Raw genomic sequence first — 72089 nt, 5'->3', positions numbered from 1 at the left:
CGTGTCATTTGAAGTTCATACATATTCTCAACTAGCAGCTCGTAAAAAACTTAAATTTTTAATGTTATTCTGTGTTAAATAATAAGTACGGTATGTTACTTTGAAGAGGAAATCATGAATACGACGAAATTACTACATTCATTACCTATATGACTTAATAATGAGAGTGGTAACATTTCAGGTATGTCATTTATTGTAATAAACGTGAGCTTACAAGCCTGAAGGACAGTCTTATCTGTGATAAGGTGTTCCCTGATATTTGTAGTATCGTGGTATTACTTTACATCTCGAGTTATTGCGATACAGAGCAGTGTTTTCTAGTGGTGATTTGTTGCAACCATTTTGAATAGTCAAACGACTGTACCGAGGAGCGATCGAGGACCTGCTAGACATCTGCGTTATGAGGGTTGAATGCGAATCAGGCGAAATGCAATTCAGTTCGTTCGGATACTTTTGAGCACGACTGTATATTTGACGTTTTTGCTTCATAGTTCCTCTCTACCGAGATGCTTCTAATCGTACGACAGATTCTTGGGTTCTAGTTTTGTAAGAAATTTGATCATCACAGCCTGTTTTACGCAATCCACTGACATGTCCAGAGAAAACGCTATCATTCCTAGGTTCCACAACGAGCTATAATTCAACTTGTGTCTAGTTTAGGTTATGAAGTATGTAGATTCGGTTTATCGATAGAATACTTGGGAAGTGCAATCAGTCTACAAAGAGGATTACTGACAAATCATTCGTGCGACCGGTTCTAGAATATTGCTGAAGTGTGTGGGATCCCTACCAGACATGATTAACAGGAGATTCTGAAGACAGAAGGGCAACCTGAATGGTCACAGGATTGTTTGATCTGTGGGAGAATATCACAGAGATACTGAAGGAACTGAACTGGAAGACTGTTGAACATAGACGGAAACTATCCCAAGAAAGTCTATTAACAAAGTTTCAAGAACTGGCTTTTAATGATTATTCTAGGAATATACTACAACCCTCTATGTGTCACTCACATAGGGATCGTGAGGATAACATCAGAATAATTACTGCAAGCACAGAGGCGTTCACACAATCATTCATCCCCCGCTCCATACGGTGCATGGGGGCTTAATTAAATATTATGAATACAAATTCTTTTTAAATTTTTTTTTTGTCGCTGTATGTCCGATTACGAGGTCTCGTAAACGGTTGGCCCTAGTTTTAGTACGCAATCTGACTGCATAGAATAACGACAAAGAATGAAAGAAAATTTTCGTTAACACAATTAATTAATTAAGTCCCCTGCAACTATAAAACCTACGAAACCAAAACACAAGTGTAACTGTTCTGTGTGTGGGAGTGTGATTCAACGTACACATCTGGCACGGTTCTTCTTCAACAAGACAAGAAAATTTAAATACCATTTATACTGAAGTAATTAAAAAATAGAAATACTATAATTGCGTAAGGAAACCAGAATTACACTCTAATACAAGATCACAAGCCAGATGCTTTGTTGACTGAACCTGTAATGACGCATTATTTAAGACATTGAGATAATAAAAAGAAAAGGAAATTTTTTTTACCTTGATATATATTGACGAAAAGCACTCTGATCATTACAATATCTCCATTCGAACAACATCTGCTGCCTAGCCCATCAAACAACTGCATAAAACATGGAACAAGCACTCCCTACTACAACATATCAACACCGACTCGCTACTACCACATCTCGACAAGCACTCTCCACCACCACTTCTCGACAAGAACTTTTCACTACGGCATCTCAGCAAGCACTCTACTACGAGTTCTCGACAAGCACTGCCAGTGGAGGCGGCTGAATAATACTCTTTGGCGCAATCTCTGGCGCTGTGGCTCAGTGTAGCCACCTTTCATATGCCCTTCCTCCACGCTCCAGAATTTGATGGTATTTTTGCCAGCATTGGTGGTGAAAATACCACCAAATCCGTCCACAAAAATACAGACAAAAATAAAAGATAATATTAATACGTAAATATCACATAATTAGATAAAATTTTGGCTTTGCACTGACCTTTCAATAACCTAATATATAAAATACAGTAAGTAATACAAATTCTTTCATACATGTGACTTTACATAATAGTTTACACAATACACAAAAATTCAGTTTATAGAAATGTTCACATAAAATGCTTTTAATTATTCAAAAAAAAGTAGTTGATAGTTCCAGCAGTAGCACCCAGCAATGGTCAACAGGTGCAAACACCAACAAGTGACATCATTCAGCAGAAGCAGTTCCATTAGTGGCACTCAGCAATGTTGAGCAAGTACAGACACCAACAGGTGACATCTTTTCAGTAGAAACAATCCATCAGTGGCACCCAGCATTGTTGAACAGGTGCAGACAGCAAGAAGTAACATCATTTCAGTAGAAGCAGTTCCAATAGTGGCACCCAGCAATGTTGAACAAGTGCAGACACCAACAAGTGACATTTCAGTAGAAGCAGTTCCATCAGTGGCACCCAGCAATGTTGAACAGGTGCATACACCAACAAGTGACATTATGTCAGTAGAAACAGTTTCATCAGTGGCACCCAGCAATGTTGAGCAGGTGCAGACACCAACAAGTGACATCATATCAGTAGAAGCAGTTCCATCTGTGTGCAGACACCAACAAGTGACATTATCTCAGTAGAAGCAGTCCATCAGTGGCACCCAGCAATGTTGAACAGGTGCAGACACCAACAAGTGACATTATTTCAGTAGAAGCAGTCCATCAGTGGCACCCAGCAATGTTGAACAGGTGCAGACACCAACAAGTGACATTATTTCAGTAGAAGCAGTTCATCAGTGGCACCCGGCAATGTTGAACAGGTGCAGACACCAACAAGTGACATTATGTCAGTAGAAGCAGTTCATCAGTGGCACCTAGCAATGATGAGCAGGTCCAGACAGCAGTCCATAATATTCACTATCACTAATCACACTGTTCATCAGAGTTTATAAGCAGAAATTAAACATGTCCTAGTGGCACCAATCATGTAGAAAAAGTACAAGTAACAGTCCATAATATTCACTATCACTAATCAGACAGTTCAGGCATGAACAATAGTTTGAATGTACACACAATTGCTTTTACAAAATTATCATCAATGCTCTTACACTAAACATACAAATTATAATAAACACACAAATGATATCAGATAATTGTCATATTAAGTAATACAATACACAAATAACAGTAAACCTATAATATTTATGGGTGTCAGTGCAAGCCACAACAAACAAGTAAAATAATATTTAGGAGGTAGGTCGGTACCACTTTTCTGGGATTAGGAAGGGAAAACACACAAAACACACTCACTCATCTTTCATCCACATTAAGTACTACTGTGTAATTGAATAGTGTTAACTGTGTAAATGCAATTCTGCCAAAATTTGATGTTCGTCATGTGTATTAAGTAGTAGTGGCAGCAATGTATAACAGTCAATAATAGTTAGTCAACGTCATAGTCATCATGTCAAGACCAATGTTTGCCAAGTCAAATCAAAATGTACGGTTGCTGAACAACTGTCAGTGAGCCAAGATATGCAATTACTTCCTCTCTCCAAAAAAAAAGTATATACTGCTTAGTGATTTAACAAAGTGCGTGTGTAGACAATCTTCCTTCTACTTGAGTGTTCTAGTCTGCCATCTTCATCCTCCTTGTTCCATATAAACCAACAAAAAGATATGCTCCTCACTTGCTTTACCTCTTATCCACCAAAACTCCAATAATCATTAGCATCACATAATCTTAATACTTCAATAATACCTCTTACGTCGATACATATAAACCTTATCATCAATATCATTTACCTTACCTCTTGTCCACCAAAACTCCAATAATCATCAACTTCACATAATCTCAATACCTCAATAATACCTCTTCAATACGTCGATACATATAAACCTTAGCACCAATATCATTTCACTTCCATAACAACTCTTTCCTCTAGTCAGTCTCCTCGAACAAGTACAGATAAAATCCTAGTGCAAACTTCAGTTCATCATCCCATACAATCCGAAGACACAATGTCCACACACAACCTCTGTGTAGTCCACCTGAGCCAAATCTTCTACTCATTATGAATTATAAAATACATTTTGGTTACCTTGTCCATCATTAAACAAAAGAAATGCATACATGACCTCTAACAGCCTTTAGTTCGAATAACTCTCAGTAATTAAGTACGATTACGGAGTGTGAATGATCATAATATTTCACAGTGTGTACACCACTTCAAGAATCATGGCAGAAGCAAACATGTGGAGTATTTTTTGTGTCAAGTGTCACTTGCTATTTCAATTGCTCACGAAGAATGCAGTGTAATAACTGTCAATGGTCTAACCCTAGTGTTGGTATGTCATGTCGTTAGCTTCCTTCCTATTAGCATAAATTTATACAGCTTCCATAAAACCTCCAGCTCATGTGACTTCTATAAAGTTTCTTGTACTAATGTCGTTCGTCGAACTATAGCAGTTCATTTTCTTATCTTAAAATATAAAGCACTGAGCGTAAGCAAAATACGCAATAGCGAGTAAATATACCAGTAGAGAACAGAATGTCAACAAGTGGATGCAGCACAATTCCTACAACGAGGCTCTGCCAAGCAAACAATCTATAATTAATACCATAGTGTGACCTAAACTCTATGTTTGTACACAGTATATCAGCATTTCTATATACCAAATTAAAGAGTAGTTATGACAACAAAACAGAAATGTGTAAATATGTAATCCATACGCACAGCAGCAAATATATATCTCACATAATAAACAGGTCATTAGCATCATATCAGCATAAGCAAATAAATGTTCATATGTCATCTTAATAAGTAAACATGAAGGTGCAAGCAGATAAATCACAAAGTATAACTTACATACATAACTACAGTCATCACAATTAATCAGGTGACAATTATAATTTAAATAAATAAGCACAGCAGGCACATAATAAAAAAAATTTGACATCAGTGAAAAAGCAGTGCAGCCAAGCGATGCATAATATATACAAATAACAACCCTGTTCATTAATCAATCATTGTCAAATCAGTTAATGTACGCAAGCACGTCGCTTCACAAGTAAATTCATAGAACATGAAATTTAGCACTAAGTCTGAATCACATAATCGCGAGGAGAAAATTACGTCTAAAGTACGTACCTAAGCGGAAATATGTTACCTGAAAAATAAATTCAATTAATAGTTACCTTTTTAGTTTATTAGTTTCTTCTTCGAAATAACATTCTTCCTGAAATTTTCTCGATAGCAAGTCCTCTTAACGTCGGACACACACAGAATTTACCTGAAGTTCTTAAATATTTTATATAACCGTATCCTGAAAAATACTGAACGTTAATAACATAATTCGTCAAGTCACTATAGCTTTATTCTGAATTTAATCGGAGAAATTAGACTGTGTATTTGTTTACGGCTGTCAGTGCATTCGCACTGAGCGCTCGGTCAGCTGTAGACGCGTGACGTAGGAAGTAATTGTTTGCGGTCAACGACTGCCTTGTGCGGCGCGCAGACTTGACTGTTGCTTTGAGTATGTGCCGCCGCCAAAACACAGCGCGGTATCCTTGTATTCTCTGCATGTTTACATGTAGCTGTTGGTTTCTCACAAGTATGTCATTCCACAAAAATTTTTCAAAAGTATATCATTCCACAAAAATTTAAACGTTAGATATATGATGTATTCCCTTAGAGCGTCGAGATTTAAGAGTTTCTACTTCGACAGTGTTATCATGAATAATTTTGCGAACTCTATATGGACCGTTATAAAGCAGAAAAAATTTGCGACACAAGCCTTTTCCTTTATGAGACAAACGATGAGACTTAATTAACACCTTTTGACCAACTGACAAGGTTTTTAAACGACCAGGACGTTTAGCTGATTTCTCTCTTCTAGCAGCCGCAGATGCAGTATTTCGTAGAGCCAGATTGACAACTTCAGAATGCCGCTGTTTTCGTGAAGGCGGAAAAGGAACGATTTCAGAAATGCGATTTGTCGGTACTCTATTTTTTAATATCAATAGAGGCGGTAAAGAAGTTGAATCATTAGGGAGTTCATTCAGAATGTTTTGAAAAATATGAAGATACTGATCCCACGTTCTGTGATTCTGATGACAATAAAGTCGACACAATTTATTGATTTCCTTCATCCATCTCTCTGAAGCGTTAGATTGAGGGTCAAAAAGTGAAATGAAAATTGGTTTAATCTTACAACGCCAGAGTATGAAGCCAAATTTTAGAACGAAACTGTAATCCATTATCTGATATAACCTTATCAACATGACCCACTTATTTAAGAAAATGTTTGATGAAAGCGTTAGATACTGAACGAGCTGTTGCTTTGCGTAAAGGTGTAAAACACACATATTTTGATGTCAATTCCACTGCTACCAAAATGTACCCAAAACCATTAGTAGAACGAACCACTGGACCGAACAAAACGACTGCAGCCACGTCTTTTAATTTCGCTGGAATGATAGGAAACAAAGGTGTTCTGTGAGAAATAGTTGGCGGCTTAGCCTTTTGACATAATTTGCATTTGACAAGAACAGATCGAATACGTTTTTCCATATTACTGAAGTAGCAATTTTCTCGTAATTTATGAAAGCATTTTCTGGGACCAAAGTGTGCATAACTGAAATGTGTGTACCAAATCAGTTTATTAACCCACTCATCAGGAATACAAACTAACCAAACAGAGTTGTCGACCGATTTTCGTTTAAAAAGAACTTTCCAGATAGTTCGCATAAACGAGGTGTGGTCAAATCGTCCAATTTAACAAAGCGTCTAAGAAAATTACAGACACCAAGGAAACTACGAACATCACGTTTTGTGGTAGGAACAGCATAATTACGAATAGCGTCTAGTTTCTCTGGATCAGGAAGAATACCTTCTGTAGAAATAATGTGACCGAGAAATTTCACCTGAGAACGACCAAATTCAGATTTTTCCAAGTTCACTGTAATGCCAACTCTTGCAAAGATACGTAATAATGAATCCAAAATTTTGTTATGCTCACTCCAAGAACGTTTAGCAATAGGAATATCGGCAACATATGAAGTAATATTGTCACGAAGATAAACAGGTAAAATTTCGTTTAAACTACGAATGAATGCTGCTGAAGATACAGTAAGTCCATACGGTAATTTTCGAAATCACTTTTGGGTAAAATAGTCATATCCGGTTAATCTTTTACCTACTGTCTAGATAGATTGATAGTCGAAGAGTTGTTTTGACAGATGCAAGGAATAGTAAAAGAGTAGGCAGCGGTGCAGAAAACTAAAAGGGAAATAGTACCACTACAGCTCGGGGCCCTATACACGCTACGGCACATATTCACTTAGTGTAGTGAATCCCCTGAGGACTTTAATAGCCGCACATAATTTCCAGTTTGTGACTTAGTGGCCAGTTTCGTGGAAGTGCGTACATAAATTGATCTATCCATGAACATGGATGTATGTCATTCTTAGAATTGCGAAAGAGCTTAAATTTCCGAACAGTTAAGAAGTGTTTATAGTCAAAGTTTTCTCATCGTGGCGACAAAGACCTACCGCGACTGTTCCAGTCCGAATGTCGATTATTGTCAAGTTCACGCGCCTGGCGCTCTCTTGTTGCATCTCGTAAATGAAATAAATTACTTTCTTCAAACCCCTCTGCTGTCTGTGATTCTAAATTTCTTCTGCTGTCTTTTCCTACGATTTCGCCTTCAATTTGTTTGACTTGCTTTCGTAATTCCTCAACTTCCCTTTTAACGCGTTCATTAAATTTTCCATGATTTTCAACATGTTTATTTATGTTCTGGTACTCTTCAGTTTCTGCAAATGGTAATGGAGCTGTATCATCCGAATCTCTGTCCCCATTTAAGCTAAGACTTGTCAATTTATCTGAAATCTCCTCAACTCTTTCCGATAAGTCACCTAATTGTTCTTTCTGTTTATTTACGTCTTCTGTAAGTGTCGCACCTCGGGTTTCAGTATTGACACATTTGGTAGTTAACTGTTCATATTGTTGTGTTAGGCTATTTAATCTGTCATTTGGTACGGATTCCTCGATTCTCTCAAATATTTCCTCCTTATCGTGTGCACGTTGTAAATTTAACTCTGAAAATTTCTGTACTATCACGCGATCTCTTTCCTCCTGTTCTCTATCTTGTTCCTTTTGTCTGATTTCTATTGAAATTAATCTATTATTGTGATCATTCAAAATCGGTTGTACTTCTTCTCTAATTTCTTTCTTTAATTCATCATTCATGTTTTTGAAACATGTCTTTATTCGTGAGCTTAACCGTGTTTCCATTGTTTCCATCTCTGTTTTAAATTTAGATTCCAACTGTGATCCCAGATTTAATATTGCACCCATCAACTGCTCCATATCTTCTGTCGTTAACCACGTATTCTGAAATTTTTTTGATTGCGAAAAATTTTGAACTGGTTCTGGACTATTTTCCCTGCTTATTAAATGGTTTTCAACTCCATTATTCATCATACTGTTGTCCTGTGTTGGCGAGTTCGCCATGTCAACAATTTCGTTATTCTGACTATTCATCATTTTTGCCTTTTTCATTGATCGCGTAATCACTTACCAAATGTACAAAACTCGTCACTGTACGAAAATTACACACAATGAGACTTTATCTCCAACAATACCATTCACACGAAATGTTTCCCTCAAACACGATTAACGAACAATTGAAATAATTGCACTAAATTGTGAAACGCTATACAAGACAACAAAATTAAATTCTGCAAAAAAAAAAAAATACCATTAGAAGAATGACAATTACCAAATCTACACATGCAAAATAGACTACAATTACTAAACTACAAATTACTACAACAATACTACTGTCTACTATTTTTACAATCAGAAGAATTCCAAGGGACGATCCGAAGCAGCGGTCGCCACGTGCATGGGGGCTTAATTATTTAAATATGAAATGCAAATATTTTTTAATTTTTTTTTAGTCGCTGTATGTCCGATTACGAGGTCTCGTAAACGGTTGACCCTAGTTTTAGTACGCAATCTGACTGCATAGAATAACGACAAAGAATGAAAGAAAATCTTCGTTAACACAATTAATTAATTAAGTCCCCAGCAACTATAAAACCTACGAAACCAAAACACAAGTGTAATTGTTCTGTGTGTGGGAGTGTGATTCAACGTACACATCTGGCACGGTTCTTCTTCAACAAGACAAGAAATTTTAAATACCATTTATACTGAAGTAATTAAAAAAATAGAAATACTATAATTGCGTAAGGAAACCAGAATTACACTCTAATACAAGATCACAAGCCAGATGCTTTGTTGACTGAACCTGTAATGACGCATTATTTAAGACATTGAGATAATAAAAAGAAAAGGAAATTTTTTTTTACCTTGATATATACTGACGAAAAGCACTCTGATCATTACAATATCTCCATTCGAACAACATCTGCTGCCTAGCCCATCAAACAACTGCATAAAACATGGAACAAGCACTCCCTACTACAACATATCAATACCGACTCGCTACTACCACATCTCGACAAGCACTCTCCACCACCACTTCTCGACAAGAACTTTTCACTACGACATCTCAGCAAGCACTCTACTACGAGTTCTCGACAAGCACTGCCAGTGGAGGCGGCTGAATAATACTCTTTGGCGCAATCTCTGGCGCTGTGGCTCAGTGTAGCCACCTTTCAACGGGAATGGAACAGGAAGAAACCCAAATAACTGGTGCAGTGGGACGTATCCTCCGCCGTGCACCTCACGGTGGTTTGCAGAGCATAGATGTATTATGCTCGAGTATAATGACTTTTCTGGAGACTAGAAATCTACTCTGTATGATTAATATGTGTTTCGAAAAAAACGATCGTGTGAAACCCAGCTCGCGCTGTTCGTCCACGAGACTCAGAGGGCCATAGACACGGGTTCACACGTAGATGCCGTGTTTCTTGACTTCCGCAAGGCGTTTGATAGAGTTCCCCACAGTCGTTTAAAGAACAAAGTAAGAGCATATGGACTATCAGACCAATTGTGTGATTGGATTGAAGAGTTCCTAGATAACAGAAGGCAGCATCCCATTCTCAATGGAGAGAAGTCTTCTGAAGTAAGAGTGATTTCAGGTGTGCCGCAGGGGAGTGTAGTAGGACCGTTGCTATTCACAATATACGTAAATGACCTGGTGGATGACATCGGAAGTTCACTGAGGCTTTTTGCAGATGATGCTGTGGTGTATCGAGAGGTTGTAACAATGGAAAATTGTACTGAAATGCAGGAGGATCTGCAGCGAATTGACGCATGGTGCAGGGAATGGCAATTGAATCTCAATGTAGACAAGTGTAATGTGCTGCGATTACATAGTAAGATAGATCCCTTATCATTTAGCTACAAAATAGCAGGTCAGCAACTGGAAGCAGTTAATTCCATAAATTATCTGGGAGTACGCATTAGGAGTGATTTAAAATGGAATGATCATATAAAGGTGATCGTCGGTAAAGCAGATGCCAGACTGAGATTCATTGGAAGAATCCTAAGGAAATGCAATCCGAAAACAAAGGAAATAGGTTACAGTACGCTTGTTCGCCCACTGCTTGAATACTGCTCAGCAGTGTGGGATCCGTACCAGATAGGGTTGATAGAAGAGATAGAGAAGATCCAACGGAGAGCAGCGCGCTTCGTTACAGGATCATTTAGTAATCGCGAAAGCGTTACGGAGATGATAGATAAACTCCAGTGGAAGACTCTGCAGGAGAGACGCTCAGTAGTTCGGTATGGGCTTTTGTTAAAGTTTCGAGAACATACCTTCACCGAAGAGTCAAGCAGTATATTGCTCCCTCCTACGTATATCTCGCGAAGAGACCATGAGGATAAAATCAGAGAGATTAGAGCCCACACAGAAGCATACCGGCAATCTTTCTTTCCACAAACAATACGAGACTGGAATAGAAGGGGGAACCGATAGAGGTACTCAAGGTACCTCCGCCACACACCGTCAGGTGCCTTGTGGAGTATGGATATAGATGTAGATGCAGAACAACGCCGTTGTCTTTGTATTGATGTGAACAAGTTCCAGCCCGTCGGACCTCTTCGATCTGGCTAGCATACGATACGACAGCCTAAATATGTTTTCCTTTCATGTGTATCTGCTAGTTAGAGCATTGGCCAATTGCCTGGTACTTTTTTTTTTTTTTTTTTTTTTTTTGGGGGGGGGGGGGGGACTGAAAACAGTTGTGCGACAAGTAGTTATGCTTTGGAAAATACGTACTCCTAGCATTTTGTGCTCCGTGACCACTGTATATCTAGTATGTTCAATCCCCTAATGTTTACGATTTTACATTTTGGTCGTTGAGCCGTACCCCCGATACTACCAGCGTCATCAGCGTATGCTCTTACGGCTAGCGTTTGATCAGACACTGAAATACCCGATAACATTTTTTTTTTTAAAAAAAGTCGTAGCAACGGCTTCAGTGACAGCACGAAAACAAGCGTAGACAGCGGACTCTTCTGTGGCATACCTCGCTGAATACTGAAACTGTTAATTGCCATTAACTTGTACCGTAGCGGATAAGGCAGCGACAATTGCGCATTACTTTTACCACATTCCCTTCCGGATACAGTTTCTCCCGTATCTTCATGATGCATTGATGGCCGACAAGACCAAACGATTTATGGAAATCGATCAAAAAAAGCGCATTCGATGTTGATCATAACACACACTGAAACATCGTCTCTAATTTCAGAAACAGCTGACATTATAGTCCTTCCAGGCATGTAAACCTGATGATTTTGACTATTTTTTTAAGCGACTGGATCATATTGCTGTTAATATCTCTGGAGAGAGTTCTGTAGTTAAAATTCAGCAGTGTAACAGACCACAGATTTTAGAAGTGTTCAGTCCGGCCGGCCAGTGTGGCCGAGCGGTTCTAGGCGCTTCAGTCTGGAACAACACGACCGCTACGGTCGCAGGTTCGAATCCTGCCTCGAGCATGGATGTGTGTTTAGGTTTAAGTTAGTTTTAAGTAGGTTAGGTTTAATTCTAAGTTCTAGGGGACTGATGACCTCAGATGTTAAGTCCCATAGTGCTCAGAGCCATTTGAACCATTTCTTCAGTCCGCTCTTCTTTGGTACGAGAACAATTTTGCTCTCTTCCATCTCATTGGGTACAACCCAGCCATGAAGTATGTCATTTAAAATAGTATTCAAAGCAGCGGTGGTAATATCCCAGAATTTGTGATGAAGCTCTTTGTGAATTCCGTTCGGTTCTGCAGCTTTGCGGCCTGATGATTTAACAATGAATTAAAAACCTTCAGCCACACTAAAATCAGCTACAAACTCTGTGTTGTCGTCTTCAGTGATTTATGTTCTTTGCGGGTGTGGCTCCAGCTATCAAATCTTCATCGGTGTGATTCACAGAGTAGAGCTTCTGACCATGCCGTTGTATTTGATTCATCATCTCGTTTTGGTTAGTGAGTTTATTCCCCTCCTCTGCAGCTCCTCTAGGAATGTGCGTCTGCTGTTGGTTGGATGTTTGATGAGATGATACATGAACGCTGGTCAATTATGGATCTTGCTTTTGATTTGATCTTCAGGCCATCTAACTATTTTTTATGGTAATTAGTTTCGCTTCAATTCCCTTTATCCGATGCATGTGCTCGTTTGTAAGCTTGAGTTTTTGGTGCTGTTCTCAAGGGACGGTGAAGTAAAATTCGATCGTTTTCTTTACGTCATTGGTTTTACGTCTTCCATGAGTTATTAGACATGTTCGTAAGCGTATTTTAAGCAATTCGGGTCCCCCAGTCGGCTTTTGACGTGAAATTATCTCCTCAGCGTAGGCAGTAGTTCCATGTTGTTGTTGCCGGCCGGGGTGACTGAGGGGTTCTAGGCGCTACAGTCTGGAACCGCGCGATCGCTATGCTCGCAGGTAGAATTCCTGCCTCGGGCACGGATGTGTATGATGTCTTTAGGTTGGTTAGATTTAAGTAGTTCTAAGTTCTAGGGGACTGATGGCCTCAGCAGTTAAGTCCCATAGTGCTCAGAGCCATTTGAACCTTTTTTTTTTCCATGTTGTTGACAGTCTCACGTAAGCCTTCGTCGCCTAGGCGGGAGACGATTAACATCCACTGGCCTCAATGCCCTTTCGCGGGCCGTTTGCCTAATTTAACGTTACAGATACTGCACAGTGATCTGAAAATGGAGCAGCGGTGACATCAGTAGTGAGCACTCGTTGCCGAATTTTCTCGGTTGTGAACATGTTGTCAGTTAGGCTGCCCGGAGCCGACTGTAGGAAAGTAGTTCACAAATGTGGTGTATTTCAAATCCCATTAATCCTTAAGCCGCAAAGTTTTCACATGGCCGTGTAATTAGACTGGCGGAAAAATCGCAACACCAAAAAATAATTAATGTAGAGAAATGAAATTAACATATTAAAGCGATTAACACTGCAAGATCATAGATTAATGTAAGCGCACGATAAGCAACTGCAAGTGTGAAATGCTGTTACATTAATAAACGGTGTAACCACCAGAATGTTGAATGCGAACATGCAAACGTGCTTGCATTGTGTTGTACAAGAGCCGGATGTCAGTTTGTGCGGTGGAATTTCATGCCTGTTGCACTTGGTCGGTCGATACAGAGACTGTGCTCCATTGGAGACAAGTGTGGTGATCGAGCAGACCAAGACAAAATGTCGATATTCACTAGAGCATGTTGGGTTACAATAGCGGTGTGTCGATGAGCGATATCCTGTTGGAAAACACCCCCTGGAATGCTGTTCATGAATGGCATCACAAGAGGTCAGGGTGCATGGGATAACCATGACAGTGCTGCTGCTGTCATACGAAGTCACACCCAGCCCATAAGTCCAGATGTAGGTCCAGTGTGTGTAGGCTATCGACTGGCCTCCTTCTAACCACCACACTGCCATCACTGGCACCGAGGCAGAACAAGCTTTCATCGGAAAACACAACAGACCTCCACCCTGCCCTTCAGTGAGCTGTCGCCTGACACCACTGAAGTCGCAAGTGACGGTAGTTTGGGGTCAACGGAATGCACGCTACAGAGCGTCTTGCTCTGAGCTAACCTTGAAGTAACCGATTTGTAACAGTTCGTTGTGCCACTGTGGTGCAAAATGCTGCTCAAATTGTTGCTGCAGATGCAGTTCGATGCGCCAGAGCCAAACGCCGAATACGATGCTCTCCCCTCTCGTAGTGTCACGTGACCGTCCGAGGCCAGATCTTCTTGGCAACCGTACATTCTCGTGGCAAACCGCTGTCAGCAATCGTGTACAGTTGATATATTGCCGCCAAATCTTTCTGCAGTATCGCGGAAGGAACACCCAGCTTCTTGTAGCCCTATTACATGACTCAGTTTAAACTCAGTGAGGTGTTGATAATTGCTTGTTATTCACCTTAAAAGCGTTGATTAATATCAACCCATCATGTCCAATCTCAAAGGTAACTAATGTTTACCACCCTTTCAGCGTGTATTTAAAGCAAACAAGATTTTCATCCTCATAGTAGCGCTACTAGCTCCATTCTTTTATGTGACTGACGTCAAATCTGAACAGAAATCGTTTTTCTAATGCTGAAATACGCCTAACAACTTTTGTTTGAGTTGCACAACTCTTTCTTTATGTCGCGATTTTTTTCCGTCGATGTAGTTACATTAGTTAAAACCCGGCCGCTGGGCTTTGACATGATGTGCACATATATACTAAGATGGTATCTGTTCTTTCGGACATAGTTAAGGCTCACCGGCCACTTGAACATCTTCTTCTGTGCGAATGCAGAAACAGTGCCCGAACTCTTACGGGAATCGGCAACGCGCCGCCAGTAATGAGTATAATGGGCGGGGGCACTACGAATGTAGTGCGGGACAACACGTTGAGAATGTGGGTTTCGCGGGAGGCGTGCCAGAGATAAATCCCTGCAGTCGCGCTATCCTCAGTGTCCTCGGTCGCTCAGATGGATAGAGCGTCTGCCATGTAAGCAGGAGATGCCGGGATGGAGTCCCGGTCGGGGCACACATTTTCATCTGTTCCCGTTGACGTATGTCAACGCCTGTAAGCAGCAAAGGGTGTTCATTTCATTGTAATGATGTGCACAATCAAATTCGCCTCCTACTCGTTTAAGTTTATCTGGCGGTTTTGTCCGAAAAGAAAAATTATTTCTTGTTTAAAGAAGGCAACCCGTTCCGCCTTTTTGCTACTGCCTGACGTTAGTAAGGGTGACATCGTAAATTTTGTACGCTGTTCATCCCTCACCTCCCCCTCCTCCCCCCCCCCCTCCCTCCAGACCCGGATTTTGGTTTCACAATTATTCTAACTGTGGTACCTTCACGCATAACTATGGCCGTGCATGTGGTTTCTTTGAGAGCGAAATTCACGATTGTTTGAAACCCAGGTAGTTAAGTTTATTTGTATTGGCTCTGACCACTATGGGACTTAACATCTGAGGTCATCAGTGCCCTAGAACTTAGAACTACTTAAACCCAACTCACCTAATGACATCACACACATCCATGCCCGAGGCAGGATTCGAACCTGCGACCGTAGCGTCTAAAACCGCTCGGCCACTCCGGCCGGCTTATTTGTATTACGTCTTGTAAGAGAATAATGTCGGCGTCAGACGCATCCATAAATTGCTGCACTGCAACTATTTTGAAATGAGATTTGATTCTGTTAATGTTCAGGTAAGAACTTTGTACGCCTCCGACATTAAATGGTCCTAAGGGGCCAAACTGCTTAGGTCATCGGTCCCTAGACGTACACACTATATCAACTAACTTAAACAAACTTACGCTAAGAACAACACACACACACATGCCCAAGGGAGGACTCGAACCTATTTTTTTTTTAAATAAAGATATCTCTGATGCTTCCTTCTGCGGGTGAAGATGACGGGAGGGTCTTACTGACAGCCTGGTCTTGTTCAACGTTTGTGACTTTATCGTGCATGCAAATCGGGTGGCTTTTCTTTCAGCTGATTTGTATTTGCATTACGACTGACACTTTCCTCCTGTTTGTGTACACCGGCTGCTTGTTCGGAATGTTGTCGGCGGTAGGCTGGTACGAGGATGTTTGTGTACTGCCATTAGGTTCCGTTCCGAGCTTGTTTTCCTGACTCGCATGACCCAGTTTGACGCGCTGCGGCACCTAGCGGTGGGCACTACGAGCGGAAGACGGGACCGGGGCTCCGTATACACTAGTGGTTTAACTCCTGGTGAATGGATTATTTCATACTACGTCAGACGCAGGTCCTGAGTGTCCGTTTTAGGCGACTGCGCCGGCCGGAGTGGCCGAGCGGTTCTAGCCGCTACGGTCGCAGGTTCGAATACTGCCTCGGGCATGGATGTGTGTGATGTCCTTAGGTTAGTTAGGTTTAATTAGTTCTAAGTTCTAGGGGACTGATGACCTCAGAAGTTAAGTCACATAGTGCTCAGAGCCATTTGAACCAAGCCATTGGACGACTGTCTATTAGTACCTGTCACTGAAGCATCTGTTATAGATATCGATCGTTGAACGTCGGGTTTGCTTGCCAGCAGCGGAAAATGTTTGTCACTCAGTTAAGTCAGATTTTTGCTCGATTCCTGATGGCTGATGGAACTGGCGGAACATCGTCAGGTGACTGATTTTCAGTTACGAGATCTGCAAAGCACAGTTTCTCCCATTGCTGTAAACAGTTTAGGACAGTTTTTATGAAGGTGGCCGCTTTCATTGTATATAAAACACGTAAAAACTTGGCCTGAGTATGATACCTGCATCTTTTACCCTGCAACTATCATATGTGACGAAAATATTGACTTTTATCTGCATTTCCGCAGATCGCACGCCACTGAAAACTTGCAACCTAAGTTGATTCGACCAGCGTTGATTTTTAATGCTTCTGACTTCACCATACTTCACAGGACTTCTTTAAGATTACAATTTTCGACTTCAGGCGGAAGGTTAAAGACACGAACGACGTCTGCACTGCTAACAGAAACAGTGTTTACAGTTTCATCTCGATGGTGAAATACAATTCCGCCTCCGCGCTTCATCAATAGCGAGTTCAGTAAAGAGGATTCGGCAGCTCCACGAAAAATTTGTCGAGGTTATAAAACGCCGTGTGAATTTGATTATTTGTAATTCCTAGTGTAACTACTATCCAAGCGCGTGCTTTCAGGGAACTTGCAAGGTACTTTTCCTTGAACACTTGACAGACATTTTGCTATTTAACCCTAGAGATTAATAGCGAATGAACGCTCAGCAATACTGTAGACACACACACACACACACACACACACAAACAAACAAACAAACGTACATACACAGATACTTACGAAACGTAAACGTAGAAGACAGAAAAACTTGTCAACAACTCTAGAAGCTGGAATACACATCACGTCCACACACTGCCGCGTCTCAAGCGGAGCTTCACTTGTGGCACGCGATAGAGGAGCTGGGAGTCAGAAGTTAACAAACAGTGAAGGAGGTCCGACCCAAAGTGACTGCGAGAGCTCGTCCAAACTGAGTGTATGTACACGGTAATTTACACAAAGGTAGTGTGGATGTGATGAGCGTGAAGTCGTACGTTTATTCAAGAAGCATTTTCAAGAGCATTACGAAATGAAGAGTACTGTGTGGCTAAGTATGTTAAGACTTGGCAATAACTGTAAGAAGAGCCTTTGCCTAAATTAATACTGCCACAAAACTGTTATTTTGCGCCAACAGCAAGTCCGCCTCACAGTAAGACAGTTCTACAATAATTGTACCATTTCAGACGCTTAGAAACGTAGAAGACTTGCCGAAGTCGTACAATAATTTTCTCAAACAATATAGTGCGCATGTAAAACTTTTATTCTTCTGTCGTGTTAATAATTTTCCCACGTAATTATTTCCAACAGTAGGGTTGTTTTCCTATCACTATTGCAATCGAGTGTCACATTATCAAAAGAGAGATTTTTACAAAAAAAATCTTGAGTGTGCCAGAAATTAAAACTTAAATTTTGGTCTTCCAATGCTAAGATCAATTTTACTATTTGGCTGAAATTATTACGTTCATTTTATATTCTAACAATATTCATTGTCTTTTTGAGAAGGAAGCTCATTAAGTAATTAAATTATTAATTCTGGCGAACTATGGTAAAACTTTACATATGGATGCAAAAGAAATACTCAGTTACATTATCCTGCATTCTAAAACTTCTGAAGTGATGCTTTATGACTGACTATAAGGTCATAGTTAAAGTATTTTTCATTCTGATTTCAGATTTGATGGTTTTCCTGTATCAGTTTCTCATACAAATTACGTCGGAAGTACGTCTTTAGTTTCACCAGAAATCAAAGTTTTCCTCTAACAAGAATTTTTTAAAATTACAATAAAAAATATTTATTCTGTGACTTGTATAGAATCACTACACACTTCATTAGACTAAACAACCATATATGTTTACTTAAAAATGCTAAAAATTATTATAAAAACAAAATTTAATTTACCACAATTTAATTTATCTTCGCTGATTTCACTGCATCGAGTTCTTTCCGACAAAGGGCGAAATTTCTCTTATGGTCTCCCTTCACGAGTAGCATCTCCTTTTTGCATAAAACAGTAGTTAGTCATAATGTTAGCATTCCATCTTCCCTCGCACCTCTTCCTAGTCTCACTAGTGTCCTGGTGGGACCGCTCTCTTTGTTCTTCACTGACATCACGAAAGTTTGCACAAAAAAAAGTCAGCATCTGAAGGTAGAAAATGAAGCTTCACACTCACGTTACGTTGTCATTTAATGAAAATAGGGAACATTATTTTAACTATTGTTTTACAAATTGCATGTTTGTTGTTACCCAAAAAGGTGGCCATCACTGTAAACGAAACCCAAGCCCTTTTTGCACTGGACTCAGTATACTTTCAAATAAACCGTATTTCATTAAATTTCTTATCTGCGGTCCCACAAAGATCCTTTCTTTGAGTTTCTCATAATATATTATTGTAAATCTTGTTATCAAGTGCAGGAAGCTGTCACCATCTTCCGGTAGTGCTTTGTGAATTGTTTCATTCATCCCAGCTTGATGTGAAAAGGAGATAACAGCATCTTGCTTGGTTGAGCAATTGGTTAATTTACGAGTATTGTATTCTGTGGATCGGGCTGGAGGATTTTTCTTTCGGGCCCGTTAGTTACTTTCCAATGCTTGTCTTTGGCTCGGCTATCCCACTCACAAGTGAAATACGCAATTTTTGTGTGCCCGCAATTTTGACCAAGTAACATGCTAAGAACTTTCAAATCTCGCCTTATTGCCCCAGACTGTTTTTCATGATCCAAGTATTTCAACACAGCTCTGAAGCTTTCATACTTCTCGTCATGGTGCATATCCTGTGTGATGTGTGATGCCCAGCTTTTGTCTTGATCACCAAGCCTTATACCAATATATATATATATATATATATATATATATATATATATATATATATATATATATCAGTCATTTTTCATGAATGTATTAATGTCCTGTCTTGGCTTAGTAATAAAGTAGCTAGCACAAACATAATACGTTTGAGTTAGCCAAACACTTGGGAGAAGTCATTTCTAAAAAACTGCTGAACTACATTTAACAGCACAAATAAAACCACACAACACTACAGCATGTGAACAATGAACTATAAAGTTTGCCGCCTAATAGGCAGAGGGATGTGACAAGTATGGCCAATTACTCCATCTTAATAGGATAAAATTTTCCTTACCTGGAATAAAATTTCTCTTTATGGAACTTAGATTTGATTGAAATATGACTTTAGTTGATTTGCGATAAAAACTGTACATGATTGGAAAAACTAATAACAGTTATGAAATCAAGGCAGGAAAGTAGTACAGGAACAGTGAACATTACGCAAATATCAAAACTCATGTCGCATTGTGTTCTATTATTGATATCTGCGCCGATCTTGGCAGTAGCGTTTTCGGCGTTGCCTTATTTAATTGCTGCTAATTGTGACGCGTTTTGTGCGTCACTATTGTATTTCCTGGCAATAAATTTTGACCATTACAAAACAGCGGTTAGTAAAATATAGTGACCGTACACATCATTGTGAGGTCACATTTCTCAATCATTACCGCATTATGTGCTCCAATTAGTAAATCTTTTTTTATTTTAAATGATTCTAAAGTGTTCAGTGTAATGCTAATTAACTCATAAAAATCATATCACTTGCAAATTTATTTGAGTTTCCGCGTGTGTAATGACCGTTGTGGCCCACTTACGCTTCATTAATTGTTACGTAAGTTCAATTTCAATCCAACGCAGTCAGTTTCATAATTAGTTTCCTTAAACAAACTGGCGATCGTAAATATTTCTTTTTTTCACTTCGAATCACCCATTTTTGGGGTACGTCAGATCAATCACTTCTTAGATGCATGTGCTCTCTTTTTCTTCCAGTAGTTCTTCATTCTATGTTATCTCTTCTTTCTTTCCTTCTTTGACATCTGAATCGGTTTCCTGGTGTTGATTTTAACTTGGAACCTCTTAGTTTTGTATTTGGTCACGGTCTTGGCTGTACCATTCTTCAACATGACTTCAGTAATCTGGAGTTCTCTCAAATGCTTTTCCACTTCATTACTCTCTTTTCTTTTTTTTTATAGAAGTCAAAGATTTGTTTAGTTAGTCTGTCGGGATTCATTCGGAGTATGTGTCCATAGAAATCAATCCTCCTTTTCCTCATGGTTTCCGAGAGTCTCTCTGACTTCGCATAGAGGGCTTCGTTTATATAAAAACCTTGTTTGTTATTTTGGAATTTGGGACCCATAATCTTCCTCAAAATTTTCCTCTCCTTGATTTCCAGTTTCTCCATTTGCTCTTTTCTCCCCATGACTAGTGTCTCTGCTGCATAGAGTGCCTCCGGCTTAATTACTGTGCTATAATGCCTTATTTTGGTGTTCTAAGAGAGGGCTTTCTTGTTGTAGGTGTTTTTGGTTTTCTGAAAAGCTAGTTCCATTTTGCTCGGTCTTGCTTCGATTGTTTTCCCTAGGTTGTTCCATTCAATCCATTTCCCTAGGTACTTGAAACTCCTAACCACCTCTATTTTTTGAGCTCCTACTTTAATTCTCTTAGGAGTATCTAGTATATTCGTCATAATCTTCGTTTTTTCGTAAGAAATCTTGTAACATCTTCCCTGCCTGCTCTTGTAACTCAGCGCTTTGTTCTTTAGCTTCCTCCCACGTTTCCGCGAGCAGGGCCATGTCGTTAGCAAATGCCAAACACTTAATCGTGATTCCTTTGTTTCTTGTTCCATATCTTATTCCCCCTCTCGTTCTTGCCTTCCATTCCCTCACAACCTTATCGAGTGCACAGTTAAACAGCAGGGGTGAGCGACTATCCCCTTGTCGGACCCCTGTTCTGATCTCGAAAGGTTCCGATAGTTCACCCATGAAGAGGACGTATTTATTTTATTTTTTTATTTCTTGTTCCGTGGGACCAAATTATGGAGAAGTCTCCATTGTCATGGAACGAGTCAATACATGAAATTATAACACGATATTAGAAACAGATAAAATGAAATATAAAAAAACATATTCAGGTGACAAGTAAGTTTAAATAAAGAAAATCAACAATGTAACACTGGAACGCGTCTCCTTGACGATGTTTAAAGTTTTCCCATCCAAGCTAAACTCCTCTAAATTATTGAACAGCGACTCTGTGTCTATGGAATGGTATGCTTTTTGGAAGTCTGCAAAAGTCACTATATATGGTTTCGCCCTCTGCTTCTGATATGCTAAAATGTTTCTGAGGTTCAAGATCTGTTCAGGGTAGGATCTCCCTTCCCTAAACCCTGCTTGATACTCCCCAATCTGGCAATCCAACTGGGATTCTGCTCTTTTTAGTAAAGCTGTGGACAATATCTTGTAGGTCACATCCATGAGGGAAATCCCTCTATAGTTATTGGGATCGGATTTAGGACCTTTTTTGTGAATCAGGGCCATTTTCCATTCCTCTGGAATGATTCCTTTCTTCCATATCTCCTCGAAACGTTTCTGGAGTAAGACAATTGCATGTTTGCTACCATACTTCCATAATTCGGCTGTTATCTGGTTTTCCCCTGATGCCTTGAAATTTTCCATATGACTTAGTATTGCCTGGATCTCACTTTCAACTATCAACTACAGTGTCATAATTAACAACAAATTTGGCAAACTAGTCAAAATTAATCAACATAGCTACACGGTTTTGTTTCCGATTGGTATTAAAGAAGCATATTCCTTTATCATTATTGCATTCCAAGAAGTGCTGTGAGGTTCGTCACAAGTTGTCTTTTCTGACAAAGTCGCATTATACTCCAGTGCAACAACTAGTTTTGGGTAGTAGATTCTATCTTATCAAAAGTATCCGAAAACTAAACATCATCTTATCAAAGGCATCCGAACACCACTATGCGATGCGGAATTGACTACAAGATGCCACAAGAGGCGGCCGCACCTGTATAAAAGGAAGCGGGGAGTACTGTACTGTCAGGTAGATAAACACTAATAGAAGAATGGGTCGGACACGATAGCTCAGTAACTTATAACGTGGAGTAATCAATCGTTGGATGTCATCTGAGAACAAATCCACCCCGGAAATTTTAGCCCTTCCAAACATGCCTGCCGCGCGGGATTAGCCGAGCGGTCTGGGCGCTGCAGTCATGGACTGTGCGGCTGGTCACGGCGGAGGTTCGAGTCCTCCCTCGGGCATGGGTGTGTGTGTTTGTCCTTAGGATAATTTAGATTAAGTAGTGTGTAAGCTTAGGGACTGATGACCGTAGGGGAGGGGGGGGGGGGGGGACGTCCCATAAGATTTCACACACATTTGGACATTTGGACCAAACATGCCTACGTCGACTGCTGGTGACGTAAGTGGAAACGTGAAGGAACGACCACAGCTAATCCAAAACGAAGAAGAAGTCATGTAAAGTCGAACAGGAACCGTCGAACACTGTGGAGGGTAGCTGTGCAAAATCGTATGAAATCAGAGGACGGAATGACATGTGAGGTCCATAATACTACCAGCACTCCAGACAGCACAATGACTGTGCGTGGGGAGTTAAAAACAATGATACAGTGGTCGAGTCACCATGAACCACCCATTTGTGTAGTTAATGCAAGCGACGCTTGAGGTACTGTAAGGGTAGCTAATGAACCACCCTATAATCAGTGGCAATCCCATGGAAGGGTTTGAGTTTCACGAATGTCTCCAGAATGTTAGCTGTCATCCTGTGTAGTGCCAACAGTGAACTATGGAGGAGGTGGTGCTACAGTATCGGGGTGTTTTTCGTGGCTGGGGTGTGGTTCCCTTACTGCGATTAAGACAAGGCTAATGCGGCAGGATGTGAATACATTTTACAGCATTCTGTACTGCGTACAGTAGAGTAACATTTTGGAAACGACGGTTTTTTGCATCAACATGACAACGCACCCTGCCATAAAGCAGCATCTGTGAGGCAATCGCTTGTGGACAATGACATTCCCAGAATGGACTGGCCGGCCCAGATCTCTGACCCAAGCCCAATGGAACACCTTTGGGATGAGTTAAAAGATCAGTTCCCCTCCGGACTTTCTCTGGTTTTGACCCTTGAGGAATGGGCTGTCATTCCACCACAGACATTTAGACTTCTCACTGAAAGTGTCCTCAGCAAAACCATTATAAAGGCGAAGGGTGGAGACACCCCACAGTAATGTCTGCTAATAGGTGTCCAGATACTTTCGACCAGATAGTGTGTATGCAGTTTCGCGTCATAATGCTTGACTTCATTGCCAGAGTAATAATTAAAAGGAGAGGTCTTATGGCACGGCACAATGTGTTGACTAACGGTGAAATTTGATGCACTAATCTTGTTATAAATTCGGGCGCTATGACTTGAAAATGGAAGTTCTAATGACCCTCCATTGGCCACTAGAAAAATTTTTACTCCTGATAAGAGCAAAAAGAACAAATAGACTGGCAGCCTCGAAACTTTCCACTGCAAAATTGATTATCACTACTGTTACCTACTCTTACCAGGTCTTTTTTCCTTCCTAGTGTTAAACGATTTAAAAAACCTGTCCTTTGGTGTTACTTTTGAATATGAAAATTGAAATTGACTTTTTCTTCAAAAATAAAATATTAAGTGATGTGGCTCTTAATTACTGTCTTCTTGGCTGAAAAAGAGTAAATTATTAATTTTGCAATAATGCGTGGCGTCTCCGGAGTGCAGTCGAGTGCACCCAAGGTTCAAGATCTGCGTCGTAATGTAGCTCTGAAAAATTCTAGACGCTGTTATTGAAGAGCAAGTCAGACGGATACGATTCTCAACAACTATGATAGCCTGTGATGGTAGGGCAATTTTCGCTTTTCACAAAAGAGAATCTGTTCATTCCAAAAGACCGTGTTAGTAAACAGGGATCGCACAGTACTACCTAGCATTCAGAATCCTGTATTCTGTTTGTTTGCTTGCACTTTGTATCGTAATTACGAGGAGAGGAAAAATGGCCATAATATTCACTACAGAAATGCGAAAAAATTTTATCTTTTAAGATAACAATTTTTATTTCATAAAAACGTTCTTCTCAGTGCTCAACTATTTCGTAGGCTACTCAGCTTCTTACAAGAGCATATATTGACAAAAATTAATATTTTATGATATCTCGCAGCAATGGCGGCTGTCATTTCTTTTAGTAGAAGTACATCTCCTTTGCAAATGTGTCCTTCCTTAGTCAAGTCTACTCTTAGGAAAAAAATCGGTAGTAAAGTCACGGAATACACAAGTTTTTTAAAAAGTCACGGAACGCTACAAGCCAACGATTTTATTCACAAAGCTGCGCTCTCGCAGGCGGAAGTGATAACTCAGGTTATTTATAAATGAGAGTTATATCGTTGGTTGTATTGTATAATGTTCCAATTGCGATGTAGACTTGCTGTTCTCAAATGACGGGTTTACAGTATTTATTATTGCAAAAGTCTTTCGAGCCGTCGCAGCACTCTGTATTTGGATGTATGCGACAGTGTGTACTACACGTTATGAAGTGATACTATAATGTATAGCTCCAGGTGTAAAGTATGTGTGTATTGGGATTGAATATAATATTTTACTCAACTCATCCACAGAGGTGCAATCAGTCATACTTCGAAACGAATGAGTCTGAGTCTCAATATTAAAAATCTGGCTTGCGTTCGTTATCCCTGTCATACAGGTTACTTAGGAAATGCAAACTTCATTCAAATTTCAATAGAGCAACACTTATTAGAGTTGTATTCTTTACATTTAGTGATTTCGAATGCACTGGAGCATGTGATATCATCTCACCGCGCTTTTTACTGTTTGTTCCGGAAAACATTATCGTAGCATCCGGTCATCGACCGTAACTTACGTGGTATCTTCACGTGCCAGTATCTCGGCTATGTTGCTTGTTATGATAACTGCGAGTGAACAGTGATAAAGTAACGCTACGCGTCTCAGGAGCCCACGGACCCCGCATTGATCTTACGACGTCGCACTACTCGGATTGTCCGCCACACTTGGCGCACGCTCGTCTCCGCGCAGGCCCACGTCATCATCAGTGTTCTGCCAAAAGGCAGGCTTTCACATGGTAGTTCTCCTGGCCGTCCGGTCTTCTGCCATCCTCTTCAAGTCTGCATAATTTCCTCTTCCCTTTATGTCGTCTATCATCTTGTACCTCCTTCTTCCTCTCAGTCTTCTCCCACAAAGCAATCCTTCCAAAGCATCTGCAAGCAAGCACTCCCTTCTCAATGAATGTCCCAACCACTTGTCAGCAGACAACTTCTCTCACCAACCCTTTCCAAAACTCTTTCATTACTCATTCTTTCCATCCAGCTTATTCTCTCCATTCTCCTCCACATCCACATCTCAAATGCTTCTAACCTTTTTTCATCCTCTCTTCTCAGCGTCCATGTTTCTGCCCCATACAGTGCCACACTCCAGACAAAACATTTGTCAAGCCTTTTCTTTAGACCTTTATCTAATTTGCCACATAAGAGTCTTCTCTCTCTGTTGAATGGCTCCTTCGCTATGGCAATTCGAGTTTTCACCTCCTGGTGACATCTCAAGTCTTCAGTTATTGTGCTTCCGAGATATTTAAATTCACTTACTTGGCTAATGGTAGATTGTCCTATTTTAATATTGGACAGTCTGCGTCTTGTACTGATGACCATACTCTTTCTTTTTGCTTTGTTTATTTGCATCCCATATTCCACACAAGCTTCATTCAGATCTTTGGGCATGTTATTCACTGTCCGCTCACTTTCTGCCACCAATACCATGTCGTCAGCAAATCTTATACATTCTATTCTCTTTCCACCAATACATATCCCTCTTTTCCCATGTAAGCTTTTCGCAATAATCTCTTCAAGGTATGCATTAAACAACAGTGGGGAAAGGCAACAACCTTGTCTAACACCTCGTCCAATGCTGCTTCATTCTGACATTTCATATCCAATCCTTATCCTTACTTTCTGGTGTAAATATAGATTCTGTATCAATCGTCTCTCGTTCCAGTCTACTCCTTTCCTCTTCAAGATATCCATCAGCTTGTTCAACTGAAGTCTGTCAAAAGCCTTTTCTAAATCTATAAAAACAGCAAAGATTTCTCTACCCTTTTCCATATATCTTTCCCCTATAGTTCTTAGCAGGCCAATAGCGTCTCTTGTTCCTTTTCCTCTTCTAAATCCGAACTGCTCCTCTACAATCCCTCTATCCAGCTTGCCATATAACCTTCTATTCAACACTCTCAGCAAGACTTTAGCTGCATGAGAAATTAGACCGATGGTCCGGTGCTCTTTACATTTTTTAGTGTTTCTCTTTTTCTCTGTTGGTATCATAACTGCTGCAGCGAAGTCCTCAGGCCATTTCCCTTTCTCATATATCTCGTGACAGAGGTAGACTATTTCTTTTCTTGCCTTGTTTCCCAGACTCTTCAACAGTTCTGTTGGCAAATCATCTATTCCACATGCCTTCCTATTCTTCATCTCCTTCAGCGCATTTTCTACTTCTGCTTCTAAGATGGTAAATCCCTTTCCATCTTCCGGCACATATTGCTCCTCTTCAACCTTAATTTCGCTTTGCATTTCATCCCCTTTATACAGACATTCAATATATTCTTGCCATCCGTTAAAACCTCCTGTAGTTCTTCTGCTAGAGTACCAGGGCCCACGATAAATCAGTATGTAATTGAAAAGGCACCCACTAAAGGCCCTAACTTCGTCATCCGCTGTCGAGAGGTTACATGTATTTAAACGCGTAATCTAGAATCATTAAACTTTTTTGAAATAGTTACTCCCTCCCTGCGCTGGCACTCGTAAGATCTACAGTGTCACGTGCTGTGACGTAACGCTCCACGGCTTTCTCGTGGGCCTCGACGTGTCTGCTCGTCGCGCCGCGTTATAACGGTCGACGAAGCTTTAGGAGGCGGCAGCGCACGGGCCATCAGCAGCGCGAGTGGAAGGTATACACACAACACAAAGCACGGTCGAACCTTCACGCACTCGCTCCTTACACGTAGCCGACGTGCACGGACAAGCATCGTCAGTAACTGAGGTTAGTGGACACCTTATCATACATACTGCTTTATAGCAGCAAATTACAAGCGAAGGCTGAACTTGATAAAGCCTTTGGAGTGAATAAACGTCTGTCACACTGTTATCAAGTGCGAGTGTTGAATGAACTGTAACAGAAGCCCGAGCAATAGGGGACTGATGTACTAGGACAAGTATTGAAACTATGAAATAGTGCATTGATAATGGCTAGGCAGTAGCCGAAATCTAGATTTGCTTTAATAAAACCTGAAAGAATAGGAAGGACTGATTGCTATGCTCTATCACTTTGAAAGTCATATCACGGTCGTTGAGTGCATCCACATTCCTAATGGAAGGTACCTTGATGAAGTAAATTCATTCTAATGAAATTCTGTCCGCAGCTCGTGGCCGTGGGGTAGCGTTCTCGCTTCCCACGCCCGCGTTCGATTCCCGGCGGGGTCAGGGATTTTCTCTGCCTCGTGATGACTGAGTGTTGTGTGATGTCCTTAGGTTAGTTAGGTTTAAGTAGTTCTAAGTTCTAGGGGACTGATGACCATAGATGTTAAGTGCGCTAGTGCTCAGAACCGATTTCTAATGAAATTCTGTTTCTCGCTGACTCTGTCCATAATTTCAACTACTTCCTTCAGCACGTCTCCACAAAACCCGCACACCTTATTCCATCCATTCATTCGCTGCCGTTTTATATTCTTTACATATTTTTATTGCTAATCTCAAATGTTTTTGTTGTAATGTACATATGTAATACCACTACTACACTCGTACATAAAGACGCTGTTTAGCATTGTCACCAAAAATCTGTTTTTGACCGATGTACTTCAAATTCTTACACGATAATATAAAAACATGCAGACGGACATAAGTTACATATTTGAGTATGTATAATATATCTAAATATAATATATGAGGGGGGGAGGGGGGAACGTTGTTAGCAATAACCTCGAAAAGTTCTTGACCGTTTTACTTCAAATTTTCATCCTATACTCATATAAAAATTCAGACTGATATAGGCTGTCAAATTATTTGAACAACAATGTACAGGTTTTATGTTCAAAGCGATTGCTAGAAAGAAACTGGGTAGTGTGCTGTAAAAATGTGTGGTTTTGCCTTCTTCCTCGCAGTGGGTTTTAACAGAAAGCAGGAAGTTCTATTTACGGCTTATGATTAGACTACTACTATGGCATGTAAGTCGTTAAAAACTTTGCAGCCTTACCCGCTCGCGGATTGAAACTACATACTGATATCGAAACTACTACCCACAGAGATACAGCCTCTGGAAACGTCTCTCTCATATCCTACTTAACAACGGTTCCAATCGATCTATCAACTCATTTTAAGCCATTTCAGTTTCCAGTCAGGATTTTGTTTACAAAGAGGGGGGGGGGGGGAGAGAGAGAGAGAGAGAGAGAGAGAGAGATTAGGTTCACTAGTGTTCTTTCTATATGGACTTGTTATTCTTCATATGCTAGGATTTCCACGTACACGCACAATAATCGATAAAAATATCAACATTACAAACATACAGGTACTCTGCAAATCACCTTGGGTATGTGGCTAAGGGTACTTCGTGCATATTACCCTGTTCAAGAACGAATGTTTACTAGGCATTTTTTCCTTGTTTTGGTCCATATTACCACCTCTGAAAGTTGGCTGTCCTACAATCTTAGCAACAACAGTACCAGTACGTGTATTCAGTTGTCAAGAGGTATAACTTTCGACTCGTTCTTTTCCGAACCAGGGAGCCCCTACCTCTAATTGATGCATTCATCCTTCTTCGTAATCTTGGAAAGTTTGTAAAATCATGGACTCACCCTGTATATACATACATTTTACAGGCGAAAGCGGCTATGAATTTGAAATTCTGTAACATTGCTGGATGACGCTTCCGAACGTGCGTTCGTACGTAAAACTTGATCTACTTAGTGCCCACTACAGCCTCTAGAGCTGTGTCGTATGAATTGCGAAACATGCTGTACTCGTATGTGTACGAAAGTAATAAGTTGGTAAACTCCGTCTTGGTTACAAACGTTCTCGGAATTTAATAGGAAACCTCTGTGATTTGCAGCGCGTCCATTGTAGTGTCTGCCTCGTGCTTGCTGAAAAACTCCTCTATGAAAGCGTTTATCTTCTTTTAGTCTTCTTCTCTTTTGTCAGTCCTTCCTGGTAAGTGCCGCAGGCTGAAAAATCGTTCAAACGAGCGTTTTGTAAGCTACCTTTTTCGCTTGTGAATTGCCTTTGCTTCTCATTGTTCCAATGAACTGCAGTTTGTCATGTGCCATTCCTACAACTCTTACGATCGTTTCTCCTTATTCTGGGTGCATACTCCTAGAAAACTTGTGTTTGGCTATTGATAGTTTGCTAAGAGGGGAGAAGTTTTGCTCTCCCACTGCTGTGCGTCACCTCTATACCGATCAAGGTAACGTAGTATATATACTATTGAAATGTGTCCACCTTAATCATATTCTGTATCTCTTGGACTGAGTAGACTAGTGGTGTGATAACTGTTAATACTTTTACCTAAGCATTTTTTACATAAATAGATGGGAAATGTATAAAACTGAAAAGCCAAAGTCGATTGACAAATTATGAAGTCATATCGAAGTACACATACCAAGTGAGTGTTTTAAAGGTGACATTACCTAGTCTGTCGTGCACACAAACGGTTAGTTATAGATGAATATAGTGATCACTCGTAATTACGTATATAGTGCGTCTGTCGTGAGATCTGATTACCGTTCGTGAACTTATAAAGTGTTAGCTGATTTCTGTTTCACTTTTATCGTACTGCCCACTAATATTTATGAAATGTTTAAACTAGAAATGACAGAAATCATTATATCACTAAGTTTTTCCACCCAAGAGCTGTTAAATGTCATTTAGAAGGTATGCATATGATGACTGAATAGCAACATTGAGCTCATGGATGTTGGCTCTGACGAGACCCAGCAACCAGTAATCTTACAAAAAGGAAAAAAATTCACTTCCAGTGCTACTTAAAAATAGGCTGGCAGGAATGAAACTACTACTCCCAGCAGATTTTCTCTTCCATCAGAAAAATGTTGCACTTCAAGTGTCGTCATATATTGTTAAAAAATTACGTAGGTATCTCGATAATTTAAAAAATTATATCTATTGCTTCCACACTACCACTCATCCAAAACCTCGTATCGATATTTCGAACAGTTTATGAAGTGTTAGGAGCTCCCTTGTTACGTGAAAGGCACAATGTCGGTCTATCCTGATACCGATAACTTACAGCATTATACTTTTCCTAACCAATAAATTTTATAAAGGCATATATGTAGGTCTGTATTACACCAGGACGCTGCTATTTTTTGAAGCTTTATTCAAAAGTGGTACAGTTCGGCGATAAGCTTATTTTGACTATATCGCCATTTTCAAGCGACCTGCAATTATTTAGCGCTCTATGTATATACTATTTTTACTTTATATGTCTTGTTTTGAAACACTGTGTCGAATATTTAATGCATATCTCATCGTTGACGTTGTAATTGTCAAATATTTCTGCATATTCTATTTGTGACGCAGATAAAGTTCCTTGGTAACGGAGAAAGCAAGATATTTGTTCCCACATATACTCGATAACAGGTTACACTTACACAAACATGAATGCGTGTACAATGTAAAGCACGGAATAACTAAACAGAAACGTAAACCAAAGAGCAACACAGCTTTAAACTGCCACAGCACGGGACGTTTACGCGTCACTGTACATTTGCGAGGATAAAACGTCAGAAAAGGTCACTACATGACTTTCCCCCTTAGTGCTAATGGTAACACGAATTAAATGTCACACGCCATCCAACCCTCGTAACTACACTCCTGGAAATTGAAATAAGAACACCGTGAATTCATTGTCCCAGGAAGGGAAACTTTATTGACACATTCCTGGGGTCAGATACATCACATGATCACACTGACAGAACCACAGGCACATAGACACAGGCAACAGAGCATGCACAATGTCGGCACTAGTCTAGTGTATATCCACCTTTCGCAGCAATGCAGGCTGCTATTCTCCCATGGAGACGATCGTAGAGATGCTGGATGTAGTACTGTGGAACGGCTTGCCATGCCATTTCCACCTGGCGCCTCAGTTGGACCAGCATTCGTGCTGGACGTGCAGACCGCGTGAGACGACGCTTCATCCAGTCCCAAACATGCTCAATGGGGGACAGATCCGGAGATCTTGCTGGCCAGGGTAGTTGACTTACACCTTCTAGAGCACGTTGGGTGGCACGGGATACATGCAGACGTGCATTGTCCTGTTGGAACAGCAAATTCCCTTGCCGGTCTAGGAATGGTAGAACGATGGGTTCGATGACGGTTTGGATGTACCGTGCACTATTCAGTGTCCCCTCGACGATCACCAGTGGTGTACGGCCAGTGTAGGAGATCGCTCCCCACACCATGATGCCGGGTGTTGGCCCTGTGTGCCTCGGTCGTATGCAGTCCTGATTGTGGCGCTCACCTGCACGGCGCCAAACACACATACGACCATCATTGGCACCAAGGCAGAAGCGACTCTCATCGCTGAAGACGACACGTCTCCATTCGTCCCTCCATTCACGCCTGTCGCGACACCACTGGAGGCGGGCTGCACGATGTTGGGGCGTGAGCGGAAGACGGCCTAACGGTTTGCGGGACCGTAGCCCAGCTTCATGGAGACGGTTGCGAATGGTCCTCGCCGATACCCCAGGAGCAACAGTGTCCCTAATTTGCTGGGAAGTGGCGGTGCGGTCCCCTACGGCACTGCGTAGGATCCTACGGTCTTGGCGTGCATCCGTGCGTCGCTGCGGTCTGGTTCCAGGTCGACGGGCACGTGCACCTTCCGCCGACCACTGGCGACAACATCGATGTACTGTGGAGACCTCACGCCCCACGTGTTGAGCAATTCGGCGGTACGTCCACCCGGCCTCCCGCATGCCCACTATACGCCCTCGCTCAAAGTCCGTCAACTGCACATACGGTTCACGTCCACGCTGTCGCGGCATGCTACCAGTGTTAAAGACTGCGATGGAGCTCCGTATGCCACGGCAAACTGGCTGACACTGACGGCGGCGGTGCACAAATGCTGCGCAGCTAGCGCCATTCGACGGCCAACACCGCGGTTCCTGGTGTGTCCGCTGTGCCGTGCGTGTGATCATTGCTTGTACAGCCCTCTCGCAGTGTCCGGAGCAAGTATGGTGGGTCTGATACACCGGTGTCAATGTGTTCTTTTTTCCATTTCCAGGAGTGTACTTCTTTCTTGAAATGGTGCGGTGCGCCACGTGAGTCAGTGGGTTCTAACGGGGAGCGGAGTAGTAATCGTCGACGTCGGTCTCGGTGTCGCAGTGCCTGGTTCACCTTGGTGCTCGTGGGGTGGAGGAACACCTCTTGTTGCTGATTCTTCTGTCTTCTCTGGTTTGCTTTCCGTGTTGCATCCAGAAATGCCAGCTTGATCCGGTCCAATGCGACTGTGGTGTACCATTGATCATCATACGGAAAGTATCGCTACTCCTATTGACTACTGGATATGGTCCGTCTTACGGTGGCTGCAATTGTTTGCGCACTGTACCGTTGCGTAGGAACACATGCGTGCAATTGTCTAGCTCCGCAGTTTCTAGGCATTGCCGATCTCAGCTGGCAAATATTTTCCCTTAATTTTGCGACAGTGATTGTGTCATCTGCCGTGATGTGCAAAAACTCTCCAGGTAGGTGTGACGTTTGTCCTTACACCATTTCCACTACTGTACTAATCAGATCACTCTTAAGTGACGTTTGTAGGCCTAAAAGAATGTCTGTCCAGTTCGGTGTTGCGTGGCATCTTAGTGCTGCTTTTAACTGCCGATGGAGGCCGGCCGCGGTGGTCTCGCGGTTCTAGGCGCTCAGTCCGGAACCGCGCGACTGCTATGGTCGCGGGTTCGAATCCTGCCTCGGGCATGGATGTGTGTGATGTCCTTAGGTTAGTTAGGTTTAAGTAGTTCTAAGTTCTAGGGGACTGATGACCACAGATCTTAAGTCCCATAGTGCTCAGAGCCATTTGAACCATTTTGCCGATGAAGACTCTCAACTATATCGTTTGGTGCGGCGTGATTTGCCGCGGGGCGTATACGTTTCGTATCAAAAAATGTGCTCAATCCTCTAAAGACGTAGGCTTCAAATTGCCGACCCTGATCAGTGGTAATTTTCAGCGGGACTCCGAACCGGGCAATCTGGCCACGAAAAAATGTTTGCGCTGCAGTTTCTGTCGTGATGTCCTTCAATGGAAATGCCTCAGGCCATCTGGTGAACCTGTCTATCACCGTGAGGCAATAACTGTAGCCTCCCGATGCTGTGAGTAGGCCTACGATGTCGGCATGCACATGTTCGAAACGCAGATTTGGCGGAAGAAATGCCCTAACGGTGCTCTGACCTGCCCCGTGATTTTTATTCCTTTGGCGTGCTGCGCAGCTTTAAAAATGTTCTGCAGTCTGTGAGAATACCTGGCCATACAAAGTTCTGTTTGACTAATCTGGCACTGGCCCTTACTCTTGCAGGTGCCAGATTCTGCATTAATGTTATTGCTTGTGCTCTGAAATGCTGTGGGACCAATGGGCGTATCTTTCCTCCTGTAACACCACAATATAACTCCGCGTTCGCGTCTGGCGATGTCACGCTCTGTAACCTCAGTCCTTTACATTGTTGCAATAAATCACAAAACAGACTGTCACTTTGTTGTGCATGCACGACGGCGTCGTAATCGGTGGTATGTGTCATTTTTTCCACACGTGCGGCGTGATCCGCTGCCGCGTTCACTGGTTCTTATACGCGGAAGTGCGTCAGCTAAAACATTTGGCTTCCCTTCCACATGCACAATGCTAGTCGTGAACTGGCTGATATAATCAAACTATCGCAGCTGCCTAGGCGATGCTTTCTCCCGCTTTACCTTTCAGGCGTAGGTAGGCGGTTTATGAGCCGCATAGATGAACTGTTGCCCTTCTAATGGATGTCTGAATTTTTTGACAGCAGCGTAAGCGGCGTACAGCTCACGGTCGTTTGTTGCTCAGAGTTGCTGAGATGGCGACAACTTATGACTGTAGAATGCAATGGGCTGCCAATTCCGATCAATCTGTTGCTGAAGTGCAGCAGCAATGGCAGTGGACGAAGCATCAGTCATAAGCGCAAGTGGGGTGTGCTAATAGCTGTGCTGTAGCTGCTTTCACAGCCTGGAACGCGGTGTCTGCCTCGCTAGTCTAATGCACTCTGTAGTTAGGCTTCTGTGCGCCCTGAAGTAACGGGTGATCAAGAAGTCAGTACAAATTTGAAAACTGAATAAATCACGGAATAATGTAGATAAAGAGGTACAAATTGACACACATGCTTGGAATGACATGGTGGTTTGTTAGAACCAAAAAAATACAAACGTTCAAAAAATGTCCGACAGATGGACTTCATCTGATCAGACTAGCAATAATTAGCATAACAAAGTAAGAGAAAGCAAAGATGATGTCCTTTACAGGAAATGCTCAATATGTCCACCATCACTCCTTAACAATAGCTGTAGTCGAGGAATAATGTCGTGAACAGCACTGTAAAGCGTGTTCGGAGTTATGGTGAGGCATTGGCGTCGGATGTCGTCTTTCAGCAGCCCTAGAGATGTCGGTCGATCACGATACACTTGCGACTTCAGGTAACCCCAAAGCCAGTAATCGCACGGACTGAGGTCTGGGGACCTGGGAGGCCAAGCATGACGAAAGTGGCAGCTGAGCACACGATCATCACCAAACGACGCGCGCAAGAGATCTTTCACGCATCTAGCAATACTTTGTTCTTTTTTTTGTTCTAATAAAATCCCGTGTCATTCCAAGCATGTTTGTCAATTTTTACCCCTCTATCTACATTATTCCGTGGTTTATTAAGTTTTCAAATTTATACTGACTTTTTGATCACCCGGTAGTTTGTTCGAAGTTGTGGTTATCAGTGCGCGATTGCGAATGAACCGTTGGTAGAAATGTACTCCTCCTAGGAACCGCCGTAACTTTGACTGTGACAGGTTGGGGGTATTTGCTTACGGCCTATACTTCTTTATGTGGTGGTTGGATACCCTTTGAGTACACCAAATACCCTAGAAAGTTCACCTCTGGCGCCCCAAAAAGACACTTGACTGGGTTAATTCCCACTCCCTGTGTGTATGGGCAGTCCAACACTCGTCAAATGCCGTAACTGTTCTGATAAGGACATCACCAACCAATTGTCTACGTACACATAGCAAAAATCTAAATCTGTTGTCAGCTCGTCCATAAAGCGCTGGAAGGTCTGAGCTGCACTGCAGAGACCGGATGGCATCCTGGTGAACTCAGAGAGGCCGAATGGCGTCGTCACTGTTGAATGTCTTGCGTAGCTACGGGGATCTGATAGTACGCTCGGACTAGGTCAGTGGTAGAAAATATCGTCTTGCCGCGAACATTTGCAGAAAAATCTATGTGCGGGATTGGCTGCTGGTCTAAGATGGTTCTTACATTAAGTTCGCTATAGTCACCGCAGGGGCGCCACCCATTCTTCTTTTTAGGCACGACGCGAATCGGGGCTACCCACCTGCTGCTAAAAGCTGTGCAGGTACCTTGTGATAACATGCTGTCAAATTTGATTTCCACTTTTAGCGTTTCAAGCGTGAAACGCCTACGCCGAGAGTGAGTTTGTGGCCCTGGCGTGGTAAAAGATGTTCAAATGGCTCTGAGCACTATGGGACTTAACATCTGAGGTCATCAGTCCCCTAGAACTTAAAACTACTTAAACCTAACTAACCTAAGGACATCACACACATCCATGTCCGAAACAGGACTAGAACCTGCGACCGTAGCGGTCGCGCTGTTCCAGACTGAAGCGCCTAAAACCGCTCGGCCACACCGGCCGGCGTAAAAGGTGTGCTTGATCAGTGGGAGAATGGGCGACTGCTGAGTGATCTCAGGGTATCTTTCCATAACCGTACGTATGGTGTATAGCCTGTGACTGCGCACCGATGGTGGGGTGACACAACAGACTTGCCTTTGCGTGTATATTAGTAGTCAAATCTATTAAGGCTGACGTCGCAGATCTGGCAGTAAGTCGTATTCTCCTCCGATAATAGGCTGTAATGATATACCTGCCACTCTAAACTGCCACTGAAACACACGTCGTACCCCAGGTTAAAGAATGTTACTCGACCGTACATTCTAATCTTGGAGTCATTAGCGGAGAGTAAACACCCAGTCGTCACAGCTCCGGCGTGGCAGGCGTTTTGCTGGATATACCGACACTTCTTTTCCTGTATCGACAAGGTACTGTAGTTTTGTATCGCGGTCCGCCCAAAAGGTCGACGCGTGTTTGCAATAGAAGTGATGATTCATACTTCCACTTGCAAGATGGCGTAAACTTGGAAGGGTCATTACCAGACTTCCTCTGGTACCAAGATAGGTTCTATGCAGACGGCGATCGATTACGACCTCGAGACTGTCGGCGGCGTGTCCTTTGATGGTTGTTCGTTATTTGTAATGCAGATACCTGTGTGGTCAGTTCTGCCAACTCCGGTTGTAGGGAAGCTAGCGTCGCCGTGGCCACATTTTCCTGACGCGGTGTCATTGTTGAGACACGTGATACAGGATACATTTCAACTATGCAGTCAACTGTTCGTGCCATTTCGTCTAAATCGCCCGCACACACTGAATTTTTTGGGTGACTGCCAGCAATCGCCGGCCAGGGTGGCCGAGCGGTTCTAGGCGCTACAGTCTGGAACTGCGCGACCGCTACGGTCGCAGGTTCGAATCCTGCCTCGGGCATGGATGTGCGTGATGTCCTTAGGTTGGTTAGGTTTAAGTAGTTCTAAGTTCTAGGGGACTAATGACCTCAGAATTTAAGTCCCATAGTGCTCAGAGCCATTTGCCAGCAATCGGGACAACCATATATTCCGTAGTATATCGTCACTTCACAGTGTTATCTGCCCGTGTGCTTAAACGTCTTCAGAAGTTGTGACGGAGTGTGACCTCCGATCTTTTCAGTGCGCAAAAGCTCCTCTGGCCGTTTTGCTTCTAAGCGTGCGATGAACGCGTTTTTAATCGATGCATACCGTTCGGTATCCGGTGGCGTGGCTAGAATATCCTGGACTTCGGCTGCTAGATCCCCCGTGAACGCTGCAGCCACATAGCTGTATTTAGTCTTGTCCGCCAATATTTGTGCTAGGACAAACTGACTTTGTAGCTGGGCAAACTACAATATAGGGTTATGTTGCCAGAATGAGGGAGGTTTTATCTTCATCCTATAAATTGCAGTGCTAGCTGCTGCTTCAATTGTGACTGGTCAGTCGTTCATCTTCCGGTGGACACGAGAAAGGCGCGGCTGGCACGGAAGTTAACAGCCATCAATGTTGCGAAACTGCGCGAAACGTTGAAGCCGGCGCGGACGTGTCGTAGTCGGTCGGGGCCACCAGATATGTGGATAACGGAGAAAACAAGACTTTGATTCCCGCATGTACTTGATAACAGCTTACACTTACACAAACATGAAGGTATGTACATGTAAAGCACGGATTAACTAACAGAAACATAAAGCACTGTACGTTTGCGAAGACAAATCATCAGTAAAGGTCACTACAAGTTGTCTCTTTAACTATATTTTTCTCAACAGGTAATTTTTACGTAAAGGTCCAATAATGACCCTAACAGAAGAAACAGAACACACACACACACACACACACACACACACACACACACACACACACACACACACACACAAAATTCTAAATGAACAGACTGAACTTAAGCATAGAAATTTTATTGAAACTTCCGTCAAAATTTTAGAACACGATAATAGATGACGCACGCAGAAGCTACTCACACAAAGCTATACAAAGAATCAATAACCACCATTCAGTTGCATAGATAAATATATACCCATGCAACATCATTGACTTCTGCCAAGTAAAGCTGAAAACTTACAGAAAAAGAAACTTTGAACAAAAATCACTCAACATCACCATCTACTTCTGAGAAGTTATGTTTAAACTAAAACAACTCTATCTCCGCTACAAATACAATACGTAGAATGTACAACGTAAACCATAAGATATGGAAGTAAGCACTCGACACACTGTTACAAAACTAGTTAGATACACTACTGGCCATTAAAATCGCTACATCACGAATATGACGCGCTACAAACGCGAAATTTAACCGACAGGAAGAAGATGCTGTGATATGCAAATGATTAGCTTTTCAGAGCATTCACACAAGGTTGGCGCGACAACTACAACGAGCTGACGTGAGGAAAGTTTCCAACCGATTTCTCATACTTAAAACAGCAGTTGACCGGCGTTGCCTGGTGAAACGTTGTTGTGATGCCTCGTGTAAGGAGGAGAAATGCGTACCATCACGTTTCCGACTTTGATGAAGGTCGGATTGTAGCCTATCGCGATTGCGGTTTTATGGTATCGCGACATTGCTGCTCGCGTTGGTCGAGATCCAATGACTGTTAGCAGAATATGGAATCGGTTGGTTCAGGAGGGTAATACGGAACGCCGTGCTGCATCCCAACGGCCTCGTATCACTAGCAGTCGAGATGACAGGCATCTTATCCGCATGGCTGTAACGGATCGTGCAGCCACGTCTCGATCTCTGAGTCAACAGATAGGGACATTTGCAAGACAGCAACCATCTGCACGAACAGTTCGACGACGTTTGCAGCAGCATGGACTATCAGCTCGGAGACCATGGCTGCGTTTACCCTTGACGCTGCATCACAGAGAGGAGCGCCTGCGATGGTGTACTCAACGACGAACCTGGGTGCACGAATGACAAAACGTCATTTTTTCGGATGAATCCAGGTTCTGTTTACAGCATCATGATGGTTGCATCCGTTTTTGGCAAAGTGGTGTCACCGCCAGACACCACACTTGCTAGGTGGTAGCCTTTAAATCGGCCGCGGTCCGCTAGTATACGTCGGACCCGCGTGTCACCACTGTCAGTGATTGCAGACCGAGCGCCACCACACGGCAGGTCTAGAGAGACGTCCTAGCACTCGCCCCAGTTGTACAGCCGACTTCGCTAGCGATGGTTCACTGATAAATTACGCTCTCATTTGCCGAGACGATAGTTAGCATAGCCTTCAGCTACGTCATTTGCTACGACCTAGCAAGGCGCCATTACCATTTGCTATTTATCTTGTGATGCATGTACCGTCAGACCGATGTTCACCAATTATTGATTCAAGTATTCCAGCAGCTACGTACTTTTCTTGATAGTATAATTACTTTACCTGTTCCAGACCTCACGCCAGCCTGCGTGAGTTTAAACGCGTGCCTTTCGGCTTCCTCCAAACCCCGTGAATTGGCTCCTGCCAATTCACAACAGGCAACATCGCAGAGAATGCACATTGGAAGCGTGTATTCGTCATCGCCATACTGGCATATCACCCGGCGTGATGGTATGGAGTGCCATTGGTTCCACGTCTCGGCAATTTCTTATTCGCATTGACGGCACTTTGAACAGTGGACGTTACATTTCGGGTTTGTTGCGACCCGTGGCTCTACCCTTCATTCGATCCCTGCAAAGCCCTACATTTCAGCAGGATAATGCACTACCGCATGTTGCAGGTCCTGTACGGACCTTTCTGGATACAGAAAATGTTCGACTGCTGCCCTGGCCAACACATTCTCCAGATCTCTCACCAACTGAAAACGTCTTGTCAATGGTGGCCGAGCAATTGGCTCGTCACAATACGCCAGTCACTACTCTTGATGAACTGTGGTATCGTGTTGAAGCTGCATGGGCAGCTGTACCTGTACATGCCATCCAAGCTCTGTCTGACTCAATTCCCAGGCGTATCAAGGCCGTTATTACGGCCAGAGGTGGTTGTTCTGGGTACTGATTTCACAGGATCTATGCACCCAAATTGCGTGAAAATGTAATCACATGTCAGTTCTAGTATAATATATTTGTCCAATGAATAACAGTTTATCATCTGCATTTCTTCTTGGTGTAGCAATTTGAATGGCCATTAGTGTGTATGAACTTTCTTCTTTCTCTCTTCGAGAAGTTTGGCCTTCTTTTCCTCAGTATGCAAAATTATCACGAATTTCTTATGAAGAAGTTGAAAATGATGTTCACTTTTTACTTCTTCCACGCCAATAAAATAGCATTACAAAAGAAACACTGAGGGCCAGTCTGTGGTTTAGTATCTTCTTCACACTGTGGATTCAACCGTTGGGATTCGACCGATTTTCGTTTTGAGAACCTTAACTCTTCCTCAGCCATTTTCGTCTCACTAATTAAGTGCGATTGTGAAACGGCAAAGATACTTAGACACCGACAACGCTAACGACGCGAAGTAAACAGGCCCGTCATGCCGCGCGCGCATAGGTCGGGTCTGCACAGGATACAGTGGCCGATGTGCAGTGACGAATTTTCGTCGACGGCGCTGGGCGAGGTCATTCATTCCTTTGTTCAGAAGGGGAGGCAAGCAGTGTTCGCCACCATTCGGCCGGTCGGCGGTGACAGAATCGAGGCACGTCCACTGCAATCTTTTTCAAACAATTTTACAGAAACTATTCAGTAGAAAAACTTCCTTTTACTTATTCTCTGTATGTCAGTTTCATGATGATGTGACCATCATTTCGTTGATGGTCATAGTTATTTTGATATTCACATGAAAGTAAGACACAGCGAGAAATTCGAGAAAGTTTGCAATGAAAAACAGGGGTCGCTATGATTTTGCATTTGGTGCATATTGATGAGCTGCTGCTTATGAAATTTCGCTAACATATCAAATTTTCCAGTAGACTTGGGTGGAGGTCACAATCGATCACCAATCTCGAGAAAATTGATCTGATGTAGCACACACATTTGTGACCGTGCAGCGCCAGCGATAAAACCAGAGTGAAATATCCACAACATTGCCCATATTTCATAAATGATTTGAGATATCGAAAAGAGATTTTCGCGAATTATAGCATGCAAAGAGGAGAGGATTTTGTCGTATGTTTATTATGCAAAACTTCATTATCTACCATGTTATTCCACTAACTACAGACTTTCTTAATGAAAAAATTAAAATTTTTAAGGGCCATCAATAGCTGGTGAAACGAGAAATGCTACAAGTTTGGGAACAATATCATTGAGGATTTTACACGTTTATTTTTTACCGAGGATGTGCGTTATCATAAGCTGCTGACCATACTTTTCCTCAATTCCTCAGTTGTTGTGATCTTCAGTCCAGAGACTGGTTTGATGCTACCCTATCCTGTGCAAGCTCCTTCATCTCCCAGTACCTACGGCAACCTACATCCTTCTTAATCTGCTTAGTGTATTCATCTCTTGGTCTCCCTCTACGATTTTTACCCTCCACGCTGCCCTCCAATACTAAATTGATCTCTTGATGCCTCAGAATATGCCCTACCAACCGATCCCTTCTTCTAGTCAGATTGTGCCACAAATTTCTCTTCTCCCCAATTCTGTTCAATACCTCTTCATTAGTTATGTGATCTACCCATCAAATCTTCAGCATTCTTCTGTAGCACCACATTTCGAAAGCTTCTATTCTCTTCTTGTCCAAACTATTTATTATCCACGTTTCACTTCCATACATAGCCACGCTCCATACAAATACTTTCAGAAACGACTTCCTGACAGTTAAATCTATACTCGATGTTAACAAATTTCTCTGCTTCAGAAACGCTTTCCTTGCCATTGCCAGTCTACATTTTATATCCTCTCTACTCCGACCATCATAAGTTATTTTGCTCCCCAAATAGCAAAATTTCTTTACTACTTTAAGCGTCTCATTTCCTAATCTAATTCCTCAGTTAATGAACTTAATAAACGACTGTTTCAGAAGTCTCTCACAACTGTGACTGCACAGCGTGTTGGTGGGATGAGACTGTGTGAACTCCGCTGTGTTTTGCAAAAGAAGAAAATTTTAATACGGCAACAACTGAAATGTGTAGGTTTTGCTCAAAATTTGCCATTCATGACGTTTCTCCTGAAGTTACAAATGGTTAACAAGCCAAGAAAAAATAAATCGGTACATTTTCAGTGGAATTCTTTTTAGATACTAACCAAAGCAGAGATGACAGTAGATCTTTTTTGGATGGTCACCACGCAAGTGTGGGTGTGGAGGGTGTCCACTTAAGTCACAAAAATGTGAGCTTCAGCTTAGAACGGCGTTTCCCCTACAGCACCTGCCTGTAACCCCCACCACTACACTCTCCGCATGCGTTCCCTGCCTACTGCGCATTTAGCCGGCACGGTAGCTCAGCGTGTTCGATCATAAAAAAAAAAACTGAGCTAATCGATCAACAACGAAATTAAACGGATGTCTTACGACGTCCGCACCGAGCAGATGCAACGAACAACAACGAACAAAATGAGATTAAAAAAAAAGGGAAAGGGCCACGGTATTTTGCGTGGACTCGTAACAAACAGGTGATGTTAACAGAGAGGTGGAGGCGAACTGCTGGCTGACCACACCTGCGGGCAAGGAGAGTGGGCACCCATGGGTGCTTGCGCTCGCAATAGCGCTTTTGCTCACCCCTGTTCTAATGCGTAATAAAGCAGGAAAAATATTGGTACAACTCATTTTGCGATAGATCTATCGGTTCGCTTCTAATTAAAGTTTAAACTCAAGTGTCTCTAAGAAAAACTCCGATAGTAGTTTAATCTGGGACTGCTCTATCAAATGGCTCTGAGCACTATGGGATTTAACATCTGAGGTCATCAGTCCCCTAGAACTTAGAACTACTTAAACCTAACTAACCTAAAGACATCACACACATCCATGCCCGAGGCAGGATTCGAACCTGCGACCGTAGCGGTCACGTGGTTCCAGACTGAAGCGCCTAGAACCGCTCGGCCACCTCGGCCAGCTGACTGCTCTATCGAATGGATGCAGAAATCAGATTTAAAAATAATTTTGTTTGTAATAGGAAAAAAACTGACGCTTTTTGTTAACACTGGGCGTCGCATGAAAAACGTGACGAGCAGTAATTGTTTGGGCTGACTACACGACTACACGACGCTAAAACGAAATTGCAGATATCTGCCGAAAAGCCAAAGAAAATGCGCCTGACGGCTCATAGGAGAGAGACCCTTCATACCGCGTCTTGACCACCCCAAATAACTCTTTGTCCAGAAGCAAAATAAAAAAATGTTTCCATCAAATGGTGTTTAGCTAACACCAGCACATTAACCAGCATGATTGCTTTTCTTGTAACTTAGTTCATTACGAAGATATGAACGGCACTGCGTCTTTTTTGAACAGCACCCTGTATTTTTTATTTGGCAATCCACTTGCTCTGTTCAAGACCTGCTCGAACAAGCATCACAGTGTACCATTCACATAATCATGAGCGCCACTTGGAGTGGCCGCACGGTTTGAGGCGTCATATCACGGATTGCGCGGCCCCTCCCGCGGGAGTTGAGTCCTCCCTCGGGCATGGGCATTGTGTGTGTGTGTGTGTGTGTGTGTGTGTGTGTGTGTGGCTCTTAGCATAAGTTAGTTTACTTTAGTTTAAGTAGTGTGTACGTCTGTAAGTAGGCTGTTTAGGTTTTCTTATTGGTAACGCTACGTAGCGCTCTGTATGAAAATCACTGGCTGTGCTGTGTGCAGTCTGTGGCTAGTTTGCATTGTTGTCTGCCATTGTAGTGTTGGGCAGCTGGATGTGAACAGCGCGTAGCGTTGCGCAGTTGGAGGTGAGCAGCCAGTAGTGGTGGATGTGGGTAGAGAAATGGCGGAGTTTTGAAATTTGTAAGACTGGATGTCATGAACTGCTATATATATATTGTGACTATTAAGGTAAATACATTGTTTGTTCTCTATTAAAATCTTTCATTTGCTAACTATGCCTATCAGTAGTTAGTACCTTCCATAGTTTGAATCTTTTATTTAGCTGGCAGTAGTGGCGCTCGCTGTATTGCAGTAGTTCGAGTAACGAAGATTTTTGTGAGGTAAGTGATTTGTGAAACGTATAGGTTAATTTAATCAGGGCCATTCTCTTGTAGGGATTACTGAAAGTCAGATTGCGTTTCGCTAAAAAAAAATATTCTGTGTCAGTTTAAGGACAGTCATGTATAATTTTTCAAAAGGGGACGTTTCACGTCTAGGCACCGATGACCTCAGTAGTTTGGTCCCTTAGGAATTCTAACACATTTTTAATCATGACGTCATTAAAAACAAAACGCAAAAATTAATTTGGCTATACCATTCTAGCACACAGTGTAGGCAACGTGGAGTAACGCAACTCGTCCACGTGCTGGAGTTGACAGTAATCAAATCGAAACAAGAGGAAAAAGCACACTGGCCGTTCAGTCAACTGTCTTCATTGGAAGGTTTGTGAGAGTACGCTGTACACAGACGAAGAGAAGGTAAAAATGCTGCTTATCTATAGAGCACGCAAGTCAGCACAACAGTAACTGCAATAATGTTTTCTTATTTACAATACGGTGCGTGATCAAAAAGTAACGGGAATTTTTGTTTTTCTTAAATCTTTATTTATTCATCAACATTATCCCCTTCAGAGTAATCCCCCTCAGATATAAACTTTTGTAGCAGCCATTTTTCCAATTTTAAAAGCACATCTGAACTCACTTTTTGTTATGGTCTTAAGCTCATTCAGCGATTCCGTTTATATCTCATCAGTGGTGGCAAACGGACGTCCTTTCATTGTTCTCTCCAGGCTCGGGAGTAGGAATAATTTGCAGGGGCCATGTCCGGCGAATGCGATGGCTGTGGCAACGTAACGGTTTTGTGTTTTGCCAGTCATGAACAAGCATTGAGGTGTGATGAGCATTATCGTGAGGCAATTTGCCGCATTTCTGGTCGTTTTCTCCGCATTGCTTCACACCAACGGCGCATAATTTCCAGGTAGAATTCCTTATTGACCTTACGACCTTAATGTAAGAACTTATGATGCACTATTCCACTGTAATCGAAGAAAACAGTGAGAAGAAACTTCACATCTGTTCGAACTTGTCGAATTTTTTCGGATGTGGCTCTTCAGGTAGTTTCCATTTAGGACGACTGGGCCTTGGTTTCGTTGTCATGCCTTTATGTCCACGTTTCGTCATCTGTTATCGCCTTCTTTAGAAGTTCTGGAGCGTTGTCTACTTCACTCATCAATTCCTGATCGATATCTATGCGAAGTTGATTTTGGTCAAAATTCAACAATTTCGGAACAAACTTTGGTGCTACACGTTTCATGTCCACGACATCCGAAATAAATTTCTTGGCATGAGCGAAAGGATACGCCGACATTAAGCACCCTCTCTAGCTGTGATTTGACGATTTTCTTTACTTCTTCCACATTGTCGTCAGTAAATGATGTTCTACGGCGTCCACAGCGGTCGTCTTCAACGTCTTCTCGACCCTCTTTGGAACGTTTATACCACCCGTAAGCTCTTATCTTATTCATAGTAGATTCACCAAAAGCCAAAGTCAACATTTCGAATGCGGTGCTGCACATTATTGCATTTTTCAAACAAAATTTAACGCAAAATCTTTTATCCATCTTTTTCGAAAGTAAAAATTGCCGAGCACTCGAAAACATAAATGTTTCGACTATCAACAATAATTAAGTATCCAGAACAGCTGAAAATGCAAACATATAAACATGCTACGTACACTTTTTTATTTTGTTTCTGAACAAAGAAATTTTTGGGTGATGAAAATAAATGTGGCACCCTTTATATCCAAAACACACAACTGATCTGGTTTTCAGAAATTGTCTTCCTTCACAGATGTTCTGTAAATAATTCTGTAGTTTCATTTTGCATCACTTTGCCTCCAGCCTTCACCACTTCCATTGAATCATGTATTTTCTAGTAATGGTATTCATTGCTGTAGTTAACATGATAGAACAAAGGTTATGTAAAAGTATGAGAGGCATAAGTATTAATTAAGTAATTTATTTCCCTAGGTAGCATTGTTAAACAATTGTCCGTTTAATCTACGGCTCTATAATCATTTTCTAGGATGCAGATGCAGTATAAAAAACTGTAGACCTATCAGCTTTCTCTCACTACTTTAAAAGCAACTGACCTTCTTATTTAGCTCCTGTCTGATGACAAGTTTCAATTGGAGGCTGCTCATCGTGTTTTGTTCTGAGCATCTTCCTTCATCTGCTTGTATGTTCGTCCTCTTTTAATGTCCATGATTCTATTTGTCTTCCTACCTCTTCCTCTCATTCCTTCCACTTTTCCCTCTACAGTTCTTTGCTGCATACCATTCCTTAGCAATACAAGCCCCCGCCAAGATTTTTTCCTCATCTCATCGCTTCCAATAAGCTTCTGTCTTCCCCTGTTTTCTTCATTCTAAAAGTCTATCAATCCACTTCACCTTAAGCAGTCTTCTCCACAGCAACATACTAAAAACTTTTTAAATCTCTCTTCTTTCTTTTTATCTGCTATGTACACCACACTCCAGATGTAACATTCAGCAAATCTTTTCCTCAGATTCATTGAAATTCTTTAAGGTGTTAGTAATTTCTTCAACCTTTTCAAACTCTTCCCCTTTCGATATCGTTCTCCTCATTTCTTCTGTGCAGCTTCCGTTCCATCCCATTAGATTTCCCAGATGCGAAAAGGTTTTGTTACATCTTTTTTTCCGTCTGAGAATATTTTGAACTGGAGCTTTCTTCTTGTCTATTTCCCTCACTTTCGTCTTTCCTATATTAATCTTCATTCCACACTATTCACCCATTCTTGCAATACTCTTCAACATCTGTTGCAGCTCCTCTTCTGATTCCTACAGCACTGCTTGATCTAGGCTTGCCAACTATCCCGTAAATCCCGAGAAATCCAGTACTTTCACTTAATTTGGACGAAAATCCCGGGTCCCGTATTTTTCAATATTTATCCCGTGTTTTGAGGATTTCCGCCAATCATTTTTTTTAAAAATTGGTTGATTATTGCTTTGAAGCTCTTTTTCACTTCCTTTCTTCTTCCCCCCCCCCCCCCCTCCCTCCTATCGATGAATTTAGACTCACCAATATGACATCCATTTGGTGTTGCGTCGGCCCGATACATATTGATGCGTGTCCGCCCAAGGGACTCGGGTTCGATTCCCATCTGGGTCGGAGATTTTCTCCACTCAGGGACTGGGTGTTGTATTGTCTGTATCATCACCTCATCCCCATCGACACGCAAGTCGCCGAAGTGGCGTCAACTCAAAAGACTTGCAACAGGCGACAGGTCTACACAACGGGAGACCCTAGCCACACGACATTAGATCTTGATGCGTGACGAGGTATCTGTTGCCAAATACAGGAAATAACCTGGTTCTAAATCATTGTAAGCGTAATCTGTCTAGTGTTGAACCTCTGTTCTGGTACGTTTTTCTCCTTTTTTGTATTTGCAGGAACGTATGTAACTTGTGTTGTTAATGTATTGATATAATTTTTGTACAGAATAGTAATACAATATGATTATTTACAATTTGTTATTGTGTGCGAGTAATCAACTTTAGGTCGCATATATTTTGTATTTTTCCCTTATTTTTCACTGCTGTTACACACAATTATCCCTTATCTCCGCTTTAAACCGCTGGCAATCCAAACTTGATCATATACGTACTTTGTTGTCTTTTCTCCTCCAATTGCAGTTCCTCTGTAGCCTCACCTATCAGTTCTTCTCCATAAATGTCAGAAAGCTTCGGTGACAGTAAGTCCTCCTGCCTTACATCTCTTGCACAGATCATCTCTTTCGATTCTCATTCCCTAGCCTGTCATTTTTGATTTGTGTACAACTCCTTTATTAGCCCTCTATCTTCCCAGGCTAAACCAACGCGGTTTAAAACTTCTCAGTAGTATAATCCAGTTGACTGTATCGAATGTCTTGACCCAGTTTTCAGCTCATCAGTGGTTTTGGGATTATTGCTGTACACTTCGTCTTTAAGGTAGCCCCACGTGTTCAGATCCGGAGAATATGGCGGCCAATCGAGGCCGATGCCAGTGGCCTCTGGGTACCCCAGAGCTAGAATGCGGTCCCCAGAGTGCTCCTCCAGGACATCAAACACTCTCCTGCTTCGATGGGGTCGAGCTCTGTATTGCATGAACCACATCTTGTCGTAATCAGGGTCACATTGGATAATGGGGATGAGCTCATCTTCCAAAACCTTCACGTACCGTTCGGTAGTCACCGTGCTATCATGGAATATCGCACTGATTATTGTACACTGCACACCACGTAGTCACCTGTTGATGGTGAAGAGACTTCTCGATCGCAAAATGCGGATTCTCAGACCCCAAATGCGCTAATTTTGCTTATTGACGAGCCCATCCAAATGAAAGTGGGCTTCGTCGATAAACCATGCGTGCGCATGCGCATAGTGATTCCCATCATGCCCCGCGGCTAACTGTGCAGTTTGAACGTCTTAACTCAAGTCCTTCAAAAGTTATGACGATTTTATTTCATATAATTCCGTAATTGTCGCCCTGTACATATACCTGTTTATTTTTCATTCTTTCTCCAACCATCTCCAGTCAACCTATAACATGTTTCTTCCTTTACCATTTCTGAATCCGAATTTGTATTTCACAGTGTTTCCTCACTTTTCTTGTCATTTCTAGTTAGTACGACTCTCGTTATAGCCTTTGTAATGTAGCTCATGAAACTAATTGCCCTACAGCCTTCGCAGCCTTTTGCATTGATCTTTTTAGGTTAAGGTATTAGAATGTTCTTAAGTAGATCTTGAGGCCAAATAGTCTTGGCACAAATTCCGTCCACCACATCAGTAAATTCGGCTATTGAATTTGGACCTAAGACTTCCAGTTTCTCATATATTTTGCCACAGCCCAAGGCTTTCTTTTCCCAGACCTCCTGAGTAACTTTCTCCATTTCCCATTCAAATATCTAAGGAGTCATTCCTTCATTCTGTTCACCTTGATCTTCCAAAATCAGTCTGGTGTTATCCGTTGTGCACTGTATAACTCTTCCACGTAATCCATCCAAACTCCGTTCTCCACTTCTATATATATTATCTTCTCGCGTTTATTTAATATTCCTTGTTTGCTTACTTTCCTTACTTTTTTTGTTGACAGGCCACCATGAAGGCCAGCTTCCTGCTCCTGCTCGTGCTGGGGGCCTCGGAGGCGGCCAGGATCCTGTCCATCGTGCCGTTCCCTGCCGTCAGCCACCAGGGACCCCTCAGGACGATGAGTCTCGAACTGGCGAGGAGGGGCCACCAGGTCACCTTCATCACCACCAACCCCTCCAAGGTACTGCACCTCATTTCCCTCCTCCTCAATGTCGAGAGTGTAAAACTGTCATGAACGCAGCGGCAGGTATCACATGAAAATAGCAGAAAAAAGTACAAAAATTCTAAGTATGAAATGAAAGATTAAACGAGCATCCTCGCGCTACCAAGAAACTAAACTGCCTGCCAAAAAGTGAAGCAGCCACAAGACATCTACAGCTACACGATTACTCTGCAATTCACAGTTAAGTGACTGGCAGAGACTTCATCGAACACCCTTTAAGCTACTTTTCTTCCGTTCCACTCTCGAAAGGCGCGCGAGAAGGACGAACACTTAAATCTTTCCGTGAGAACTCTGATTTCTCTTATTTTATTTCTTCCAATGTAGGTGGGCACCACAAAATATTTTCACACTCTGAGGACAAAGTTGGCGATTGAAATTTCATGAGAAGATCCTGCCGCAGCGAAAAACGCCTTTGTTTTAATGACTGCCACTCCCATTCGCGCATCATAACCGTGGCACGCTCTCCCCTACTTCGCAATAATACAAAACGAGCTGCTCTTCTTTGAAAGAACGTTTTCGACGTCGTCTGTCAGTCCCACCTGATGCAAATCCCACACCGCACAGCAGTACTCCAGAAGAGAGCGGACAAGCGTAGTATAATCAGTCTCTTCAGTAGACCTGTTACGTTTTCTAAGTGTTCTGCCAATAAATCGCGGATTTTGGTTTGTTTTCGCCACAACATTGTCTGTGTGATCATTCCAATTTAAGTTATTCGTAATTCTAGTCCATAAGTACACTACTGGCCATTAAAATTGCTACACCACGAAGATGACGTGCTACAGACGCGAAATTTAGCCAACAGGAAGAAGATGCTGTGATTTGCATATGATTAGCTTTTCAGAGCATTCACACAAGTTTGGCGCCGGTGGCGACACCTACAACGTGCTGACAGGAAAGTTTCCAACCGATTTCTCATACACAAACAGCAGTTGACCGACGTTGCCTGGTGAAACGTTGTTGTGATGCCTCGTGTAAGGAGGAGAAAATATGGTATATAAATATGTAAATAAAGGAGATACTTTTTGGCAGAAATCTCAAAAGATCTTGACCAATTTATTTCAAATTTTTACGCGACACTTGGGCAGACAAACATCAAACATTTCGACGCACATAGGTTATAACCTCTTTGTACAGAGACACGTTCTTAGGAAAAATCAAGAAAAGTTCTTGACCAACTTACTTTAGATTTTCACATGATAATCTAACGAACATTTGGACAGCTATAGGCCATGCGTTTTGAAGTGTTGTTGCCAAAAGCCTCGAAAAGTTCTTCAAATCGGTAGACGATGCACCAATAAACAATCACATGGACATCGGCTAAATATTTTTTAAACAAAAATGCACAGGTTTTCTGTTAGGATCAAGTGCTATAAAGGAAAAGCCAAGCTGTGCTGTGAAAATGTGCGGTCTCGTTTTCTTTCTTGCACACAGTTTCAGCTATGATAGCAAGGCATTTCAAACAAAAATTATGTAACAACACTGTGATATTTTGTTTTCTTCGCTGCCCTCTGTTTTATAGAAAACAGAAAAGATTTATTTATAGTTTATCGCCTTAAGATTAGTATACTATTACAGAATCCGAATCTTCGAGTACTTTGTAATCCTACTCATTCGCAGATTAAAACTATGCGAAATATTGGCTTTGAAGCTACTACAATCACAGACCCAGCAGCTGCTCTCTCATACCACGTATACCAAAGATCCCAACCGATTTACCCATTCACTTTAAGCGATCTCGATTCTGAATGAGCGTTTCGTTTTCAGTAACAATAAACACGGCTCGAGGTCAGATAGAGGAAAGTGGACACAGGGGGAGGGGGGAGGGCAGTTAATGGACGTAGAGAGGGGGGAGGAGGTGATGCACAGAGAGAGGGAGGGAAAAAGGAGATGGACAAATGGAAGGGGGAGGTGGTTATGATGTACACAAAGTGTGTGAGCAGGACTCTACATTAGCTGTAATTATGAGACTTCTATACACGTAAGATTTTCTGTAGCTATTCTTTGAAAATACCGACGAATAACTATCCTAACATTATGATTATTTCTACTTCCAGAAAAACATTGCCAATTTCACAGAAATTGACATATCTGCCTCATACAAATACCTGAGAACAACCTCTGACTGGATGGGGATGGCCCATTGGACAGCAACTGACATGATATTTTCATGGAAGCGCCTAGGGGCTGCTCTGTGTGAGGGCGAACTTAGTTCTCCGGAGATGCAGGAATTCATAAAGTAAGTACCGGTTCTGTTAGTCCTCCTCCTCCTCCTCCTCCTCCTCCTCTCATCTGCTTTTCCTCTTTATTCCTTCTTCTCCTCCTCTTTTATCCGATAAATCTGGCTGCCAGAAGTAGTATACACACACTCTATTTAACTTTTTTATGTATGTGTACATTAGTTTTTAATACCATGTAGTGATTCCATAAAGCAGTTCCTAATGTGAGAAAGAAAAAACGTTTACATATTTTAAAAATTATTAAGAAGATTGAACACTTATGCTGTTAAAAACTATTTCTTGCCTTTTAAAAAAGAAAAGTTAAGCACGAAACACATCAGTTCACTACATTAAGTTGTAGGATGAGCACTGAGAAAGGGTAAAGTGCGAGAAAAATGGCTAAGTAGAGTTGTAGGGGTGCACTGCTAACGGAATTGAGGAGCTGATTTGTGGGCAAAGTGTGAAGGGGAACAGTGGATGGTAGGAGATGTTAGATTTGAGTTAGGTGTGACTATGATGGAGGCTGGACATAGTTATGAAAGGGAAAAAAAAGTGAAGAATATGAGAGGAAGAGGGAATCTGGATGTAAGAAATGTTGGGAAGGTGTGGGTAGGCTCTGACAGGAAGGATACATGTTTGGGCATTTTGTCGTCTGGAACAGGGAGATTGTGTAAGCTGCTTTGGGAGAGTATACGAAGTGTAGATCTAGGGTCAGCTGGATGTGCATTTGCTGATACAGCGCCACACCATAATTGGTGGCAAGGGGAAAACGGTAGGGTATTTGAGTAGCACGTCTGGAAGGGTATGGTTTATTTTGATACCTATATTTTCCCCTGTTAAGCACAAGCGTACCAATACCTAATTTCTGCTAATAAATTTACCAAAATTTTCTTTATATCTTTAATGAGACAGCGCCTTGAAGCGGCGTATTTGCTTGTTAAGCTAGTTACAGAACAAACTACCAATTTTCGTTTCAGCTTTAGGAAGCTGCATTTAATTATCAGAAACGCCGGTTCAACCTGACACATAGAAAGCGACCTTGAACCACATTAGTTTGTTTTCCGTAGCCAGTTACGAACACCCGATGTGAATTGTTCTGTTCACGTTTCGGGATGCTATAAAGCGTGAAATTCCACGTTGCAACGTAACAAGATTTCGTCTTGTTGTTCGTTAGCTTTCATCTCCAGTGAGAAGATGTCTCTTCCGTAGCCCGCTGTATGGTGCTGGTAGATTTGAGGATATTTCTGAAAGTCTGTCATCATCATCATCATCATCGTTTTCCAACTCCAGTTTACCGGGTGTGATGTACAAGCGGTCGCCATCTCCTTCTGTCTTCACACATCTTCTGTTCCAGGACAGCTTCCCATTTGTGTCCCTCCTCCACATCTGATCTTACACTCTCTATCCAGCGTTTTCGAGATCTCCCCCGTGGTCTTCTTCCTACGAGTCTCAGGTTGAAATACCTAAAGCAGGTCTTTGGTTGTTCATTCTCATTATGTGCCCTTACCAGTGACGCCTGCGTTTCCTTATGACGCTGATAACAGGAACCTCAATACCAGCTACTTTTCTGTTCACCTCATTCCTGATTTTGTCCTTTCTGATTGTCTGAGTCATAGTTCCAATGAATCTCATTTCTGTTGCCTGAATTCTGTTGAGGTCTTTGTTTAGTAGGGTACATGTTTCTAAACCATATGTTACGATTTGTGAAAAACAGGGATGGTACATTGTCACTTTTGCTTTTCGTGGTATTTTATCATCCTAGAGATTTCTGATTTGGCTGTAAAAATTGGATTCTTTCTGTGCTCTGCTGACTATTTCCTGCTCAATGGTCTTGTCTTTCGAGATCATGCTCCCTAGATACTTGAAATGTGAAATATTTTACCTTGACCCTTTCTAGAAATATATTGAGGTTGTTCCTTGTCAGTTGTTGGTTATTTCTACTGTCTGGAAGTCTGAAATTTCTGAAATAACGGTAGGAAAACACAGCAACTAGTGCTATCGCGTAGGAGTGCGTTAGAAGCTTAGCCTATAGAAGAGGTTACAACAGAAGTACACTTGGAGAGATAGTTCAGTGCAGGAAAAACAAACAGTGGAACCTGGACTTCCATATCGCAAAGTAAATGTTAAGGCGCCTGTATACTCAGAAATTCCCTTTCAGTACATACCAATGTAGGCTCAATCATATCGGCTATTCCCGAGATCCCATCAGTGCCTTACAGGTGAGTTAGAACACAAGCAGCAGGATTAATTTGATTATACCAGCATATTCATTTTATTCTGTCCCATCTCTGGACATTCGTGACGTCACTGTCAAATTTTCTTCTTCTCTCTTGATGTCAGTCTCGGAGTATGTCTTAAGTCAATGTCGTGCCATTTAGAATAATCCAATATTTCGTCAACGACTTCATCTAGCAGCAGCACAGTTATACATAAATTTGTTACAGGTCAGCTCCGAAGTTCGACCTGGTTATTTTGGAACGATTGCTGACGCCGTGCTTCTACGGTTTAATTCACAAAGTGGGCTCCCCGCCTCTCATCGGATACATTACCGTAGGCGCAATTATACCCAGCCTCTGGACTGATGGAAACCCAAGTAATCCAGCTTACCTTCCAGACAGCGTCGTCACCTCTTCACACCGTATGTCATTCTGGGAGAGACTTTACATGACATATATATGGCTATACACAAATTATTACTACTTCTGTGTAATGATGCCGGATCAAGACAAAATCCAGAGAAAATATTTCGGACCAGACGTTCCATCAGTTTATGAAACTGAAAAAAATTTCAGTTTAATGCTCATAAACAATCACTTCAGTATAAACTACCCCCGACCGCATCTGCCAAACATGATAGAGCTGACTGGACTGCATGTGGAAGCCGATTCGCCGGCTCTTCCTAAGGTAACGTCTCTTACTTTCTGTCTTCACAATATTAATTACCACCTTGGTATCAACTGAGTTGTCAAATACAGGGTGTTAAAAAAAGGTACGGCCAAACTTTCAGGAAACATTCCTCACACACAAATAAAGAAAACATGTTATGTGGACATGTGTCCGGAAACGCTGAATTTCCATGTTAGAGCTCATTTTAGTTTCGTCAGTATGTACTGCACTTCCTCTATTCACCGCCAGTTGGCCCAATTGAAGGAAGGTAGTGTTGACATGCGACTCATTGCTCTACAGTACTAGCATCAAGCACATCAGTACGTAGCATCAACAGGTTAGTGTTCATCACGAACGTGGTTTTGCAGTCAGTGCAGTGTTTACAAATTCGGAGTTGGCAGATGCCCATTTGATGTATGGATTAGCACGGGGCCATAGCCGTGGCGCGGTACGTTTGTATAGAGACAGATTTCCAGAACGAAGGTGTCCCGACAGGAAGACGTTCGAAGCAATTGATCGGCGTCTTAGGGATCACGGATCATTCCAGCCTATGACTCGCGACTGGGGAAGACCTAGAACGACGAGGACACCTGCAATGGACGAGGCAATTCTTCGTGCAGTTGATGATAACCCTAATGTCAGCGTCAGAGAAGTTGCTGCTGTACAAGGTAACGTTGGCCACGTCACTGTATGGAGAGTGCTACGGGAGAACCAGTTGTTTCCGTACCATGTACAGCGTGCGCAGGCACTATCCGCAGCTGATTGGCCTCCACGGGTACACTTCTGCGAATGGTTCATCCAACAATGTGTCAATCCTCATTTCAGTGCAAATGTTCTCTTTATGGTTGAGGCTTCATTCCAATGTGATCAAATTGTAAATTTTCACAATCAACATGGTTGGCTGACTAGAATCGGCACGCAGTTGTGCAATCACGTCATCAACACAGATTTTCTGTGAACGTTTGGGCAGGCATTGTTGGTGATGTCTTGATTGGGCCCCATGTTCTTCCACCTCCGCTCAATGGAGCACGTTATCGTGATTTCATACGGGATACTCTACCTGTGCTGCTAGAACATGTGCCTTTACAAGTACGACACAACATGTGGTTCATGCACGATGGAGCTCCTGCACATTTCAGTCGAAGTATTCGTACGCTTCTCAACAACAGATTCGGTGACCGATGGATCGGTAGAGGTGGACCAATTCCATGGCCTCCACGCTCTCCTGACCTCAACCCTCTTGACTTTCATTTATGGGGGCATTTGAAAGCTCTTGTCTGCGCAACCCCGGTACCAAATGTAGAGACTCTTCGTGCTCGTATTGTGGATGGCTGTGATACAATACGCCATTCTCCAGGGCTGCATCAGCGCATCAGGGATTCCCGGCGACGGAAGGTGGATGCATGTATCCTCGCTAACGGAGGACATTTTGAACATTTCCTGTAACAAAGTGTTTGAAGTCACGCTGGTACGTTCTGTTGCTGTGTGTTTCCATTCCATGATTAATGTGATTTGAAGAGAAGTAATAAAATGAGCTCTAACATGGAATGTAAGCATTTCCGGACACATGTCCACATAACATATTTTCTTTCTTTGTGTGTAAGGAATGTTTCCTGAACGTATGGCCGTACCTTTTTGTAACACCCTGTATATTTAAAAAAATCACTAACTGAAAATTACATTTTAACGATAACTAAATAAATTTAAAAACCTGTACCAACGCTTAACCTGTCACAATAACAATGCTACACCACGGACCAAAAGTTGTGCACAGTTAAAAATTAAGGATATAAGTATGTGAAATACACACTGACGGAGAAAGGCGCAACACCAAGGAGTTGAGCGACGTAAATGGAAGTTGGTAGGCGTGTTTCTACATCTGAAAAACGATGTCAACTCAAATGTTGCACCAGTCGCATATGATCGGCGCTAGCAGCGTCCATATGAGGATGCGAATCAGGTTTGTTTTAAATACACGCTGTAACTGTCGTGAGCGTTAGTTACCTTTGAGATTGGACGTGGTGAGTTATGCCAGTCAAGAATGTCTTTGACGTCGATGTTGTCATTATTAACAATTCACTGAGCTTGAACGAAGACGTGTAATACGGCTACGGGAACCTGGATGTTCCTTTTGAGCTATGCCAGAAAGACTTGGCAGGAATGTAACCACTAGGCATGATTCTGGCAGCGGTGGTCGCAAGAAGACTGGGCTCCGGACGGTTCCGTGCCACTATCCATAGGGAGGACCACCGTGGTCGGCGTACGGCTCTGGCGTACCGCACTGCATCTACAGCAGCAGTTGGCTCCACTGTGACTCAACGAACTGTTACAAATCAGTTACTTCAAGGCTAGCTCTGAGCCAGACGCCATGTAGCGTGCATTCCACCGTCCCTCTAAACGACAGCCTTTTGTGACTTCAGTGGTATCAAGCCAGAGCTCTTTGGTGGGCAGGGTGAGGGTTTGTTGTTTTTTCTAGTGAAATCTGGTTCCGCTTCGGTGTGCCGGGTAGGAGGCGGCCAGCTAAGGGCCTGCAACTTGCCTGCGTGCTACACACGCTGGACCTACTCCTGCACTTACGGTCTGAGGTACGATTTCGTGAGACAGCAGGAGCACTCTCCTGGTTATCCCACGTAGCCCGACTGCAGATTTGTACGTCAATCTGCTGATTCGACCTGCTGTGCTGCCATCCATGAACAGCATTCCAGGGGGGAATTTTCCAACAGGAAAACACTCGCCCACATCCGCTGTTGTAACCCACCACGCTCTACAGGGTGTCAACATGTTGCCTCGGCCTGCTCGGTCACCAGATCTGGCACCAATCGAGCACATGTGGGACATGATCTGACGGCAACTGCAGCGTCTTCCACAAACAGCATTAACTGTCCTGGTATTGACCGACCAAATGCAACAGATATGGAACTACATCCCAGAAACTGGCGACTGGCACCTGTACAATACAACACGTGCATGTCTGAATGCTTGCATGGTCTCTGTTGGTTATACCATTTATTCAACGTATCAGCATTTCACATTTCCAATGGATTACCTCGCACTTACATCAACCTGTGCTTTTTCAATCTTAATCATTTAAATATATTACCTTGACAATGTGTTCCCCAAATTTCATTACACTGCATTTACGAGATGCATTCAAGTTCTAAGGCCTCCGATTTTTTTTCTCCGGACTGGAAAGAGATAGAAACATGCGCATTGTTTTAAAATGAGGCCGCGTTCATTGTCAATATGTGCCAGAGGTGGCAGCACCGTATGGCAGATGGAATTTTACCGCCAGCGGCGAGAATGAGAACTGTTTTAAATACTTAAAATGGCATCGTTTTCCTTACTTGAACAGCGTGCAATCATTCGTTTTCTGAATTGCGTGGTGTGAAACCAACTGAAATTCATCGACAGTTGAAGAAGACATGTGGTGATGGAGTTATGGATATGTCAAAAGTGCGTTTGTGGGTGCGACAGTTTAATGAAGGCAGAACAACGTGTGACAACAAACCGAAGCAACCTCGGGCTCGCACAAGCCGGTCTGATGACATGATCGAGAAAGTGGAGAGAATTGTTTTGGGGGATCGCCGAATGACTGTTGAACAGATCGCCTCCAGAGTTGGCATTTCTGTGGGTTCTGTGCACACAATCCTGCATGACGACCTGAAAATGCGAAAAGTGTCATCCAGGTGGGTGCCACGAATGCTGACGGACGACCACAGGGCTGCCCGTGTGGCATGTTGCCGAGCAATGTTGACGCGCAACGACAGCATGAATGGGACTTTCTTTTCGTCGGTTGTGACAATGGATGAGACGTGGATGCCATTTTTCAATCCAGAAACAAAGCGCCAGTCAGCTCAATGGAAGCATACAGATTCACCGCCACCAAAAACATTTCAGGTAATCGCCAGTGCTGAAAAAATGATGGTGTCCATGTTCTGGGAGAGTGAGGGCGTAATCCTTACCCATTGCGTTACAAAGGGCACTACGGTAACAGGTGCATCCTACGAAAATGTTTTGAAGAACAAATTCCTTCCTGCACTGCAACAACGTCCGGGAAGTGCTGCGCGTGTGCTGTTTCACCAAGACAACGCACCTGCACATCGAGCTAACGTTACGCAACTGTTTCTTCGTGATAACAACTTTGAAGTGATTCCTCATGCTCCCTACTCACCTGACCTGGCTCCTAGTGACTTTCGGCTTTTTCCAACAATGAAAGACTCTCCGTGGCTGCACATTCACCAGCTGTGCTGCTATTGCCTCAGTGATTTTCCAGTGGTCAAAACAGACTCCTAAAGAAGCCTTCGCCGCTGCCATGGAATCATGGCATCAGCGTTGTGAAAAATGTGTACGTCTGCAGGAGTCGTGTGAAGTTAGCACCCCTTTTTCGAGAAATATACATTTTTTTCAGAGTTCTTGATAGATATGGCATAGTTCTAGAGTTCTTTGTACAAAATTTCAATAGTTCTGCAGAATTTAGCGAAGAAAACAACAATATTCGAAAAAATTTTCGTATCGAAAACGTTCTTTGGCAATTTCCGCAAAATGTAAATAAGTACAAGAGTTCTGAGCACAGTTCTGAACAGAGCTCCAAGAGTTCTTTCGAAAATCCAAGTAACGTTTTTTTGTGCAGCTAATAGTTTACGAGATAATTGCATTTAAATGAGAAAATCTTTTCACTTACTGTGAAGTTGGCACCCTTTTTTTCACAAATGTATACTTTTATCAGATTTCTTGATAGATATGCCATAGTTCTAGAGTTCTTTGTACAAAATTTCAATAGTTCTGCAAAATTTAGCGACGTAAACAATATCCGAAAAAATTTTCGTATCGAAAACATTCTTCGTCTATTTTCGCAAATTGTAAATAAGTACAACAGTTCTGAGCACAGTTCTGAACAGAACTCCAAGAGTTCTATCGAAAACCCAAGTAACATTTTTTTGTGCAGCTAATAGTTTACGAAATAATTGCAATTTAAGGAGAAAATCTTTTCATTTACTGTGAAGTTGGCACCCTTTTCTTCAGAAATGTATATTTCTTTCACAGTTCTTGACAGGTATGCCATAGTTCTAGAGTTCTTTGTACAAAATTTCAATAGTTCTGCAGAATTTAGGGAAGAAAACAACAATACTCGAAAAAAATTTTCTATCGAAATCATTTTTTGTCAATTTTCGCAAAAATTAAACTGGTACAACAGTTCTGAGGACAGTTCTGAACAGAACCCCAAGAGCTCTATCGAAAATCCTAATAACATTTTTCTATGGCGATAATAGTTTGTGATAAATTGATTTAATGTGGGACACACTTTCTCTACAGAAAATATAAATATATTCGTACAACAGTTCTCATGACAGTTCTGGACACCACGCGAAGAGTTCTATCGAAATTCCTAGTAGAATTTTTTAGTGCAGGTAATAGTTTAAGAGGTAATCGCAACTTAATTAAGAACCCCATAAGAGCTCCTACTGTGAAGCTGGCACCCTTTTTTTCAGAAATATATATTTTTTTCAGAGTTCTTGATAGATAAGTCATAGTTATAGAGTTCTCGGTACAAAATTTCAATAGTTATGCAGAATTTAGCGAAGAAAACAACATTGTATAACAAAGCTGATTCAGAAACCCTTTCCTTTTGATACAATTCTTCCTGTTGCCACAATAAATCACTTGTGCATAGATTCCAACTGTACTGATCATTACAAAAATACAACCATTGACCAGCGGCGCACATTTCTTGCAGCGTTGTACAAAGCATTCGGCTTATCCGCTGTGAAAATACCACACTTAACGCTATTTTAAAATTTACGGTGGATGGCTTCCGTTTATCTACAATGTCAGCATCTATCGAATTATCTTCATGCAAACGTGATGCCTGGATCACTCACTTCCCCTTTTAGGTACGGAGGAAACTAGAGTTCAGTCTTGTGGAAGTCAAAAAAGGAAATGTGGGCAGCCCTTCTTTTACTGATAGCAAACTCTAGAGAAATCTCCACACTTGTTTTTCTTCATCATGCCAACAAAAGAAAAACTCTCCCTTCATAGCTCTATTATCATTCCAGTACTAGTAAACCAGTTGTCCGCTTTCACATTTCGACCTGACTGATATATAGGTTTACACAGTCACAGAACAACATCAAATTGTTTATTGCTCAGTTGGTAAATCCTTCTGGTTGCAACACAGCGTATATTTCCAAACTGTAGAGGTAAAATACTTAAGCATCCACACTTAAGAATCCATACTCGTTTGTTTTGATTGATACATATTGGCGAAAACTGTACCTTCCACAGAATCCTTCCAGCTTCTTGCCTACTGTAACATTTTCTCCAAGGGTGTAAGATTTGTGGTAGTTGCGTACAAACACAGTAAATATTTCCCGAATAGCTGTTAGCTTGTCTAATTGTCTCCTTTCATCACGAATAGCGCGACTGTAAAATCTCTCCAGAATAAATTTGAAACGTTTTATGTTCGTTTGCGAGGTGAAATTTTTCAATGCCATCACCATCAGTTCCACACAGATCTTCCAGGCTTTATCTGTTACTTTTGTTAACAACAATTAAAAACAAGAGACTGATGAAGGCTTTCAATTCAATATCATCTATTGATTTTACCCCTCTCTCACGCTGAAATGAGGCTTTAATGCTCTCAAAATTCTGATTGGAATACAAAACTACAATAGACAAATATCGTTATCTATGAGGTAATTACAGCATCACAAATGCTGCTTTGGCTGCACCTATTGGTACAGGTAAATTTCGAATAATATTATGATCTTCGAACAATATGCTTCGAATTTCTTCAACATTATCTAGTACTTCCCACTTAAAATAATAAAATTCCTATAAAATAACGCAACCAGGCGCAGTGTATTAATCTGATATTAGACGTTCAGACAGCGGACACTGACTATTAAACAGTTCAAACAGAATTTAAGTGCAGTTTACATTCTGGATTAGCTTTGTACTACTTACTACGTTGATAAACAAATAAACTAATCGCTGAAATGAAATACGAAAGGGCACAGTGGATAAAAACGAGCAATCGGCTCATATCTCATCAAGAGAGCATTAGCGTCGATACTGAATCATACATACAACAATGAAAGGCACACATGAAGTGTATATTTTTAGAATCAGGAAGAACCAGATGAATTTTATCACGTAAAACAGTAATTGTTTTGAACTCTCATGACATCCAGGACCCACTAACAGCTAAAAATATGCCCAGGACCCTCATGGATGAAAGTTATATTGCAACATCACCAGCCGCTAGGATACATAAAAACATGTGCTGTGTGTAACGAATAAATTTGAAATTGATGTCGTTAATATTGTTGCAAACATTTGTTCTAGTTAGAAAGGAAGTGTGGAAGTTTGATGAGTTACACTACAGCGAGAGTTAAAAGTCTTTACAATGTATAGAAATGTAAGTATATTTACTGAATATATCGTACAAACGAACTAAGTAGTATGTTTAAATCCTAATTCAATACATGACTGATAGAGGTGTTATAATGTTGAGGGGATACAGTATTAAAATTAATAAGAAGTTCGAAATTTGTAAATAAGAACCTCGTTTATTTGGTCCTCAATAATCCGGATTTCCGGTTTATCCGGATTCATATTTTGTGTCCCTTGGTATTTTTCTCTTTTTTTTCTTATAACACGAAGATGTGTAGTCGGTGAGGTACATAGGCTGCTTATCACCAGGCCGGTAATTTAGTCTAGTACTGCGTGATAAGGAACTCGGAGTGTGTGAATGATATTGTTTCTCAAGTATTGTACATTAATATAACGGTGTATTGATGCCCATCAAGTAAGTTGCATAGTAACCACGCCAACAGCACTCCACCATAGCTCATTGTACCTCTGGTGCGATTCTCGACAGGTGTGACACCATCTGGTTAGTGGCGCGTGTGAATGTATCTGCTCTCTCAGCCATCTGTTTGTTTTGCACTGACGAGCCTTCTCTCCTTGAATCATCTAAGCGTGCACATCCCACGCTTCCACCTACAGTTACTACAGTCAGTCTTAAGAAGGTGTACTGGCATTTGTATAGTGCTGAACATTTAAACTTTTTGTATTTAGTAGAATATACATCCGGTTTTCGATTTTCGGTTTTCCAAAATAAAAGTGAGAATTTAAGATCGTACTCATAGCTGTACTTCCAGCAGTACTTCATCTCCTGCGTTCCCAATTTCGTAGAAGTTGCCCTACGAAAATTGCAGAAGAAGCACTCCTGGACGAAAGGATATTGTGACGATATTCTTTGGTCACAGCCCGGGGTTAGAGACCCGGTCCGGCACACAGTTTTTATCTGCCAGTAAGTTTCACATCGGCGCACACCCACTCTATTTCATAATCTACTGGCACCATAAAAATGTTATGAGGGTTTTTAAAAGAACTCTTTCGGTGCTATCCAGAAGTGTCAGCAAAAGGGTTGTGCCAATTTATTATAATGTAGACCAAGTGGGTCTCTCGAAAATGCTATTATCTCATTAACTGTTATCCCCACAAAAAATGTTATTACAGTTGTCGGTAGAACTCTTAGGGTCGTATTAAGAAATGCCATCAGATCTTTTGTACGAATTTATTACTTTTACATGACAAAAGTGAGTCCCACATTAATTATCTCATATAATGTCATCGTCACAAATAATGTTATTATAGTTTTTGGTAGAATTCTGTGGGTGATATTCAGAACTGTCATCAGAACTATTCTACGAATTTTGCTATATTAGATAAAGTGAGTATCAGATTAAAATAATTATTGTATAAACTATTATCGCCACAAAAATGTTCTTATCATTTTCAATGCAACTCTTCCGGTGCTATCCAGAACTACCAACAGAACTGTTATACAAATTTATTTTTTCCAAACTGACAAATAATTTTTTACCATACCAAAATTTTACCGAGTTAATGTTTTCTTCCCGAAATTCTGTAGAACTATTCGTGTTTTGAGCAGGGAAATCTAGAACTATTGCATATAAATCAAGAACTGTGAAAAAAATTTATATTTATCGTAAAAGGGGTTCAAACTTCACGGGAAATGCTCATAAGCATTCCTTAATAAAGGCAGTTACTACGTAAACAATTACCTGCACAGAATATGTTACTAGTATTTTCGATAGAACTCTTACGATGCTATCCAGAGCTGGCATCAGAGCATACGAACAGACATAATTGTTTTTTTAGTAAGAGTGCCCCACAATTAATCAGTTACCATACAAACTATTATAACTACAAAAAATATTATTATGATTATCGATAGAAGTCCTGAGGTGTTAACCAGAACTGTTCATCAAAACTGTTGAACGAATTTACTTTTTCTGTGGAGAAAGTGGGTCTAACATCAAAGCAGTTACCGTATAAACTACCATCGCCACAAAAAGATATTATTAGGATTTTCGATAGAGCTCTTGGTGTTCTGTTCAGAACTGTTGTACGAATTTACTTTTTGCGAAAATTGACAAAGAATGTATTCGATAAGAAAAATTTTTCGAGTATTGTTGTTTTTCTCGCTAAATTCTGCAGGACTATTCCAATTTTGTACAAATAACTCTAGAACTATGACATTTCTATCAAGAACTCTGAAAAAATATATATTTCTGAAGAAAAGGATTCCAACTTCACAGTAAGTGAAGAGGTTCCCTCCTTAAATTGCAATTATCTCGTAACGTGTTAGCTGCACAAAAAATTGTAATTAGGATATTCGATAGAACTATTGGGGTTCTGTTCAGAACTGCCCTCAGAACTGTTGTCCGAATTTACTTTTTGCGATAATTAATAACGAATGTTTGCTATTCGAATTTTTTTGAGTATTAATGTTTTCTTCGTTAAATTCTGCAGAACTATTGAAATTTTGTACAAAGAACTCTAGAACTATGCCATATTTATCAAGAACTCTGAAAAAAACCATATTTCTGAAAAACATGGTGCCAACTTCAAGTAAGTGAAAAGATTTTCTCATTAAAATGCAATTATCTCGTAAAATATTAGCTGCAGTAAAAAATGTTACTTGGATTTTCGAAAGAACTCTTGAAGCTCTGTTCAGAACTGTGCTCAGAACTCTTGTACTTATTTACGTTTTGCGGAAATTGCCAAAGAATGTTTTCGATACGAAAATTTTTCGAGTATTGTTGTTTCTTCGCTAAATTCTGCAGAACTATTGAAATTTTGTACAAAGAACTCTAGAACTATGGCATACCTGTCAAGAACTGTGAAAGAAATATACATTTATGAAAAAAAGGGTGCCAACTTCACAGTAAGTGAAAAGATTTTCTTCTTAAATTGCAATTATCTCGTAAGCTATTAGCTGCACAAAAAAATGTTACTTGGGTTTTCGATAGAACTCTTGGAGTTCTGTTCAGAACTGTGCTCAGAACTGTTGTACTTATTTACAATTTGCGAAAATTGACGAAGAATGTTTTCGATACGAAAATTTTTTCGAATATTGTTTACGTCGCTAAATTTTGCAGAACTATTGAAATTTTGTACAAAGAACTCTAGAACTATGCCATATCTATCAAGAACTCCGAAAAAAATATATATTTCTGAAAAAAAGGGTGCCAACTTCACAGTAAGTGAAAAGATTTTCTCATTAAAATGCAATTATCTCGTAAACTATTAGCTGCACAAAAAAATGTTACTAGGATTTTCGAAAGAACTCTTGGAGCTCTATTCAGAACTGTGCTCAGAACTCTTGTACTTATTTACATTTTGCGGAAATTGCCAAAGAACGTTTTCGATACGAAAATTTTTTCGAATATTGTTGTTTTCTTCGCTAAATTCTGCAGAACTATTGAAATTTTGTACAAAGAACTCTAGAACTATGCCATATCTATCAAGAACTCTGAAAAAAATGTATATTTCTCGAAAAAGGGGTGCTAACTTCACACGACTGTCTGCAGGGCGATTACGTCGAGAAGTAACGCCAGTTTCATCGATTTCGGGTGAGTAGTTAATTAGAAAAAAAAAATCGGAGGCCTTAGAACTTGAATGCACCTCGTATTATTGTTTGGTGTTGCGGTCTTTTTTCCGCTAGTGTAAAACAAATTGAAGTGTAAAAGTTTCTCCAGTGCGTCTAATTAGAAAACCCTTCAAAATGAGGTACACAGTACGAAAATTCTGGTGGCGAAACTAAAACGCAAAAAGGAAGGCGGGAAGGTCATTATATATTGAACAGTCTATGTCGAGATCATTACAGATAGAGAAAAATGGTTCAAAATGGCTCTGAGAACTTGGAACTACTTAAACCTAACTAACCTAAGGACATCACACACATCCATGCCCGAGGCAGGATTCGAACCTGCGACCGTAGTGGTTGCGCGGTTCCAGACTGTAGCGCCTAGAACCGCTTGGCCACCTCGGCCGGCAGATAGAGAAAGGCCGCTATTTGGGGAAGGATGGGAAAGGAGGTCAGTAGTGTATTTTTCGAAGTAAATATCGTGGCATTTGCCTGAAGCGATTAGGGGAAACCACAGAAAATCTAAATCTCGATGATCGCATCCGTTCCTGGCTCTTCATTTTCCGGCATGAGAATCCAGTGTCTTAACCACTGCGCTACCTTGTTCAGTAACTGGAAAACGTCTTTTGCGACCAAAAAATTCTTATTCAATATTTATACCACTTTCACACGTGCTTGACAACAATGTACCGCGCATCAATTTGTAGCGTCAAGAGCTCTATTGACAGTTCATTCCGCTTCTGAGAAAGACTGTGCCGTGGTCTTAAAGAGTAATCAGTGACAAGTAAAGGGCTAAAATTTTCTCCCCGACATGATCTGTAGTATTTACATCGCTAATGAGCCCTATGAAAATTTCGCCCACTGGAGTACCTCCATCGACAATGGCATTACTGTCTCCACACAGGGAGTCTTGTCCCATTGTCCCGTCCGCAGCTCGTGGTCGTGCGGTAGCGTTCTCGCTTCCCACGCCCGGGTTCCCGGGTTCGATTCCCGGCAGGGTCAGGGATTTTCTCTGCCTCGTGATGACTGGGTGTTGTGTGCTGTCCTTAGGTTAGTTAGGTTTAAGTAGTTCTAAGTTCTAGGGGATTGATGACCATAGATGTTAAGTCCCATAGTGCTCAGAGCCATTTGAACCCATTGTCCGTCTGAGAGGTCGTAGAGATCGCTGCATTATCTTATATCTGTATCCATGAAACCACTCCGACTAACATGCAGCTCTGCTGGTGTGATATCTCACAAACGGCTGGATTACATTATAAATAAAACGATTTATGTGATTCAGTTTCTCCAGGCGTATTTTGTGACGAAATAAATCTCGGGTCAACAGGCTGGTATGAGTGTGCATAGGGCACAATATTTCGGCAATTGACTACGTTGCCACCATCAGGTGCGCTGATGGTGGCAACGTAGTCAATTGCCGAAATATTGTGCCCTATGCACACTCATACCAGGCTCTTCACCCGAGATTTATTTCGTCAAAATGGTTGATTCCCATGGTTTCTTCTGAATATCTCTACAACTTATTTCGACAATCATATTGAAAACTGAAGTGGGCATTACATGCTAAGAACATCCTTTCCGCCCAATCATATTCGCCGGCCGGAATGGCCGTGCGGTTCTGGGCGCTACAGTCTGGAGCCGAGCGACCGCAACGGTCGCAGATTCGAATCCTGCCTCGGGCATGGTTGTGTGTGATGTCCTTAGGTTAGTTAGGTTTAATTAGTTCTAAGTTCTAGGCGACTGATGACCTTAGAAGTTAAGTCGCATAGTGCTCAGAGCCATTTGAACCTAATCATATTCCATAAGAAATGGAACTACTTCTGTATATCCACGAGTGGGAGAGACACCGCTAGTCGTCTGGCAGACTGGTCAGCTGCTCTGAGCCTCTGATGGATGGTTTTTTGGCAAACCGAAACTCCTGGGACAGTTGTTTGCCATACATTCATCGTTGGATTTCGTTGTGTAATTAAGGCCAGATATCTGTGACTGTTGCGGACTGTTACTCTCCAACTTACTCCTGACCTGTGATGAAAGTTCCTGTGTCTACGAATCATCTCTAACGGCATCGATATGAGCATTATTGATAAACTGAATGCTGCTGAGTTTGCAGTATGTGCATGGCCGCAAATAATGATTTTACACTGCCTGAAGGATCCAGATAATGACTTTGTGTCATCCTGTTACAAATGTTAAGAGAAAAGCTAAGCACTGCGCACGACGAAACTGAGACACGGAAGAGGCGTTATGGGTCAGAGCGCGGGTGCACAGACATTAAGACACTGGAATCTCATTCAGGATGAACATGGTTCAATGCCACATCCTGCCATACAGGTTTGTGTGTGATCTGATGTAATGTGAATACTTAAGGCGAATTCTAGGATGGTCCCCCTGGATAGAAAACTGCCGACGACCTTCTGATCTGTGTGAAATACAAGTTTTGTCTGCATCTTGAATGACCTATCGTCGATTGGACGTTGAGCCCTAATCCTCGTTATGCGCATAGCCAAACTAGATACTACTTTATTAATACACATTTCCACTCGTGGAGAAATCTGGACTGTTACTTACAATGCATGTTTCACTTGTTCTTTACGATTGGTCAGTGGTGGATCCGTATATTTGCATGATTGTATTTAACGGAAAGGGTGTCTAGAACGTATGTTTCGATGGAATTTATGACACATTTACTTTCAATTGCCTTTATAATAATTAAAAATTGATTATAGTTGTTTACAATTCATTGTTTACTTTCATGAGCAGGCCATACGAGATTGGCTGGACGGTGCCGAATATGGCGCCGTGTACTTCAGTCTGGGATCCACTCTGCAGGCGAGTACGATGCCAGAAAATAAAAGGCTGGCGTTCCTCGACGCTTTCAAGAAAATCCCACAGAGGGTGCTGTGGAAGTGGGAGGAAGACATGGACGACCTGCCGCCCAACGTCAAAGTCTCAAAGTGGCTGCCGCAGCAGTCTGTACTAGGTATGTTGCGCTACTGCATGAACATCACAAATATACAGGGCTTTATTTGTATGTCTCTTTCCCACGTTTGTCTGCCCCACTTACTGAAAAGTAATTGGATTTGCAAGAATCGTATTCATAAGCGAATCTCGTGAAGGTCTTGAGAGCAGAAACTACCTTTCCTATTGTTTGCAGTTTATTACTATTGCCTAGATGTGTAGTTCTGTATTTTTACAAATCATTGGCTCGCATGCTTATCACAAAAACATTCACAATATTTTAGCAGCAGTATCTTGCCATCTGGGGAGGTGGCCGACTGCTAGAATATCTGTCCATAAATGTGCAGGCCATTGACTTCCACTAAATCCTAAATCTCACCATTTCAAATTATACTCCGTCCATCGAATCAGAATGTTCAGCGGCCAGTCACATTGATATTAATCGAGAGGACGAGACTATATGCTGGCACTGGGTTTCATCCAATTCCTTTCTTTCGTGACTTTTTCATTTGTAACAGAGTAAACAGAACACTTACTGGGCAAGCCCCATAATGATCATCCACGAGTTACATATACATTCGTCATACTTTATAGAAATTTCGGACAAGTTCTAATAAAGACACTGACGAACCATTTCGATGAGAACTTTTCCAAGACAATACTCCAAATGCCTTTGCTACTGGTGAACACCTGAAGTGCGCAAGTAGAGGGGTTTTCCTGTTGATTGTAATCTGAACCTGAACGGAACGTCTGGTTATTGGATTTACTGCAAAACACGAGCAGGGTAGCAACGCTAACCTCCCTAGGATTTCGAACATTAGAATGATTTGTTGCCCACACTTAACTATTGAAGGGGATCGCTGTAAACTCGGAATATACGTCCACGCTGGGTCAGTCATCTGCGATGTCACTTCACACATTTTTTGGGGTTCAGTATTATCAGAGAGCCCTTCAGGGCCACCGCAAGGCGCCTTTGCAACACCGCACGGCGTTCACCAATGAAGTTAGTTGTGGATTACTCGGTCCTCTGTATGAAGCTAACTGGCGAACATTAGCTGAAGAAATGTACAATACAGGTAAAATATATCGTTCTGATTACTGGCTCTTTAAATGCGGGGAGAGAGCTATATTCATGAGTGTCCTAATAAGAGCACGAGTGGTTCCGTGGGAAAGTGCCGTGGGTGATAAGCTAGGGTAACCTCTATTTGACAGCAGTTGTGTGTTGGCCGAAAGCGGTCTGGGCCGATATCCAACGTAGTGCTTCTGGCACCTCTTCCGTGTTCTTCATGAGTAATGGTTGGCCTATTAGACCACGTTATGCCGACGTGACCAGTCGCGCACGATTTGAAGTCACTCAATGACGTAAAGCAACTGCAGTGTTGCCTGTGGTCAGTTTTACGAGCGCTCCAAACAAACATCGGAACAGCTGTTCGCAGTTAACGGCCAATGGCAGTCAATGGGAGAATACTAACAGCCCGTACCAGTCGCACAGAGCACGCAAAAGAGAATAAATTGAAAATAGTTTTGATATGGCACTGTCTGAGAACTGCATTGATGGAAATAAATCTAAAATGTGATAGTCGAACCAAATTTAAACAGGGTAAACGACCTTTTAATAAAATCTAGACCCAATCATCTTCTCTTTCACTGAACGAACTTTACATATGTTAGCTAGCAGTGACTAATTCCATGTGTAGGTTTCTGAAGTAAAAAGGATGAAATTAAATTTACTGTGCAACTCAAAAGAAATATAGTAGTACTCATACAGGCCTACTCGTCCTGTACCTTTACTCGGGCATTTAATAACCAGGATCAATAAAATTAAATAACCATTGTTTACTGTCATTAAATTTAGTTGCCACAAGTATACACTGCTCAGCCAGAACATTATGACCACCGAATACTATCGATTTTAAGCCGTCCAGGTGATAGCAGCATCACCTGGCCAGTAATGACTGCTAGTCAGACACATGCACGGTGCGTGTAGCATCAGTGAGCGTACTGTCCATGTGTAGAATGGAGAAGACGTGCGATCTGTCTGAAGTTGACCGAGGGCAGACTGTGATGGCCCGAAGGCTCGGCAAGAGCATTTCGGCAACTGGACGACTCGTCCGCTGTTCAAGGACTGCTGTGGCGAAACCAACGTGGGACAATGTCCAGACGTCATGGGGACGGGCGGCCAACACTCATTGCAGATGTCGGACATTGTCGGCTTGGCAGACGGGTAAAATATGATGGGTGCCGAACTGTGGCGGAACTAATATCAGACTTTAACCCTGGGCAGAGTAAAAGTGTGTCTGAACATACAGTTCACCGAACACTCCTAACCATGGGTCACCGCAGCCGATGACCCATGCATGTGCCAATGTTAACACCACGACATCGGCAACTACGGCTGACATGGGCACACGATCATCGGCACTGGACATTCTTGCATTTGCAGAGCGTTGCAAGATCTGAGGAATCTGGATACCTTCATCATGCCGATGGGAGGACGCAAATCCGTCGCCCTCCAGGGGAACAGCTCTTTGACCCATGTCTGTGGGACGGAGACAAGCTGGCGGCGGTCCCATTATGCTCTGGGGCACGTTCACCTGGGCATCCATGCGTCCGGTGGAGCTCGTGCAAGGCACCATGAGTATCGTACACTGGTCGCTTACGACGTAGGGGGAAGGTGGGGGAATTACACGCATGTGGGTAATCCCACGCAGGCTGATTTACGAAGTTTGAATGGCGCGAGATGTTCCCAGTTGGTTCTACACCCTGCCGGCAGGAGTAACAACTACTATGCAGCTTATGCCAACCATTTTCCAGTGGCATTGTTGGAGTAGTGAAGTATTGTTTATTTTCGGCGTGTCTCATGTAATTTTGGTCAGCTGTATTTTGCAAGGTAAGTGCTACTATAAGTTGCTTTAATGTAATTCTTGCATATCAACTATTAACCCTAGATGAAACCTTTAATTTAATTGTAGATTTGTCCCGCTATTTGAATTAGATGCCGAGTTATGCTTAGGTGAGTCATCGAACTTACAGTGGGGTAATGCCACGCAGCTGTTGAAGTGCGTGGTATTCCCCCTTGCAGGTTATATTTTCAATACTAACGAGTTTTTTTTTTAAATCTCAGATGGGTAGATATTATAAAAGAAAAACCCAGAAAGCAAAATGGACGCACGAGAAACTTTGTAAGGCTCTTGATGCCATCAAATCTGGAAGAAAAATAAGAGAAGTATCAAGAGCTTTCTGGATTGATGAAGCTACTCTGCAAACGAGAATGA

At 41.8% G+C, this 72089-nt stretch overlaps 1 protein-coding gene across 1 annotated transcript; it reads left to right on the top strand.

Annotated features, from left to right (window-relative positions):
* The first annotated feature begins 27422 nt into the window (after positions 1-27422).
* On the top strand, positions 27423-69036 carry LOC124788416 (UDP-glucosyltransferase 2-like). The gene is made up of 6 exons (XM_047255681.1): positions 27423-27540; positions 49576-49752; positions 51849-52030; positions 54455-54914; positions 68617-68836; positions 69011-69036. The coding sequence occupies exons 2-6, from the start codon at positions 49582-49584 to the stop codon at positions 69034-69036; spliced, it is 1059 nt and encodes a 352-aa protein (XP_047111637.1). The 5' UTR covers positions 27423-27540; positions 49576-49581.
* Positions 69037-72089: the final 3053 nt, after the last annotated feature.

Source organism: Schistocerca piceifrons, chromosome 3 (assembly GCF_021461385.2).
Source record: "Schistocerca piceifrons isolate TAMUIC-IGC-003096 chromosome 3, iqSchPice1.1, whole genome shotgun sequence".
NCBI classification, from domain to species: Eukaryota; Metazoa; Arthropoda; class Insecta; order Orthoptera; family Acrididae; genus Schistocerca; species Schistocerca piceifrons.
The sequence above is the reverse complement of the archived record's forward strand: the minus strand, read 5'-3'. Positions and strand labels throughout refer to the sequence as shown.

Coding starts and splice junctions, on each gene's coding strand:
- LOC124788416 (XM_047255681.1), top strand. CDS start 49,582: ATGAAGGCCAGCTTCCTGCTCCTGCTCGTGCTGGGGGCCTCGGAGGCG. Junction 52,031..54,454: donor GAGATGCAGGAATTCATAAA/GTAAGTACCGGT, acceptor AATTTGTTACAG/GTCAGCTCCGAAGTTCGACC. Junction 54,915..68,616: donor ATTCGCCGGCTCTTCCTAAG/GTAACGTCTCTT, acceptor TTTCATGAGCAG/GCCATACGAGATTGGCTGGA.